This window comes from Salvelinus fontinalis, chromosome 32 (assembly GCF_029448725.1).
Source record: "Salvelinus fontinalis isolate EN_2023a chromosome 32, ASM2944872v1, whole genome shotgun sequence".
Taxonomy (NCBI): Eukaryota; Metazoa; Chordata; class Actinopteri; order Salmoniformes; family Salmonidae; genus Salvelinus; species Salvelinus fontinalis.
Genome location: NC_074696.1, coordinates 22125009 through 22185956, shown reverse-complemented (window position 1 = coordinate 22185956; position 60948 = coordinate 22125009). Strand labels below are relative to the sequence as shown.

Sequence of the window (60948 nt, the reverse complement as noted above, 5' to 3'; positions counted from 1 at the left end):
TTAGCCGTGGTATATTGGCCATATACCACACCCCCTCATGCCTTATTGCTTACTTCTCTGCGCACGGATCCCTTTTACGGGATCATTTTCCTAAACAACCGCTGAATTGCAGGGCGCAAAAATATTACCAAAATATTTATAATCATGCAATCACAAGTGAAATATACCAAAACACAGCGTAGCTTGTTGTTAATCCACCTATCGTGTCAGAATTTGAAAATACGCTTTACAGAGAAAGAAATCCAAGCTTTTGTGAGTGTATCAATCAATGCTAGAACAGCTAGCCCCAAATTAGCATGGTCACGAAAGTCAGAAAAGCAATAAAATGAATCGCTTACCTTTGATAATCTTCAGATGTTTGCACTCACGAGACTCCCAGTTACACAACAAATGTTATTTTTGTTCGATAAATATTACTTTTATAACAAAAAAACGCAATTTGGGTTGCGCGTTATGTTCAGAAAACTACAGCCTCGTTCCGGTGCTGAAAGGCAGAAGAAAATTACCAGACGTATCAGAATCAAAAATATTACAAAAAATATTTATAATCATGCAATCACAAGTGAAATATACCAAAACACAGCTTAGCTTGTTGTTAATCCACCCATCGTGTCAGATTGCTTTCGTTGCAAAGCATATTATCACAATCTAAGCTTTTGTGAGTGTATCAATCAATGCTAGAACAGTTAGCCTTATATTAGCTTAGTTAGCTTGGTCACGAAAGTCAGAAAAGCAATAAAATGAATCGCTTACCTTTGATAATCTTCGGATGTTTGCACTCACGAGACTCCCGGTTACACAACAAATGTTATTTTTGTTCGATAAATATTACTTTTATAAGAAAAAAACACAGTTTGGGTTGCGCGTTATGTTCAGAAAACTACAGCCTCGTTCCGTTCGACAAACGTTACAAAAAGTATCCGTAATGGTCGTAGAAACATGTCAAATGTTTTTTATAATCAATCCTCGGGTTGTTTTTAACAAACATAATCGATAATATTTCAACCGGACTGTAACCTATTCAATAAGAGAGAAAAAGAAAATGGAGAACTCCCCTCTCGCGCGCAGGAACTATTCAGAGGACACCTGACTACTTTTGAAAAATCTAGCTCATTTTTCAAAATAAAACCCTGAAACTATGTCTAAAGCCTGGTCACAGCCTGAGGAAGCCATTGGAAAAGGAATCTGGTTGATACCCCTTTAAATGGAAGAAAGACAGGCCAGGAAACACAGATTTTTAAAAAAGAATATCACTTCCGGGTTAGATTTTCTCAGGTTTTCGCCTGCAGAATCAGTTTTGTTATACTCACAGACAATATTTTGACAGTTTTGGAAACTTTGGAGTGTTTTCTATCCTAATCTGTAAATTAAATGCATATTCTACGATCTGGACCTGAGAAATAGTCTGTTTACCTTGGGAACGTTATTTAAAAAATAAAAAATCTGACCCCTAGCGTCAAGAGGTTAATTTATTTTTTTACCCTTTATTCTCACCAATTTGTAGTTCATCTTGTCCCATTGCTCTCTGGAGAGGTGAAGGTCGAGAGCCATGCGTCCTCCGAAACAAGACCCTGCCAAGCCGCACTGCTTCTTGACACACTGCTCGCTGAACCCGGAAGCCAGCTGCACCAATGTGTCGGAGGAAACACCGTCCAACTGGCTACCCTGTCAGTGTGCATGACCCCGTACGCCACAGGAGCTGCTAGAGCGCGATGGGACAAGGACATCTCGGCCAGCCAAATCGTCCCCTAACCCGGGCGACGCTGGGTCTCCTGGTCACGACACAGTCCGCAGAGGCAGGCTGCCTCTGACTGGGGAGAGAAAAAGGCTTGCTTGAGCCTTTTGCCTGAGGTTCAGAGAAACAGCCCTTCTCTAATTCTGTGGCCTATTAGAATCCAGTTGTTTCAATGTTTTATAATACTACCAAAGTTGTCTTTCAACTCACAAAATTGAGCCCAATATAACTGTTACCAATTATCACTCATTTTGAGAAATACTACCGTATCTGCGTATCTGCTCATTACGTAATAGAAACATAAAATTCCCAATAAAGTTACCTCTCTTTTCTATTTTTTGTGTTATTACATAGAACCGATCAGAATGCCAAAGTCATATCTGGAAATGTTTTTCCAGGATGTGATGTAATATGGATGACCTGGCAAGCCAGACTATTCCCTGTACAGTAAACTCCAACAGAAATAACTTAACATGTGTAAACAAAATCCTTTGCGCTCATGACTACTGGTTTCAATAACATTTTCAGTCAACTAACAAGCAAATACTTTATGAATTTATTGTTACAAATCAGCTTGCAAGGTTGCTAGCCAGCTAGCCTACTAACGTTAGCCCTACTAGCCTGCTAACGTTAGCCCTACTAGCCTTCTAAAGTTAAGTTAGCACTGCATGACTCAGACAGTTGCTATCAACACCTACCTCACAACTACATTTAAGTAAACTAAAGTTTTGGAAATACATAAACGCTATTTAACAAGTTATAAAATAATGTTACCAGTATATGCATTTATCTTAGCCAGCCAGTAAAGTTAGTTATTTTAGCCTGATAGCTAGCCAGCCATCTAGCTAGCCAACTCCCACAGACAACATAGCTAAATAGTTTATCTCCATCACTACTGAAACTTGTGATGTACTGGTAGGTTGGTAGGAAATAAAGTATAATTCGAATCCTGCCTTCCACTGGTTATATTAACTTCGGTGTCCCGACGGTTGAGCTAACATATGGTAATGCCATTAGCATGATTTGTTCATCTAACTGCACTGTCCAATTTACAGTAGCTATTACAGTGAACAAATACCATGCTATTGTTTGAGAGTGCACAATTTTGAACATGAAAAGTAATTAATTAACAAATTTGGCACATTTGGGCAGTCTTAAAACCTGTTGAGGTTAGAGGGTGCTATTTACACTTTGGGGGAAAATCGTGCCCAATTTAAACGGCCTCGTACTCTATTCTTGCTCGTACAATATGCATATTATTATTACTATTGGATAGAAAACACTCTCTAGTTTCTAAAACTGTTTGAATTTTGTCTGTGAGTAAAACAGAACTCATTTGGCAGCACACTTTCTGACCAGGAAGTGGAAAGTCTGAAAATTATGCTCTGTTCAAGGGCCTGACTATAAATGGGCATGATACGAATGAGTATACATGCACGTCATACACCTTCCCCTAGATGTCAAGAGGAAGTGAGAGAAGAAATGAAGTGTTTATCTTGGTCTGAGGTGGAATATATCCTCTTGGCACGACGAGTCATCCATTTCCTGTTTTCTGGAAAGCGCGCAGATGGACCTGGAATTGCCTTCTGAAAAGCCGTCGTTATAGGCGACTACTATCTCCGGCTTTGATTTTATCTGATACATGTCACAATATCATCGTAAAGTATGTTTTTTCAATATAGTTTTATTAGATTTTTGAAATTTATTCGGGACGTTAGGCGTGTTGCGTTGTGTGCCTGTGTTCAGAAAGGAGCGCTTCGCGCCACTTGGCCAGTGTGCTTGCTAATTCAAGAGGGAAAAACGATGTTCTAAATCCAAACAACGACTGTTCTGGACAAAGGACCCCTGTCCAACATTCTGATGGAAGATCACCAAAAGTAAGAAACATTTTATGATGCTATTTCATTTATCTGTCGAACTGTATACTAGTAGTTTTGCGCCCAGGTTTTGGCCACTCTCTTGATGGTAGCTGTGATGGTAGCTGCAATGTAAAACTGATTTATACCTCAAATATGCACATTTTTCGAACAAAACATAGATTTATTGTGTAACATGTTATAAGACTGTCATCTGAAGAAGTTGTTTCTTGGTTAGTTTGGTTGGTTCTTGGTTAGTTAGGTTGGCTTTGTGCATGCTACCTGTGCTGTGAAAAATGTCTGTCATTCTTTGTATTTGGTGGTGAGCTAACATAAATATACGTGCTGTTTTCGCTGTAAAACATTTAAAAAATCGGACATGTTGACTGGATTCACAAGATGTGTATCTTTCATTTGCTGTATTGGACTTGTTAATGTGTGAAAGTTAAATATTTCAAAAAAATATTTTTTGAATTTCGCGCTCTGCCTTTTCAGTGGAATGTGGGAGGAGTTCCGCTAGCGGAACGCCTGGGCCAGACAGGTTAATATATAATTTTGAACAGAAATGCAATGGTTCATTGGATCTAAATGACAAAATCGAAATTGCAGCTGGGCTGGAATAATAAATGATGGCCTTTCTCTTGCATTTCAATGATGATGGTACATAAAATTCAAAAGAACAGTTGTTTTTTTCTTTGTATTATATTTTACCAGATCTATTGTGTTAAATTCTCCTATATTGCTTTCACACTTCCACAAACTTCAAAGTGTTTCCTTTCAAATGGTACCAATAATATGCATATCCTTGCTTCAGGGCCTGAGCTACAGGCAGTTAGATTTGGCTACGTCATTTTAGGTGAATTCTTTTTAAAAAGGGGCGGATCCTTAAGAGGTTGTTTAAGCCATCGAAGTCCTTCGGGGTGAAATGATCCTCTGGGGTGAAATGAGCACTGCATACAGTCGTGGCCAAAAGTTTTGAGAATGACACACTTCATTTCAGCTTTGCCACAAAAGGACCAGCTGACATGTCAGTGATTCTCTCGTTAACACAGGTGTGAGTGTTGACGAGGACAAGGCTGGAGATCACTCTGTCATGCTGATTGAGTTCGAATAACAGACTGGAAACTTCAAAAGGAGGGTGGTGCTTGGAATCATTGTTCTTCCTGTGTCAACCATGGTTACCTGCAAGGAAACACGTGCCGTCATCATTGCTTTGTACAAAAAGGGTCTCACAGGCAAGGATATTGCTGCCAGTAAGATTGCACCTAAATCAACCATTTATTGGATCATCAAGAACTTCAAGGAGAGCAGTTCAATTGTTGTGAAGAAAGCTTCAGGGCGCCCAAGAAAGTCCAGCAAATGCCAGGACCGTCTCCTAAAGTTGATTCAGCTGCGGGATCGGGGCACCACCAGTACAGAGCTTGCTCTGGAACATGCACAGTGAGGCAAAGACTTTTTTATTTTGTTTATTTATTTTATTTTGCCGTTATTTTACCAGGTAAGTTGACTGAGAACACGTTCTCATTTGCAGCAACGACCTGGGGAGTAGTTACAGGGGAGAGGAGGGGGATGAAAGAGCCAATTGTAAACTGGGGATTATTAGGTGACCATGATGTTTTGAGGGCCAGATTGGGAATTTAGCCAGGACACCGGGGTTAACACCCCTACTCTTACGATAAGTGCCATGGGATCTTTAATGACCTCAGAGAGTCAGGACACCCGTTTAACGTCCCATCCGAAAGACGGCACCCTACACAGGGCAGTGACCCCAATCACTGCTCTGGGGCATTGGGATATTTTTTTTAGACCAGAGGAAGGAGTGCCTCCTACTGGCCCTCCAACACCACTTCCAGCAGCATCTGGTCTCCCATCCAGGGACTGACCAGGACCAACCCTGCTTAGCTTCAGAAGCAAGCCAGCAGTGGTATGCAGGGTGGTATGCTGCTGGCACTTTTGGAGGATGGCCTGGTGTCAAGAAGGGCAGCAAAGAAGCCACTTCTCTCCAGGAAAAACATCAGGGGCAGACTGATATTCTGCAAAAGGTACAGGGATTGGACTGCTGAGGACTGGGGTAAAGTAATTTTCTCTGATGAATCCCCTTTCCGATTGTTTGGGGCATCTGGAAAAAAGCTTGTCCGGAGAAGACAAGGTGAGCGTACCATCAGTCCTGTGTCATGCCAACAGTAAAGCATCCTGAGACCATTGATGTGTCGGGCTGCTTCTCAGCCAAGGGAGTGGGCTCACTCACAATTTTGCCTAAGAACACAGCCATGAATAAAGATTGATACCAACACATCCTCCGAGGGCAACTTCTCCCAACCATCCAGGAACAGTTTGGTGACGAACAATGCCTTTTCCAGCATAATGGAGCACCTTGCCATAAGGCAAAAGTGATAACTAAGTGGCTCGGGGAACAAAACATCAATATTTTGGGTCCATGGCCAGGAAACTCCACAGACCTTAATACCATTGAGAACTTGTGGTCAAACCTCAAGAGGCAGGTGGACAAACAAAAACACTCAAATTTTGACAAACTCCAAGCATTGATAATGCAAGAATGGGCTGCCAATAGTCAGGATGTGGCCCAGAAGTTAATTGACAGCATGCCAGGGCGGATTGCAGAGGTCTTGAAAAAGAAGGGTCAACATTGCAAATATTGAGTCTTTGCATCAACTTCATGTAATTGTCAATAAAATCCCTTGACACTTATGAAATGCTTGTAATTATACTTCAGTATTCCATAGTAACATCTGACAAAAATATCTAAAGACATTGAAGCAACAAACTTTTGTGGAATTTAATATTTGTGTCGTTCTCAAAACTTTTGGCCATGACTGTACAGTCGACATGTGCACAGTTCCCTTACTCCAATCCGATCGCTTAAACTGGACAAACCGGTCCCACTTCAAAGCTAGCTTCTCGTTTTAGGTCCACAAATGAGTTGTAACCCCGTCCTTGTGGATATTACTGCATTAGCTACAAACAACGGAGAACTACTACAACGCTCGCTTGACTACCACTACAAAACCAGTGGAGGCTCCTCATAGGAGGAAGGGGGGGACCATCCTCCATAGGTCATTTCATTTAAAAAACTATCCTCCAACCTATCAGAGCTCTTGCAGCATGAACCGAGATGTTATCCACCCAATCAAAGGATCAGAGAATAAATCTAGTACTGAAAGCATAAACTACAGATAGCTAACACTGGGGTGCATAAAATGTGATGAGTAGTTGACTCAAAGAGAGAGAGAGAGAGAGAATAGTTGAACAAATTAATTTATTCAGAGAGAGAGCAGGAGCGAGAGAAAAAGAGAGAGAGACTGTAAAACCATATTAGAGACACATATTTCCCTCAGATTACACAGACCCGCAAAGAATTTGAAAACAAACCCAATCTTGATAAACGCCCATATCTATTAGGTGAAATACCACTGTGTGCCACCACAGCAGCAAGATGTGTGACCTATTGCCACAGGAAAAGGTCAACCAGTGGAGCACAAACACCGTTGTAAATACAACCTATGTTTGTTTATTTATTTTCCCTTTCTTACTTCAAGTATTTGAACATTGTTACAACACTGTACATAGCCAATAATATAACATTTGAAATGTCTATATTTTAAAATGTTTGAGTGTAATCCTTACTGTTCATCTTAGTTTATTTCCTGTCTATTTCACTTGCTTTGGCAATGCAAACATAAGTTAACCATGCCAATAAAACAAATAGAAAGAGAGAGCGCTAGAGAAACGACAGAGCGAGCGAGAGAGAGGGATCAGATGAGCTGGGCAAACCGTATCATCTCAACTACCAGCTCTCAGTCTCAAGTCAGAATTAAAACCTTGTGGTTGTAAATCAATGAGATAACAATATATATTTACCCACGCAAAAAGACAGACAAAAGTCAATTGAATTTCCAATGTGTTATCACTATGCTTTTAATCATTTAAAAGCACAGCAAGTTCAAATGGAAATAAAATGTCTAATATTGTGTTTATTTATACAACAGATTTAATGTGTTATCACTTTGCTCCATCTAATAGCAGAACTTGAGATTACACAAAAAATACATGGTGCAAGTGATCATTGCTGTTTAAGATTCTGCACAGATTATTACAGCAATTGTGAAGATCTCCACAGACCTGCGACGACCTACGCATGCTGTCTTGAACATGCACGCTTTATATGATTACAGAAGAAGAAATGTATGGTTACAGTAACAACAAAATGTGGTCATGGGTGTGTTAGGGTTAGGGCTAACCTTAACCCTAACCCTTTTTCATTAGTTTGTAAGAGCCTTCATTTTAGGCTATTTACTGTATTACAAAATTAATATTGAATAGTTTGGTTAACAACGCAATCAAATAAAAACATTTAAGGAGATTTATGTTCTGCTTGGATAGTTCCATCTGTGCCACTGACTTAGTCTGGCTTTAATTACAGTTTGTCTCCAAATGTTTGATTCATATGTTGGATTCCTGTCTCCATCTCAACCAATAACCAAAATGTAAGAATCCAACTTTAAATGCACTTTAACTAAAGTTTGATTTCATTTAGTCCTATTCTTTAACTTTCCCTGATTGATGATACCGTATGAGTGATAGAGTATGGTCACATTTAATTTGCTATGTTAAACATACCTTTAGGAATTACTTTGATAGACACAGTGAATCTATGTATATTTCTCAACAATCCTTCTCACGATAGCACATTGGTAAAAGCCAGTGACAGATATCATAGCAAGCTAAGCAGGTCTGGGCTTGATTAATACCCTGGATGTGAGAGCAAAGGGCTGCTATAGATAGATTCATTTATCAGTAGGAGTTGCTGCCCAGTCTATGGTTTTCTGACAGTGTATATAACTTTGAAGATATGACAGTTTTAAAGGTACAAATTCAACATATTTTACAAGGGTTGTCTGTTGAAATTTGGTTACCGTGATGGCATAGTCCTGTTGAAATTTCACCCTAAAAACAGTTTGACTTATTTCAAATTCAGTGCATTTTCCACATAGATTCCACGTCACAATACTTTGACAAATTCCATTTAAACAACGTTGATTCGACCAGTTCGTGCCCAGTGGGACTCTGGGTCTGCCTTCAATGTGTCCCATTCAGATGATCGGAGCCATGATGGAGCGGGGGGGAGGGTGTGTGCGTGCGCTCACATGCACATAAGAGTCCAACCTCAGGCAAACAGGGTATTATAAATCAATCCGTACTTCAGGGAAATGGAATCTAGAGAGAGATAAGAGGATCACCTTGAGAGGTTCCCCAGAGTACAGTCTGCATTCACACAATGGAACAAACACACACACCCCTTACACCCTTGCACCCCCTATCCACACACACAGCGATCCAAGCTTCAGAGAGCTTTCAAAAAAGTGTCTAAAAATACATTTTTCCCACATGCACTGTGCCATATAAAATATTTATAGTGACTCCCAGTCCTTTAGCTCTGGTATTAATGTAGCAAGACTTGGAGAGGTGTGTGTGCGTGTGCATGGCTCTTCTTCTTCTAGTAAAGCTCGGAAATTCTCCCTCGTGGAGACATTTCCCACATTCCCAAGACGATAAAAAACATTTTAAGCTCAGGGGTGAGGTTAAGGGTTACAATTATGTCCATATTATGTGTATTGCATTGTGTACATGTAGAATGTGTATTAATGGAATATATATTTAGTATATAGAGGAAGAAGCATGATTTATTGAACAGGTCTGCACATGTAGAGCCCTGTGGTGTGATAGATTATGGATGTGGCCTTGGGCCACCTCGGCTATCCTGGACCAGTCTTAACAACACATCCTATCTCTCTTCAATGGCTTAGTAGTCCTATTTTACTCACATGAATATACTGTACATTCTATTTATTTTTAACGGCCTATGCCAATTTCTCACTCACAAAAGAACACAGGCACATTTTTTTTATGTGTAGTGGGTGCAGAAATTCTCCACTCCCTTTCAAAATGTTCACCTTTTGTTGCCTTACATCCTGAAATGACATAAAATCAGACTATTTCCAGATTTATTTACACACAATATCCAAGTGAAAATAAAATTCTAAAAAACTCAAATGTATTAAAATGAAACAGTAAAATACCCTATTTGGATAAATGAACCCCCCCCCCCCCCCCCCACCCCATAGGTTAATACTTGGTGGAACCACCTTTTACTTGAATTACAACCACGAGTCTCTTTGAATTCGTCTCTACTAACTTTGCACACCTAGACTGTGCAATATCGGCCCATTCTTCTTTGCAGAATTGCTCAAGCTCAGTCAAATTGCATGGTGACCACTCATGGACTGCAGTCTTCAAGTCATTCCACAGATTCTCGATGGGATTTAAATTGGGGCTCTCACTAGGCCACTCAAGGACATTCACCTTCTTGTCCTTCGGCCACTGTACGGTTGCTTTGGTGGTGTGCTTTGGGTCATTGTTATGTTGAAACGTGAACCATCTTCCCATTTTCAACTTCCTGGCAGAGGGCTGCAGGTTCTCCTCAATAATCTGTCGTAATTTTGCACTTTCCCTGCTGAAGAGAAACACCCCTACAACAGGATGCTGCCACCACCGTGCTTTACTGTAGGCATGGTGTTCTTTACTGTAGGCATGGTGTGCTTTACTGTAGGCATGGTGTTCTTTACTGTAGGCATGGTGTGCTTTACTGTAGGCATGGTGTTCTTTACTGTAGGCATGGTGTGCTTTACTGTAGACATGGTGTTCTTTACTGTAGGCATGGTGTGCTTTACTGTAGGCATGGTGTTCTTTACTGTAGGCATGGTGTGCTTTACTGTAGGCATGGTGTGCTTTACTGTAGGCATGGTGTGCTTTACTGTAGACATGGTGTTCTTTACTGTAGGCATGGTGTGCTTTACTGTAGACATGGTGTTCTTTACTGTAGGCATGGTGTGCTTTACTGTAGACATGGTGTTCTTTACTGTAGACATGGTGTTCTTTACTGTAGGCATGGTGTGCTTTACTGTAGGCATGGTGTGCTTTACTGTAGACATGGTGTGCTTTACTGTAGACATGGTGTTCTTTACTGTAGACATGGTGTTCTTTACTGTAGGCATGGTGTGCTTTACTGTAGGCATGGTGTGCTTTACTGTAGGCAGGGTGTTCGACACTGTAGGCATGGTGTTCTTTACTGTAGGCATGGTGTGCTTTACTGTAGGCATGGTGTGCTTTACTGTAGACATGGTGTTCTTTACTGTAGGCATGGTGTTCTTTACTGTAGACAGGTTGTGCTTTACTGTAGACATGGTGTTCTTTACTGTAGGCATGGTGTTCTTTACTGTAGGCATGGTGTTCTTTACTGTAGACATGGTTTGCTTTACTGTAGGCATGGTGTTCTTTACTGTAGACATGGTGTTCTTTACTGTAGACATGGTGTTATTTACTATAGACATGGTGTTCTTTACTGTAGACATGATGTTCTTTACTGTAGGCATAGTGTTCTTTACTGTAGACATGGTGTTCTTTACTGTAGGCATGGTGTTCTTTACTGTAGATATGGTGTTCTTTACTGTAGACATGGTGTTCTTCAGGTGGAAAGATGTGCTAGTAGAGCAATTCAAAGCAAAGAATCCACTATGGGCGGAAATGTTCTTTCAAAAGATCTACGGGATAAAGTTGCGGAAAGGCACAAGTCAGGGGAAGGAAATAAAAACATTTCAAATGCTTTGTCTATCCCTCGGAGCACAGTTAAGACCATTATTAAGAAGTGGAAGGCGTATGGCAACGCCCAGACCCTGCATTGATCAGGCCGTCCCTCCAAACTGGATGACCAGGCAAGGAGGAAACTGATCAGAGAGGCTACCAATAAGCCAACGACGAGTTTGAAGGCGCTTTAGGCCTTTATGGCAAAGACTGGTCAATGTGTGCATGTGACTACAATATCTCAAGTGCTCCACAAATCTGGCCTCTGTGGGAGGGTGGAAAGAAAAAAAACACTCCTCAAAAAAGCCACATCAAGTCTCATTTGAGCTTTGCGAAAAAGCACATTGTAGATTCCAAGGCCAAGTGGCAAAAGGTGCTATGGTCAGATAAGACCAAAATTGAACTTTTTGGCCTGAATGCAAAACGATATGTCTAGCAAATGTCTCCTGGTAGCGCCTCTATGCTCTGGACACTACGCTGACAGACACAGCAAACCTTTTTGCCACAGCTCGCATTGATGTGCCATCCTGGATGAGCTGCACTACCTGAGCCACTTGTGTGGGTTGTAGACTCCGTCTCATGCTACCACTAGAGTGAGAGCACCGCCAGCATTCAAAAGTGACCAAAACATCAGCCAGGAAGCATAGGAACTGAGAAGTGGTCTGTGGTCCCCACCTGCAGAACCATTCCTTTATTGGGGGTGTCTTGCTAATTGCCTATAATTTCCACCTTTTGTCTATTCCATTTGCACAACAGCATGTGAAATTTATTGTCAATCAGTGTTGCTTCCTAAGTGGACAGTTTGATTTCACAGAAGTGGGAGTGACTTGGAGTTACATTGTGTTGTTTAAGTGTTCCCTTTATTTTTTTGAGCAGTGTATATACAGTACCAGTCAAAAGTTTGGACACACGTTCTCTTTCAAGGTTTTTTCTTTATATTTGCTATTTTCTACATTGTAGAATAACAGTGAATACATCACAACTATGAAATAACACATATGGAATCATGTAGTAACCACAAAAGTGTTAAACAAATCAAAATATATTTGAGATTCTTCAAAGTAGCCACCCTTTTCCTTGATGAGAGCTTTGCACACGCTTGGCATTCTCTCAACCAGCTTCATGATGTAGTCACCAGGAATGCATTTCAATGAACAGGTGTGCCTTGTTAAAAGTTAATTTGTGGAATGTCTTTCCTTTTTAATGCGTTTGAGCCAATCAGTTGGGTTGTGACAAAGTAGGGTGGTATACAGAAGATAGCCCTATTTGGTTAAAGACCTAGTCCATATTATGGCAAGAACAGCTCAAATAAGCAAAGAGAAACGACAGTCTATCATTACTTTAAGACATACAGAAAATGTCAAGAACTTTGAAAGTTTCTTCAAATGCAGTCGCAAAAACCATCAAGCGCTATGATGAAACTGGCTCTCGTGAGAACCGCCACAGGAATGGAAGACCCAGTGTTACCTCTGCTGCAGAGGATACGTTCATTACAGTTACCAGCCTCAGAAATTGTAGCCTAAATAAACGCTTCATAGAGTTCAAGTAACAGACACATCTCAACATCAACTTTCAGAGGAGACTGTGTGAATCAGGCCTTCATGGTCGAATTGCTGCAAAGAAACCACTACTAAAGGACACCAAAAAGAAGTAGACTTGCTTGAAGAAACACAAGCAATGGACATTAGACCTGTGGAAATATGTCCTTCGGTCGGATGAGTCCAAATTGAGATGTTTGGCTCTCCTTTATTTTCAAGTTTTCTACTCTGCTAGCCAGCACCTCGCCTTAATAGGTGTGCGTTTCTTTTTCTTCTAGATGGTTCCAACCGCCATGTCGTTGTGAGACACAGAGTAAGTGAACGGATGATCTCTACATGTGTGGTTCCCACTGTGAACCATAGAGGAGGATGTATGATGGTGTGGGGGTGCTTTGCTGGTGACACTGTCTGGGATTTCTTTGGAATTCAAGGCACACTTAACCAGCATGACTACCACAGCATTCTGCAGTGATTTGCCATCCCTTCTGGTTTGCACTTAGTGGGACTATAATTTGTTTTTCAACAGGACAATGACCCAACACACCTCCAGGCTGTGTAAGGGCTATTTGATCAAGAAGGAGAGTGATGGAGTGCTGCATCAGATGACCTGGCCTCCCCAATCCCCCGACCTCAACCTAATTGATGGGTTTAGGATGAGTTGGACCGTAGAGTGTAGGAAAAGCAGCCAACAAGTGCTCAGCATACTGTAAGTGGGAACTCTTTCAAGACTGCTGGAAAATCATTCCAGGTGAAGCTGGTTGATAGAATGCCTAGAGTGTGCAAAGCTGGCATCAAGGCAAAGGGTGGCTACTTTGAAGAATCTGAAATATAAAATATATTTGAATTTGTTTAACACCTTTTTGGTTAGTACATGATTCCATATGTGTTATTACATAGTTTTGATGTCTTCACTATTATTCTACAATGTAGAAAATAGCAAAAATAAAGAACTTCAGTAGTTGTGTCCAAACTATTGACTGGTACTGTATATAATTAAGTGGTGATAGAAAGACAAAAACAAGTGTGCTCAGGGATCAATTAACACTATATCAGTTAGACCTTGATGTGCTGAACTCTGCGTAACCCACAAATAAGTCTCACACACACACACACACACACACATAAAGGCAGTCCAACACCAGCAGTCCTTAAGATATAGTCATCTATTCCAGATAGTCATCCATAAAAATGATGTATTATTGCAGTACGAAGCTATTACTCATCCACTCTGTCCAAACTATCTCCCTGTGCTGCACCTCGTCCTCCTCTCCCTCCTGTTCTCAACCTCCCTAACTCAACACCCTCTCAGTCCACTGGGTCAGCTATAGACCTGAGCTACTTCACTGTTTGTGTATGTATTCTGAAGTTTTGGTATGGCACCATTACCTTACAAGGCATGCCCAAGGCCCTTAGATAGAGAACCATTGAAAAACTGCAATATTTCCATGATAGCCTTTTGTATTTTTACTAAATGTTTTACCCCTAATTAGTGGTTCCTTCTTGTCTTTTCTGGGTCAAGGTAATTGACAGTACTTCTATGTGTTGTGTTGTAGAGGGTGGTGAATCGGTGCCCAGATTGGGATATAAACACCACTCTGTCACATCTATTTCCTCCTCAATAGTGAGATGATGAAGTGGTATTAATGGCTACAGTGTCTGAGTGACTGAAGAGACATGCATACACACACACACACACACACACACACACACACACACACACACACACACACACACACACACACACACACACACACACACACACACACACACATAGAGGATGAAAACACGGACAGACAGTAACGTGAACAGAATAATATTCCCACTCAAGTAGAGGACAAGTAGAGATCATAGAGAACGTTCTGTTCTCTTCTGATATCACTTGAACTAGACCTGATAACACTTCAGACTGGAGCTAGCTAATGGAATCTGAGACAATGGAGAAAGATACTGTGTTTTCATATGAAACTGGAGCACAACAGAAGCCAAGAGATAACACAGAAAATGTATGTAGCACTAAGTAACAGTTGACTTCTTAAGGAAGAACCTTCCACTCTGAAAAAGGTGAAAACGTTTCAAAATAGTAAGTCAATGTTTAATAAATACGTAGTATTGCTCGGTAAAGAGACCCTAACATTGGAAACTGTTTGCTGTGCCTCAGTTAACCACTATTCATTCAATGTACCGAAACTACTCCAGGGGAAGGGGGAAGGGGAAGAAAAAAACTAAGATCTTGGACATTGAGTCTCACAACTCTAGTTTGGTCATGATGACATGAAAAACAGCAAAGATCTTGGATAGAGAAGAGATAAATAGATAAATGTTTGTGTATCATGTGAGTGAATGCAAACAAAACCAGGTCCATTCGTCAGTTTCAATAAGCCGTAACTTTTATTGCACATTCCTGTTTGGTCTTGCAACGACCTTTCACCTTTTGAACTGTTGACCTCGGTCTGACACTTCCGTCGGGAGTAGGGTGAAGTTGCTCATAGAAACTGATCTAGGAACAGATTTGCACATTCCACTCTAATGGTTAAGGTTAGGGTTTAGGCAGGGTAAGCTGATCCTAGATCTGTGCCTAAGGGCAACTTCTACCCAAGCAGTAACGCAGTCCGGAACCAGAGAAAGAAGGATGGACATCAGTGATATCACAGAGGAGAGTAGGAAATACATGTGAGAGCCAAGAGTTGACTGATCCTTCAGTTCCATTGAGCTCCATAGAGTTCTGCTCCTTGTGACAGATTACTTCCTGGAGAATGTTGAGGCTTTATGACATCATTATCTAGTCCTTCTTAATCTGGTTCCTTGAAAGTCTCCCACAAAATATACACCTGAACACCCTTCTGACACAGATACACATCATCATTCTTAGTTCGGATTTATTTTTCTCTTTTTCTGTGACAATACCTGCGACATGCTTCAAAATCTTCATTTTGGCAAACCACAAATAAATTAAAACACAAACATTCAGAGACCACAACGTGACACTATTTTTTAGGGTAGTCGGAAAGAAAAATATACAAACAGAAATCAAGAGAACAAGAGAAGAGAAGCATTTTACTGTTCGCTTTTTACCCCGACTTTTTTCGTTGCTTTTCTTGAAAAAAAGATAGCTAGCTACCAATCACTTACCACATGCAGATATAATACAACAGAATCGATTCACTCAGTTAGTGTCTGCAAACTACCGATCTAAACTATATCACAAAATGATACTTTTTAAACCAGCAAACACCCAATTTGGAGATATTTCATCTTCTATTAATTGTTCACTTTACAGATTTCTCCTCTCATCGTAACGCCCAGTGAAACACCCACAGCCAACCCTGACTTCACTGCCCACAAAAGAAGAGAGAAGACCGTCATCAGCATTGACTTATGCCTCATCCCAAATGGCACCCTATTCCCTACATAGGGCTCTGGTCAAAAGTAGTGCACTAGATGGTTAATACAGTAGGGGACCATTTTGAAACCTACCCTTTCCCATGATTAGATACCAGATGGCGATTTCTGTAACTTTCCCAAGGGAGCATCACAGACACAGCAACCCCTCTCACACACATGATCATCTCCCCTGATGATGAACATACTGTATAACATGCTGTATGAACATTGCCTTACACACAATGTAAAGCAAAAGATTAGATGTGCGGAGCTCCGGGAAGTGAGAGTGACAGAATGTCAGAGCAGAGTTGGATGTGTGTGTGTGTGTGTGTGTGTGTGTGTGTGTGTGTGTGTGTGTGTGTGTGTGTGTGTGTAATTGTTATGAAACACACACACACACAAGCATCTCTTCAGCCATTTTGGATTCCAGCTGACATTTTGAGAAGCTGGCGGGAAACATCAAAGCTTGCCACGCACCCTTCTCTCTTCCTCTTCCTCCCATGTTCCCTCTCTTCCTCCCTCTAATCCAGACATCAATCAGGAGCTCACTGAGACACGCTCATCTCTCAGAGGACACTCGTTTATTATTCCACCACTCCATCCTCACCAGGGCTCTGCTTTGTCCATCCTCATTTAGGGGTATCGTGTGTGTGTGTGCATGCGTGCGTGCGTGCGTGCGTGCGTGCACATGTATGAATATCAGCGCTAAATGTTGAGGAGTGTGTGTGTGATGTGCCAATTCAAAATAGCCACTCTGAAGTGTGTGGTGTACAATCCTATGGGGAACTAGTAGAGATAATAATTTCCTCTGGTCAGGACATCATCATCATCACCATTGTAACAACATCTCCATACAGTAATAATGTACTAAAACCATTACTGGCATACTGACGGTAAAGATATCAGCATAGTACAGTTAGCATCACACAGGAACACAATGAAAAGCCATGTTGAGACACACACATGCATGAAAGCACGCACACCCTTCATGTGCCTGGTTATTAGCTCGACCATCTGGTATCTAAACCATGGGAATTATAGCTGCTGGTCTTCTCCTACACATGATAATATGACGAGAGAGAGAGAGGGGGGGGGGAGAGAGAGAGAGCTAGAAAGATTAGAGAGAGAGAGGAAAGAGAGTGGAGAGAGAGAGAGAGAGCTAGAAAGATTAGAGAGAGAGAGGAAAGAGAGAGTGAAGAGAGAGAGAGAGCTGTAGTTGACTGCCATTCTCTTCATCGTACAGAGTCTCTGGGTATAAAACAAGTAATGTTTTTTCTCCATTAGAAATCAATAACCATGTACGCAACACAGTGAGGTCTAAATTTAGCCACAAAGAGGGAGAGAATGAGAGTGAGGAGAACAAACAATAGAAAGAGAGAGAGATAGAGAACACAGCTCTGCATACATTACAATCTTCATGTTGCATTGAACTGTGAAAAACAGCACAGTCAAAAGGAAAAGAAAGGAACAGAGAGAAAAAGAAGAGATAAAGAGATAAAGAAGAGATAAAGAAGAGATAAAGAAGGGGTGAATGCATGAGTTGCCGTCCTGCACAGCCAGTCTATTAAACATCAACAGGCTGGTTTGTATGTAAATGATCAAGCAGGCAGAGGGGAAGGAAAGTTTGACTACAGTTCAGTGCAGTGTCAGCTTGGAGAGAAGGATGAGAGGAGGAGAGTAGTGGAGGGAAGGTGAGCAGGGAGGGTGGGGTAAAGGTTGGAGAGGAGAATACATCGCCCTCTTTGCAGTAGTTTTTCACAGTCTTTACCCGCAGATCCACACACAGTCTGTCTGAATGTCCCTCAGTGTGTGTGGGTGTGTGTGTGTGCGTGTCGGAAACCCAATCCATGGCCCGCTGTGACACACACTCCACTGACACACACTCCACTGACACACCCTCCACTGACAGACACACCTCACTCTGAACCCTCCACTCAGCCGAAGGGAGAGAAAGAGAAAGTGAAGGAGGGAGGGAACGGGAACGAAGGACAGAGGAGTGCAGCGCTGGAGGGATGTGGAGAAATGACAACTTGATGATGGCAATGATCGGCAAAGTGAAGAAGTAGACCTCGATGACAAGCGTTCGTTTGTTCATTTTTCTGAAGAGTTTCAGTGAGGTGATTGAAACAACAAAAACTAAAAACAAAACAACTGGAGCGTTGGAGCTGTAGAGTTGAGAAGGAGGAGGAGTTGAATTAGCGTGGTGTGTCGTGGTTAGCATGGCTAGCTAGCGTCATGGCCAACCTCTTTCCTTAGCCGTCAGACACAGGGGGGGAAACCCAGCCGTACTTCTCGTGGGTCTTCACCAGACTCTTAAAGGTGGCCTCCGCCTCTTTGCGGCTAAACGCCTTCTTGGACTTCCCTGCTTTCCTGCAGATACGCCCCTACAGAGAGAGAAAGGGAGAGAGAGAGAGAGAGAGAGAGAGAGAGAGAGAGAGAGACATGATTAGTACAGTATTTACATAATTCATTGCCTCAACCAATCACTGATACTATAGAGAAAGAGAGATAGATAATGAGTACATTACATCTGCATTCAACACCTCAAGTATTTTCACCCCAACCACCATCTTCCATCTTGGTAATAAAAAAGCAACAACTGTATTTTCCTCGCACACAAAGGCTAATAATATATGTGGGAGAAGAAAAAGAAAAGAGAGAGTGTAGGCGGTGTGACACTAAAGCTCATTGATCTCTTAGCAACAGTGGCTCAGTCTTCTCTAAAGAGCATTGTGTGGGTGGGAGAACAAAATAACACAACAAAAAGTCCCTGACTTTATCTTAAAAATGTGAATATTTAGCCTCAGTGGCACAATAAGGGGCGTACTAAAGCTAATATAAGATGCACGGCTAATTCTGCCTTTGGAGGCATCGTGTGTTGTCTTAAATTACATCATCTAATTTATGATTCACCTCTGGAGCATAACGTATCGGAGAGTCAACTCACACACCCACGTACACACATGGAGAGAGAGAGAGAGAGAGAGCGAGAGAGAGAGAGGTGCTGATGAAACACAGGCCAGAATGGCTCCTTGCCACCACAATGGTAAATCAGTTTCCATTGGTCACACTCAAACCACATTAAAAAGTAATGTATTAAACGAGCGGCTCCTGTGTCTAGACGTCATTTTGGGTCATAGGGATCAAGAAATCTCCTTAAGGCTCTGGTGAAAAGTAGTGCACGATGCTGACTCTGTCTGCATCTGAAATGGCACCCTATTCCTTATATTGTGCATTACCTTAGGATGTCATTTCTGGTCAGAAGTGTTGCACTACATGTAGAACTTGAGGTCCCGTGTGGCTCAGTTGGTAGAGCATGGCGCTTGCAACGCCAGGGTTGTGGATTCAATTCCCACGGGGGGACCAGGGTTCAATTCCCACGGGGGGACCAGGATGAATATGTATTAACTTTCCAATTTGTAAGTCGCTCTGGATAAGAGCGTCTGCTAAATGACGTAAATGTTGAGATTGTTTCAGATACAGCCATTTTTGTGTCAAATTAAGAGCTTGTGTGTCTGGTCGGCCATTTTGTGTCTTGAGGATGAGGTCATAATGCTGAGTGGTCAGGTGATTAGCAACACAGTTTCCATGTCTGACTGAGCTGGTTAATGAGACTAAGTGACTCAGACAGATTAGAACAGGAACATAATAAGAACAGGAGGATCATCAGCTCAAGACTAAGGCTGTGTCTCAAAAGTAGGGCCACTATAGGGAGTATCTCAATTGCATGCTCCTCGCGTCCTCTCTCCTCTCTCCTCACCTCTTTCTCAAAACCCATTGGAGGAGAAGGTCAGAGGGGAGGGACCTCTGGCTTTCTCATCCAATGTTTTTTTTGAGAGGAGAGAGGACGCAATGATTATGCAATTGAGATTCTCCCATAGACTATTGATATGCTCACTCAAGACACTGTGTCAGCAGTAATGGCCACCCTTTCTCTCAAAACGACTACAATGACTCGAAAAGTGAAAGAAATGTTTGGTATTTTACCAGGCAGAGGAATCCAGAAAAGACTTCTGTCTTTGAGACAGACACAACCTTCTTATGAATTAATCATTGAGTTCCTGAAACCTAGGACCCATTCCTGAGCGGTGAAAGGTCAACTGCTTGCCTACCTAATCGTTAGCTTGGTATAATCCTGTCCATTTCTGAATAATATTATATTATGTGCCAGTTGCCGCTGTTACAACCACAGATTTATATATACATAGATGACTGACAGGGAGACTGGTCAGTGGATTAACACACACCCATTATTAGACCAATTACAATACACACACACATACACACACGTATGCACAGCAGAAACTTTAAAATCGCATCAATTATGACCAATTAACCAATTCAATTTGAACCAATTTCCTGAATTGTCATGCACTGATTGAATTAGACTGGATATCACAGCCATTTAAGAGCTAGGCCTTATTTCCCCTAATCCACCTTGCCTGGAAGAGAGCAATGTAGAGACTGACTACCATGTGGTTTACATTACATCAATCAACAATATCACTCCATCGGTCAGCACACTCCATTAACGTGCGACGATTATTTTCATCCCTCTAGCCACCACAGCGGTTATTTCCTTCCACTTAGCTGTGTGACGATTATTTCCGTCCCCTGTCTGACCTGTGCACTGGGTATTTCTTTCCCCCTTGCCAGGGTGCCTATGTTTGCCAGGGGACAGGCTGCAGTGGTGGTGTGTGTGGACAGACTAGGGACTGAAATAACTCATTCCTGCCTTAGGGCATGTCCGGGCAGACTGAAGCTTAACGAGACCGAAATAACAGCGAGAGAGATAGAGAGAGAGAGAGGGGAGCAGGAAAGAGATGACGAGAGAGAGAGAGAACACAGAGAGAGAGAGAGAGAGTGAGAATGAGTGTGAGAGAATGACCGAGAGAGAGAGAGAGAGAGACAGAGAGGTCGAAAGAGAGCAAGCACTCATGAGCTCAGTGAGGTAAAAGTGCAGCCTTTCTACAAGCTCTTTGATTTGAGAATGAAAAAGAGGAAATTGAGCTTTAATTAAGTCTCTAGTGTTAGGAGGGAGGAGAGGGGAGGGAGAGAGTCAGAGAGAGGACAGGTGTGTGTGTGTGTGTGTGCATGCGGACGTGCGCAGGTCTTGGTGAGGTTGTATTTACTTCCAGAGTGTGTTGAGGCTGTACACTGCAGTAGTCTGCCATTGTTTATCTAGTTCATTTAAGCCTTCCCTCCCTCGCTTGCTCACGTCCAGTGGGACACACACTTGTCCGTTGTGTGAAGTGAAGTGGTTGATGGGTAATCTTGTGAATGGAGATCAGTCAATGGGCCAGGCGGCGCTCCGCTCAGTGCCCCAGTGCATCTTGGGAAGAGGATTTGAACTTGGGATGATTGCATAACACCTGGCTACATGTGCCAGGGAACAGGATCAAGATGAATAAACATGCTATGGGACTGGAGAGGTGGACATATTATCAACACAACAGCATATCACTGAAGACTTGTTGTTGACTGTGGAGATTAATGTGCAATATGCAAACAGATATACTGGAATTGCAATATGACGTGATGTGATGTCAACACATCATGTCTGATTGTGTGTAGCTTGTGCAACATGCAAATATACAGTACCAGTCAAAAGTTTGCACACCTACTCATTCAAGGGTTTTTCTTTATTTTTACTATTTTGTAAATTGTATAATAATAGTGAAAACGTCACAACTATGAAATAACACATAAGGAATCATGCAGTAACCAAGAAAGTATTAAATAAATCTAAAAGTATTTTTTATTTGCGATTCCTCAAAGTAGCCACCCTTTGCCTTGATGACAGCTTTGCACACTCTTGGCATTCTCTCAATCAGCTTCACGAGGTAGTCACCAGGAATGCATTTCAATTAACAATTGTTAAAAGTTAATTTGTAGAATTTCTTTCCTTCTTAATGCGTTTGAGCCAATCAGTTGTGTTTTGACAAAGTAGGGGTGGAATACAGAAGATAGGCCTATTTGGTAAAAGACCAAGTCCATATTATGGCAAGAACAGCTCAAATAAGCAAAGAGAAACGACAGTCCATCATTACTTTAAGACAAGAAGGTCAGTCAATGTGGAACATTGACACAGGAAAGGAGGACCCAGAGGAAAGGAGGACACAGGAAAGGAGGACCCAGAATTCATAAGAGTTACCTTCCTCAGAAATTGAGGCCCAAATAAATGCTTCACAGAGTTCAAGTAACAGACACATCTTAACATCAACTGTTCGAGAAGAATGTGTAAATCAGACCTTCATGGTCGAATTGCTGCAAAGAAACCACTACTAAAGGACACCAATAAGAAGAGACTTTCTTGAGCCAAGAAACACAAGCAATGGACATTAGACTGGTGGAAATCTGTCCTTTGATCTGATGAGTCCAAATTTGAGATTTTTTGTTCCAATCACCGTGTCTTTGTGAGATGCAGAGTAGGTGAACGGATGATCTCCGCATGTGTGGTTTCCACCGTGCAGCATGGAGGAGGAGGTGTGATGTTGTGGGGGTGCTTTGGTGGTGACTGTCAGTGATTTATTTAGAATTCAAGGCACATTTAACCAGCATGGCTACCACAGTATTCTGCATTGATACGCTATCCCATCTGGTTTGCGCTTAGTGAGACTATCATTTGTTTTTCAACAGGACAATGACCCAACACACCTCCAGGAGAGTGATGGAGTGCTGCATCAGATAACCTGGCCTCCACAATCACCCAACCTCAACCCAATTGAGATGGTTTAGGATGAGTTGGACCGCAGAGTGAAGGAAAAGCAACCAACAAGTGTTCAGCATATGTAGGAACCCCTTCAAGACTGTTGGAAAACCATTCCAGGTGAAGCTGGTTGAGAGAATGCCAAGAGTGTGCAAAGCTGTCATGAAGGCAAAGTGTTGCTATTTCGAAAAGAAATCAAAAATATTACATATATTTTGATGTGTTTAACACTTTTTTGGTTACTACATGATTCCATATGTGTTATTTCATAATGTTGATGTATTCACTTTATTCTACAATGTAGAAAATAGTAAAAATAAAGAAAAATCCTTGAATGAGTAGGTCTGTCCAAACTTTTGACTGGTACTGTATTTATAAAGGGATTTATAAAGGGTTTGTAATAGGTTTATAAGTAGTTTATACCTATTATAGTTAATTTTCTATAGTTGCGCAACATACAAATAAATGGATAGAGGGTATGTGTTTATAAACTGTTTATAGACTTTTACTAATCTCTTCCTGACAAAAGATGAAGTGTAGAAAGGTAAAACATTTCAGAGTAAATTTGGTCTTAATTCAATAATGGTCCTCTCTGGATGTGGTTATGTTCATGGTCATGACCACTGACCTAAATAGCTGTGATAACATGTATGATAACACAGATAATCAGACAAGGCCAAACCGCTCCTAAAGACCATGCAGTACTTGAATTGGAGTGGTGCACCTCACATTTTCTACTGCTTGAGTACCGCTTATAGAATAATCACTTGAAGATATTAACTCTGGTACTGTAAAATTAAAGAACCAGCACTTTTTTCATTCAACATCAATCTAGTCTAGTACACAGCAATGGGGAAACCATAGGAATCTATTGTCTTTCTATTCAGTAATTCTATCATCCTCCCATGCAGGAGATGGTTATTATTGGATGTGATTATTTCTATCTCAAGCAGAACCACTACAGGGAACCACAGAGTACCAGCACTAGTAGCATTCAAGTAGGAATTACTGTGTTAGTTTCACATTTGGTATGTGGCAAACCAATCACATGGGAAATCAGGATTCACATACAAACGCACAACCAAAGACGCATGTGCGCGCACACACTTGCATAATTTATCAATATTGTTTTCATTAGCAAACTGGAGGAGGAAGGCACTGGGATGTAATTAGTGTACACTGACTGCAGAGCTGCTCTCGCTCTCTTTCTCACTCTCTCTCACACGCTCTCTCACCCTTTTTATATCGCCCCCCCATCAGAGTGTAATCACAGATAAGATGGAAAAAACTAACTGCTAATCAAGATGCATGTGTGTGTGTGTGTGTGTGTGTGTGTGTGTGTGTGTGTGTGTGTGTGTGTGTGTGTGTGTGTGTGTGTGTGTGTGTGTGTGTGTGTGTGTGTGTGTGTAAGTGTGTAGGCTACTGTGTTTATGCATGTGATTGATTGATCAGCATTTAACTGCATTCTGAAGGCAAAGATTTCCCCCTTGAAGCTGAATAATGATCACCAATTCCCCAGGAGAGCATTTCCAGTAGCAGCCATGTTAGTTGAGTCTCCTTCACAGGCCTCAGGCCTCAGGCAGTGGGCCTGCTGCTCACAATGCATCATTAGGGTCAAATATATTAAGTAAAATTAAATATTTGAGATGATGTGACCAACACCAATCTATATTATTGATGTCTTTGCTATGGATCTCTTTGGGTGTTCTTCCTTACATTGCCCATACATTTACGATTGTGACCACATCATATGTGTCAATGTAACTGAATAATTTGAAATGATATGTACTACACTGAGTGTACAAAACAATAAGAACACTGGCTCTTTCCATGACATAGACTGACCAGGTGAATTTAGGTGAAAGCTATGATCCCTTCTTGATGTCACTTGTAAATCCACTTCAATCAGTGTAGATTAAGGGGAGGGGACCGGTTAAAGATTTTTTTCTTTGTTGATGAGACATGGATTGTGTATATGTGCCATTCAGAGGGTGGTAGTAGGTGTCAGGTGCACAGTTTTAAGTATGTCAAGAACTGCAATGCTGCTGGGTTTTTCCACGCTCAACCATTTCCCGTGTGTATAAAGAATGGTCCACCACCCAAAGGACATCCAGCCAACTTGACACAACTGTGGGAAGCATTGGAGTCAACATGGGCCAGCATCCCTGTGGAACTCTTTCGACACATGTAGAATACATGCCCTGACGAATTGAGGCTGTACTGAGGGCAAAGGGGGTGCAACTCAATATTAGGAAGGTGTTCTTAATGTTTTGTACAGACAGAGTAAGGGATAAACGCCAATGTTTTGTACATTACCTTGTAAATAATAGATAACACAGTTAATTTTTCCAAGGTAATGTACAGAACGGAGGCGTTTATCCCGCTTATACCACAGTTGCCAAAGAAAACAATACTAAAGCACACATACAGTATACCTGTAAAAAAATAACATGTTTTCGGGTATATTTTCATTTTGATAATGAATTCATACTTTCTCCTCTTTCCACTTTGTTCTATCATCAGTTGTTAATTATTTTTGTTATTTCTCTATGTACGTCGTTCGTTTTTTATGTTCCGTTGCCAGCCAACGGTTGCTTGCTAACTAGCCAACTCCGCTAACACAGTTACGTCAACGTGAGCCAGAATAACAGCTAAGTAGCAGCATTCGCGTTTGTTTAAGCTGTTTTGTAGCGACATCTATTTGGATACATCTGACCATAACAATGCCTGGTTTTGAACATTTGCTACCTCGTCAGGACACTGTTCATTACAGTAGTCGAGGAGATCGCATTGCAAATGAAACACTTAGCAGAAGCTAGCTAAAGTAGAAGCTAGCTAAAGTGAAATAGTTTGTTGCTAGCAAATCTGCCAATATAACAACCAAATTCAACAGTATCAGTGGCTGAAAACAGCTGGTTAAACTAGAAACATGTAGGACGATTTGACAGCATAGCACCACATACGACATGACTGCAACATTATTGAAGGACCAGAGAAATTCATGTTTATCACGTTACGTCGTCAGAAGAGGCTGCCAGTGTTGCCAACAATTTTTCAAGGAAAGTAGCTGTTGGTTGCTGCATTTGTCGCTAGTTGACGCCAATTTATGCTGTCCCGCAGTCTCTCATGTTTTCTATTTATGTCACGACTTCCACCGAAGTTGGCTCATCTCCTTGTTTGGGCAGCGTTCGGCGGTCGACGTCACCGGCCTTCTAGCCATCGCCACTCCATTTTTCATTTGTTTTGTCTTGTTCCCCGCACACCTGGTTTACATTCCCTAATCACATTGTGTATATATATTCCTCTTTTCCCCCCATGTCATTGTGTGGTATTGTTTTTCTAAGTCTTATCGTCTCCCTTTGCCCGGTCTCCCTACGGCCCTACAGACTGCGGAGGCCTTGTTTACACACATCTTCCGGCACTACGGGGTGCCTGAGGATATAGTGTCTGATCGGGGTCCCCAGTTCACGTCGAGGGTCTCGAATGCGTTCATGGAAAGTCTGGAGGTCTCGGTCAGCCTTACCTCAGCTTTTCACCCCGAGAGTAACGGGCAGGTGGAGAGAGTAAACCAGGATGTGGGTAGGTTTCTGAGGTCCTATTGCCAGGACCGGCCGGGGGAGTGGGCAGCGTTCGTGCCCTGGGCAGAGATGGCCCAGAACTCGCTCCGCCACTACTCCATTAAACTCACCCCCTTCCAGTGTGTATTGGGGTATCAGCCAGTTCTGGCTCCTTGGCATCAGAGTCAGACTGAGGCTCCTGCGGTGGACGACTGGTTCTGGCGCGCGGAGGAAACATGGGACGCCGCCCATGTCCACCTTCAGCGCGCCGTGCTGCGCCAGAAAGTGGGCACAGACCATCACCGCAGTGAGGCCCCGGTGTTCGCACCGGGGGACCGGGTCTGGCTCTCGACCCGAAACCTGCCCCTCCGCCTGCCCTGCCTGGAGCTGGGCCCGCGGTTTGTGGGGCCATTCAAAGTTCTGAGGAGAGTGAACGAGGTGTGTTACAGGTTACAGCTTCCTGATTACCGTATTAACCCCTCGTTCCATGTGTCTCTCCTCAGGCCGGTGGTGGTTGGTCCGCTCCAGGAGTCTGAGGTGCGGGAGGTTCCTCCGCCCCCTCTGGACATCGAGGGGGCCCCGGCATACTCCGTGCGTTCCATTCTGGATTCGAGGCGTCGGGCGAGGGGCCTTCAGTACCTCGTGGAGTGGGAGGGGTACGGTCCGGAGGAGAGGTGCTGGGTTCCGGCTGCGGACATGTTTCACCCTGAACTGCTGCGGGAGTTCCACCGTCTCCGGTAAATCGCCCTGCGCCTCGCCCTCTGGGTCATCCCCGAGGCTGGTGTCGGCGCGCTGCTGGAGCCGCACCAGTCAAGGGGGGGTACTGTCACGACTTCCACCGAAGTCGGCTCCTCTCCTTGTTCGGGTGGCGTTCGGCGGTCGACGTCACCGGCCCTCTAGCCATCGCCGCTCCATTTTTCATTTTTCATTTGTTTTGTCTTGTTCCCTGCACACCTGGTTTACATTCCCTAATCACATTGTGTATATATATTCCTCTGTTCCCCCCATGTCCTTGTGTTACGTGTTTTATGTGACACGCCAGGCTGGTTTTCCATGTTCCGTGTTTATTTTCACGAAGTATGTTTATTTGGTAAACTATAGCTTTTGTGACTGTTTTCACGCTTTGCACTTTTGCCATTTTTGCTGGAGGTTTTTGATGCAGCTGCGTCCGTTTGCAGTTTACTCCTGCAATAATAAAGTGTGCGCCTGTTCACAACTCTCTGCTCTCCTGCACCTGACTTCGCTACCAGTACGCACACCCGTGACAATTTATTTAATTTAACTAAGTAAGTCAGTTAAAAACAAATTATTATTTACAATGACGGCCTACCTCGGCCAAACACTAACCCGTACGACGCTGGGCCAATTGTGCGCCGACCTATGGGACTCCCAATCACGGCCGGTTGTGATACAGCCTGGAATTGCACCAGGGTCTGTAGTGACGCCTCTAGCACTGAGATGCAGTGCCTTAGACGGCTGTGCCACTCGGGAGCCCGAGCTCATGCAATGATAAATTATCCAAAGTCAAATATAATATTTGAAGGAGAACAACAAGGAACCGATTTAATACATTCACTTCACTCCCTGCTGAAGCCCGAAAGGCTGGAGAGGACCGAGAGGCGGGGGAAGGGGCACAAGCGACGGGTGCACACACACGCAGCAGCTGGCTAAGGCGGAGCCGCAAGCGGCACAGCTGAGCTCAGCCGAACAGGCACACACACCAACAAGAAAGTCACTAAATCAAACAAAAGTTGCTGGGGCAGCCTTAGAAAGTTGCTAACTTTGTCACTATACTATTTTACCAATACAAGTCGCTGGAGGGGTCTGGAAACTTGCTAAATCTAGCAACAATTCGCTAAATTGGCAGCAATAAAATGTTTTTCCCCTCATTTTCCTCCAATTTCAGTTTGTGTGGTTGTTGGTTTGACTTTTTGTTACTTTCTAGCAAGTGCTGTCAATGCAGTAATTTATATTGACATCATGATTAGGTGTCTCTTTATATCCCGATATTGGATGCATGACTTGACCTTCACCTCTCCCGAGCCCGTTGGGGAATTGCAGTGATAAGACAATATTATAATTACCAATTGGATATCATGAAATTGGGGAGAAAAAGGGGTAAAAATTACTACAAAAATAAAAAACAACAACACTTTTGTCACATGATCCATTCGAAGGTTTGGGATTCTGACCCGGTTGTCATGTCAACACAGCTGTCAGTGCTGAGCAGCACAACCCATGAACATGATTGACAGATCAAGACACTAGCACAACAGGAGATGTATAAAAATTATTGTACATGGTTTAGCAGTCAATAAATGCAATTTCTAAGTGAATCAATTTCAACTGAAATTGTCCACCATTAACTGTGATAGCTAGCTTATTTCATTGCTTGCCTGGTTAGCTCATTGCAAGCTAGCGAGCTGTGATGGTGTTTGCAATGTCATTTTGGCTAGTTAGCTAAATTATACAGGGTGCAGTTATTTTATATGCTTGCTGTTACAATAACCAAATGGTTGGATAAACAAATCATTTGTGAAACCACAATGTAATGCAGCAGATGACATGGTGTGAGTTTAGAATTCTCAAACAAGCAGCTTCAATTTGATTGGCTGTTGCATGCAATTTTAATCGGGTTTGAGTTGCTTCATGTAACAGCAAAGTTGCTTGATGATGTCACTTGCAACCTTCAACCGCAACTAAAATTGCTTGAAAGTTGCTTTGTGTAACCCCAGCCTTACATTGTCCATTAGACTAAGCATATTTTTCTTCCTCTCTCATAATTCATACAATTAGTAGGCCTATAATAACAGCTGCATGACCCAATGTCAACTGGAATTCAACTGAAATTCAGTTACATCATCAAAGAGAAAAGTACAAATAAACTAAACCCCTCTTATGTCGCTGGGGGGGGGGGAGGGGGGGTCCGTTGACATTTTGACATACGTTCCTCTTGTCATGCACAAACATGCACCTGTTAAGAAAGTACCCGTGAGAACTGTTAGAGCTCCCTGGATCGATGATGAAGTAAAAAATGGTATGGTTCAAAGACATGATGCAACAAAGGTGGCTAACAAGTCAGGCTGCTTAGCTGATTGGTTGACCTACTGTCAATTGAGAAATGTTATGACTAAAATGAACCACAAAAAAATATAATTTATATTACCAAACAAGATAGATTACGAAGTTAAATTCCCATGCTCACCTATTCCATATCTCGCCATTTATCAAATGATATGGAGTGACCTTGTCATTCTATGTTAGACATTTATTTTCCCCACTAACGATGCGGATTTCTGGAGGTGATAAAGGATGATGCATTCCGATGAGGAGGTAGGAGGATGAATATGAATCTCACACAGAGTAGAGAACATTCAGAGCACAGCTGCGAAATGGCGGCTGTAATGTCACATCTAAAGATTAATCACATCTAAAATGTGTAGATAGATGTCTGCTTCTCTCTCCTTCGCTCTCTCTCTCTCTCTCTGAGATGGGGGAGAGAAATAGGTCTCCTAATATGAGATCTGTATCACAATTAAACCCCATTCCGATTCAACAGAGTTTGGCAGATATGAACAGGGGTAAGCTACTACATTGACAGCTTTTACGCAGTACGGTTACACTAAACATTGCGCATGGCGCATGAGTGTCAAGTGTCAACATTCAACACCAAGGCTTTACCGTCCACTGCGTCTCGGGTTTCAAAACAACACGCACAAGGGACTGGGGTATAGAGACCCATGCATTAATAAAACAAATAGATCCTCACCTGTCCTTTTACGAGACTTGCGGCAAATTGCCTCATCACGGCTTCCACTGTGTAGGCGCTGGACCATCCGCGGGGGGTTAACAGCTCCATACATATCGCTCCGCCATCCAGCACGTACCCGTTTTCCAACCGGGGGGTGAGCACCCGCATGAAAGGCGGGGAGAAGGGGAAATTGTCGGGGAAAGAGACATTCAGCAGTATGAACTCGGTGTTCGTTTCTTTCATGTCCTGCCACAGCGCCGAGTCTTTGTCTACCTGGTGGAGCTTGACGTTCCAGTCAAATAGGTTGTCGTCGACCAGCTCGACAGTTATAAAGTTGTCTCCCAACCGCCGGATCTCCTGGAGTTCCTTCATGAGTCTTCTCGTCCGGACTTGGGTGCAGTGCTGCCGGTGAGGGGCTAGTGGTGGTATCGAGGCACTGGTCGCTGATTTCCCAACCCCGATCCCACCTCCTCCTCCTCCGCCTCCCATCTGCTGTTTCTCCTTGGTGTCCTTGCCCTGTTGCTTATCCTTTACGGACGGTTTGTCCTTGCTGCTGTGCTGGTCCAGCTTCTTCGCTTTGATCTCGGGGGTGCTGAGGAGGTTGTTGGTCTCGTTGGTAGTCTGACAGTGCTGCTTGGTGTTCTTGGTGTTCCCCTTGGTCCCCTTTAGCGAGCCCTGGTGATGCTTGGGGTCCTCTGTGTCCCGGTCGTGAAGACGAATCAGACCGATTTTACGCAGTAGAGTGGCCATTATGTCTCCGCCGAGCGCAGGGCGATCGAGATTCACGATTCTCCCTTTATAGCCAACCACTGATGTTAGACGGTGAAACCGTAAAAAAAAACTTTGCGCCGCAATCCCTCAGCTATACTGCAGCCTCTGGACAGACGCTTGCATGTAGCCTAGTCCTTCTTCAGTGCATCATTCTGACGAGGTCCGACTGAAAAAAAACACACGCCATTAATAAACCGATGAACTGCTGTCTATTCGATTTGCAGTTTAATGAATCTGCCACTGAAGACAAAATAATCCTATTAAATAGTAGCGTAGTGGACTGACTGTGTCGTGGCAATTGACTGCATTCCTAGTGGCGATCAATGGCTGCTGAATATCTACGCTATTATCCAATAAACTGCATAGGGTACAGAATAGATAGCTGCTTTGAAATATGCATTTACACTGTTATTACTCTTATAAACGGTTATAATTCACACATAGCACACCACCTCTATTTTAATATACACATCGATTTACCATTTATAATTCCGTTCGGGAAAAATGAAACCCCAATGTTCTCGTGTAACCTATGCGACGAAAAGGCGAGTCTTCAGCTGCACTGACAGCAGCTATTACAGTGGAGAGAGAGGGATATTAAACGGTTACCATCCAACAAAGCGAGCTAAAGCCTTTGATTTAACTGCAGCTGCCGTGACACTGTCTCTAATGTTACTGAGGACGAACCAACCCCGCTAATCCTTGGCGAGGAATCACACAATCCTCGTTAGCTCGCTGCGCTCACACACACACAAATAGCAGCGGAAAGGGATGACCGGCCAGACGTGGGTTGGCTTCCGCTGCTCTACCTGGTTTGAATGGTTAATGATGTGGAGAGAGGGGGCTAGATGTGGACGAAAGAGGAGAGAGTGAAAGTGGGCTGGGCTTTTCAGCCAATGTCATCCTATCATAGCCGATACGTAAGAGCTTTTCCACTCCCGTAATAGAGGCCTATATGCCTCAGGGCTGGGGCCAATACCCTTTAAATTCCAGTCAATTCAGAAAGCATCGTGATGTCAGCATTAGTGGGACATCAGGTGTAGTGGTACATTTTCGTTAGATTGTACTGAACTATGGTAATTTTGCAACCCATGCACAACAAAAGCTTTTTGATTTTTCCTGAGTGTGTTCTGTGTATGAACAAATAGTTGTGGGTTAGTGTGACGTCATTGTAGTGTGTGTGGTCAGGTTTCCTAGATGGGTTGACCCATTAAAACTCATGAAACACCGCCATACATACAGTGGCTTGCGAAAGTATTCACCCTGCTTGGCATTTTTCCTATTTTGTTGCCTTACAACCTGGAATTAAAATGGATTTTTGATTTACACAACATACCTACCACTTTGAAGATTCAAAATATTTTTTATTATGAAACAAACAAGAAATAAGACAAAAAAACTGAAAACTTGAGCGTGCATTACTATTCACTCCCCCAAAGTCAATACTTTGTAGAGACACCTTTTGCAGCAATTTCAGCTGAAAGTCTCTTGGGGCATGTCTCTATAAGCTTGACACATCTAGCCACTGGGATTTTTCCCCAATCTTCAAGGCAAAACTGCTCTAGCTCCTTCAAGTTGGATGGGTCCTGCTGGTGTACAGCAATCTTAAAGTCATACCACAGATTCTCAATTGGATTGAGGTCTGGGCTTTGACTAGGCCATTGCAAGACATTTAAATGTTTCCCCTTAAACCATTCAAGTGTTGCTTTAGCAGTATGCTTAGGGTCATTGTCCTGCTGGAAGGTGAACCTCCGTCCCAGTCTCAATTCTCTGGAAGACTTTCCCTCAAGAATTTCCCTGTATTTAGCACCATCCAACATTCCTTCAATTCTGACCAGTTTCCCAGTCTCTGCAGATGAAAAACATCCCCACAGCATGATACTGCCACCACCATGTTTCACTGTGGGGATGGTGTTCTCGGGGTGATGAGAGGTGTTGGGTTTGCTCTAGACATAGTGTTTTCTTTGATGGCCATTAAGCTAAATTTTTGTCTCATGTGACCAGAGTACCTTCTTCCATATGTTTGGGGAGTCTCCCACATGCCTTTTGGCGGACACCAAACGTGTTTGCTTATTTTTTTCTTTAAGCAATGGATTTTTTTCTGACCACTCGTCCATAAAGCCCAGCTCTGTGGTGTGTATGGCTTGAAGTGGTCCTATGGACAGATACTCCAATCTCCTCTTTGGAGCTTTGCACCTCCTTCAGAGTTATCTTTGGTCTCCTTGTTGCTTCTCTGATTAATGCCCTCCTTGCCTGGTCCATGAGTTTTGGTGGGCTGCCCTCACATGGCAGGTTTGTTGTGGTGTCATATTCTTTCCATTTTTTTATAATGGATTTAATGGTGCTCCGTGGGATGTTCGAAGTTCCTGATATTTTTTTTTTTACTCCAACCCTGATCTGTACTTCCCCACAACTTTGTCCCTGGCCTGTTTGGAGAGCTCCTTGGTCTTCATGGTGCTGCTTGCTTGGTGGTGCCCCTTGCTTAGTGGTGTTGCAGACTCTGGGGCCTTTCAGAACAGGTGTATATATACTGAGATCATGTGACAGATCATGTGATGCTTAGATTGCACACAGGTGGACTTTATTGAACTAATTATGTGACTTCTGAAGGTAATTGGTTGCACCAGATCTTATTTAGGGGCTTCATAGCAAAGGGGGTGAAAACATATGCATGCACCTCTTTTCTGTTTTTTTTATTTTTTTATAATTTTTTAAAACAGGTTATTTTTTTCATTTTACTCCACCAATTTGGACTATTTTGAGTATGTCCATTACATAAAATCAATTTAAATTACAGGCTGTAATGCAACAAAATTGGAAAAACGCCAAGAGGGATGAATACTTTTGCAAGGCACTTTATGAAACCTTGCGCTAGATTGACAAGGCTGTGATTTTTTCAATTATAATTCAACATCTAGCTTTTTGTGTTAAATTAGTAGTTATTTGTAGTGTGTAAAAATATATACTGAATAAAAATATAAACGCAAAATGTAAAGTGTTGGTCCCATGTTTCATGAGCTGAAATTAAAGATCCCAGTGGTCTTTTATGATCCATATACAGAAAAAATAAAAGGCCACTCTAAAATTTGCAGTTTTGTCACACAACACAATGCCACACATGTCTCAAGTTTTGAGGGAGCGTGCAATTGGCTTGCTGACTGCAGGAATGTCCACCAGAGTTGTTGCCAGAAAGTTGAATGTTCATTTATCTACCATAAGCCGCCACATCCGACTTCTTCACCTGTGGAATCGTCTGATACCAGCCACTCGGACAGCTGATGAAACTGAGAAGTATTTCTGTCTGTAATGAATCCCTTTTGTGGGGAAAAACGTATTCCGATTGGTTGAGCCTGGCTCCCCAGTGGGTAGGCCTTGGTTCCCAAGTGGGTGGACCTATGCCCAGGCATGTGAAATCCATAAATTAGGGCCTAATTTATTTATTTCAATTGACTGATTTCCTTATGAACTGTAGCTTAGTAAAATTGTTGAAATTGTTGCATGTTGTGTTTATATTTTTGTTCAGTATATAATAACCATTTATGTAAACAGTTATTATATTTTATGAAATTAGATGTATAGTGCTGTTCCACTTCCCCTGAATTGTGCTTGAATAGTGGGACAGGGACCTTTTCAGCTACAAAACAAACCTTTAATCAATTTAAATGTATTTCCCTTCATTAGATATTCTATAAATACACTGAAATATGTTGTTTTAGTTGTTCATAAAATCTCTGAATCGATTGTAGATGCTATATAGTAAATAAACATCATATGATGACGGCTGAAGGAATCAGGGGGATATAATAAGGGTAGGAAAAGAAAGAAAGGAAGCAAGCACCTGACATGTAAGAAATGGAGGACAGAAAAGAGTCTACATCTATGAACGTTGACAGAATTTGGGGGATAGTAGAGGTGTTTCAGGATCAAGTAAAAGCTGTACAGACTCCTTTAGTTAGATTTTCACCAAGAGCTTTGAATGTCTCCAAATACATTTTCTAATGGCATGGAGAGGTTTGTTTTAAACAGTTATTGTCACAAAATTGTAAAAACAGAGCGTGTTATCTACAAGCTTCTACAAAGTCTTATTGATGAGTTCATGACAAGTGTGAGGTCAAGTGGAAGACTAATGTATTTCCAATGAGAAAAATAGTGTCCCAGTTAATTTACTAAAGTGTCCCACTAACACTGAAAGCCATGCTTTAGCAAAAGTATGGGTCTGATGTTCTTTTAGTGGTTGAAGCATCCACTGAATAATACATGTTTAAGTTGTTTGATAAACATTTAGATAAGACCTTAATTGAAATTAGCATCACTAGAGTAGGCGTAAACTGATTTTGATTGTCTTCATAGCGATCTACCAAAAAGTGTCACACTCATGCCTACTTTTCCAAATTCCAATTCCAAAACTGAAATAACTGGTCCTCTAAATTATTTTGTAGCTTATTCATGTCTATGTTCTATCCTAACAGGACAAGAGAGGTAGGGATATATTTAGTGTAGCCTATAGCCTAATGTTAAGGCTATTATATTACAAAGTGGCTTCAAACAGGCTGTCTTAAGTAGCCTACAAAGTATCTTACTCTATTTTATATTTTGTATATTTTAATGTTTCACTGCACTGCTTTTATTAATTGAAAACATTTACATAACATTGTCCACCAAACTATACATAAATGCAGGCAAATTCACTGTATTACACATGCACGGTGAGGATGATACATTTTAAAATCAATGTTAGTTGCAACAATGTATCGATATTTCAGAACACTACGCTTTGCGATAATCTTGAGCTGCAGACGTCAGTCTGTCGCTACGGCAACTACACATTCGCCAATGATTGGTTCTCACCCTTCCGGAAAGCAGTACGTCATGGGAGTGTTTGTCACTAGTTACCACAGCCACAAAGTCAAAATTGGCGTTATCGTAAAAATGTATGAAAACAAAAATGAGCTTTTTGCTATTCATTTAAGGTTAGACATGAGGTTATCAGTGTGGGTAATGTTGGGGTTAAGGTTAGTTTTAAAATCAGATTTTAAGAAGATACATTTTAGAAATAGGCGGGGTTTAGCCATAATGATCACCTTGTGGCTGTGGTAACTAGTGACGACCCATGGGGGTCTGGGAAGTGATTAACATTGTGATGAATTGACAAAAGGCTTTGTCTGGGTTTTTATATTGCCACAAATATTTTATGTTTATGAGAAATGAACACATAACGTTTTGTTGGAGACATGGCTGAGAAATTTGATAACCTCGAGGAGCATCTCGAGAAGTTCGTTGAAAATATTCGACAGATGGGAATTATCGTTAGCGACTTTCAACCTAGCAGTCAAACAGGACTCAACCAAAAACTGTAAGTGATGCCAGTTAGCTAGCTAGGTGTTTCTAGTATTACTAGCCATCATAGCTAGCCACTTAAATATGTTACTACTAACTTCCCAAGTTATCAATACACTAGAGTTGTTTACAAAAGTAAAATGATGGTTAACCAACGTTAGCTAGCCTCCACATAGTTCAGTTAGCTAGCTAGTTAGTACAGTCAATGTCATAGACCAGGGATGGGCAACTCCAGTCCTCGGGGGACGGAGTGGTGTCACACTTTATTTAAAAAACGGAAGATCATAATTAGTTGATTAAATGGGGTCAGGCGTGTTAGTTGGGACTGGGGAAAAAGTGACACCAGGCCCCCGAGGACTAAAGTTGCACATCGCGGTCATAGACACACAAAAGGGTATAAAAGACTGCACATAGTTTTTTTTCTTTTACGTTTATTTAACTAGGCAAGTCGGTTAAGAACAAATTATTATTTACAATGACTGCCTACCAAAAGGCAAAAGGTCTCCTGCTGGGACAGGGACTGGGATTAAAAAACGCATCACGACAAGAGACACCACAACACTACATAAAGAGAGACCTAAGACAACATCGCGTGAAAGCAACACATGACAACAACATGGTAGCAGCAACACAACATGGCAGCAGCAGAAAACATGGTACAAACATTATTGGGCACAGACAACAGCACAAAGGGCAAGAAGGTAGAGACAACAATACATAACGCAAAGCAGCCACAACTGTCAGTAAGAGTGTCCAGGATTGAGTCTTTGAATGAAGAGAGAGAACTGTCCAGTTTGAGTGTTTGTTGCAGCTCGTTCCAGTCGCTAGCTGCAGTCAACTGAAAAGAGGAGCGACCAAGGGATGTGTGTGCTTTGGGGACCTTTAACAGAATGTGGCTGTCAGAAAAGGTGGAGGATGAGGGCTGCAGTAGATATCTCAGATAGGGAGGTGTGAGGTCTAAGAGGGTTTTATAAATAAGCATCCACCAGTGGGTCTTGCGACGGGTATACAGAGATGACCAGTTTACAGACCAGGTTAAATGCTGACAGTCATGTTGAGGTAGGAAGTTAGTTGTATGGTAGTTGTGGTTGACGATTTTGCCTGCTAGTTGTTGAAACGTCTCTACTCCTGTGCATTTCAGAAACTACATGATCACGGGACTGCAGGACATTGAGAAATGTCGCCAGCAGCTACATGAGATTAACGTTCCTCTCGAGGCTTTTGAGTGAGTAGATGTTCCAACTTAAACATACACTTTCCATGTCTAGATCTCTAGTTTACTTTTGAAAGCCTGGGGAAGTTCTCACTCAGGAAGATGATGGAAACTAGTGACACATTGCCACTAGGGTTGGACGATTTTACCAACGAGCACACAGCAGGGCGACATGCCAATTGGCCTATTCCCTTTTTCCCATAGCCTAAATGTTCAATACATATGAGGTAGTTAGAATATTAGCATAATGCAAGAGGACAATGTAGATTGTACAAAGAGAGGAGAGATCCAAAGCAGTGCAAATTGTCAGACGGGGCCTACTGTGGTTTTTCCCCCCTCCAATGTCTGATGATCATGGGTCTTTTACAGCGGACACTCCGTTGTCTGGCTTATTGTTTTAAAATCGTAATTTCCCTTTTTCTCCCCAATCCCCATTCGATTTGAATATGACTTTTTGGCTTAGGCATAACCTACTCTTTCATGATCAACCATCAAATTAATCTATAGGCCTAACAGAGTTCCAACTCAGACAGTTGTTTGAAAATAGCCTAAATAAAAACATAGTATAGTTATGAGAGAGAGAACAAATAATTGCAAGATAGACTAATCGAATAGGAAGTATAAACACACATGGTACGTTTCTGCGTTACTTGACCAAAGTGTTTGCAAAGTAAATTGTGCCTTTAAAAAATCCCTCCTTGCAAACCAAACAGCCAATAATATATGCCAACACACAGGCTACTGTCAATAAGTTGCAGTAAATGTTACTTTGACAAGTTAAAATGATAAACTAATATTTGTAATATTGTCAGTGTTTATTATAGTAATATGGTCAGTGTTTATTATAGTAATATTGTCAGTGTTTATTAATGTCCTTGAATTGCGCAACAGGCAATCGAACATAAGCTCCCGCAGCAGCACTTTCAAAAAGCGCGAACAAAATAAATGAATGATGAGTCAGTGTCTGAGTTGTCTCAAACATTATTTTCAATAACTTATGAATTGTACATTCATATAAAAGATAAACAAATTATTATTTAGCTCAAAATCAAATTTTATTGGTCACATACACGTTTAGCAAATCTTATTGCGGGTGTAGCGAAGTGCTAGCTCCAACAGTGCAATAATATCTAACAATTTCACAACAATACACACATCTAAGTAAAGGAATGGAATTAAGAATCTATAAATATATGGACGAGCAATGTCAGAGCGGCATAGACTAAGATACATTAGAATAGAATACAGTATGAGATGAGTAATGCAAAATATGGGAACATTATTAAAGTGACTAGTGTTCCATTTATTAAAGTGGCCAGTGATTTCAAGTCTATGTGTATGGGCAGCAGCGTCTAATGTGTAACTGATGGCTATTTAACAGTCTGATGGCCTTGAGATAGAAGCAGTTTTTCAGTCTTCCGGTCCCAGTTTTGATGCACCTGTACTGACCCCCGCCTTCTGGATGATAGTGGGGTGAACGGGCAGTGGCTCGGGTGGTTGTTGCCCTTGATGATTTTTTTGCCTTCCTGTGACATCTGGTGCTGTAAACATCCTGGAGGGCGGGTAGTTTGCCCCCAGGGATGCGTTGGGCAGACCTCACCACCCCCTGAGAGCCCTGCGGTTGCGAGCGGTGCAGTTGCTGTACCAGGCGGTGATACAGCCCGGCAGGATGCTCTCAATTATGCATCTGTAAAAGTTTGTAAGGGGTTTTAGGTGCCCAGACAAATTTCTTCAGCCTCCTGAGGTTGAAGAGGCGCTGTTGCACCTTCTCACCACACTGTCTGTGTGGGTGGACCATTTCAATTTGTCAGTGATGCCGAGGAACTTGAACTTGTACGCCGAGGAACTTGAAGCTTTCCACCTTCTCCACTGCGGCCCCGTCAATGTGGATTAGGGGGGTGCTCCCTCAGCTGTTTCCTGAAGTCTACGATCATCTCCTTTGTTTTGTTGATGTTGAGTGAGAGGTTTTTCCCTGGCACCACACTCCCAGAGCCCTCACCTCTTCCCTGTAGGCTGTTTCGTCATTGTTGGTAATCAAACCTACTACTGTTGTGTCGTCTGCAAGCTTGATGATCGAGTTGGAGGCGTGCGTGGCCACACAGTCATGTCAGCGATTACAGTTGAGTCTTTCTGGGTAAGTCTCTAAGAGGTCTGCACACCTGCATTCTGTGATATTTGCACATTATTCATTAAACATTTTTTCAAGCTCTGTCAAGTTGATCGTTGTTAGACAGCCATTTTCTCGTCTTGCCTTATAGTTTCATGCCAATTTTAAGTCAAAACTGTAACTAGGCCACTCAGGAACATTCAATGTTATCTTGGTAAGCAACTCCAGTGTAGATTTGGCCTTGTGTTTTAGGTTATTGTCCTGCTGAAAGATGAATTTCTCAGTGTGTTGGAAAATGGACTGAACCAGGTTTTCCTCCAGGGTTTTGCCTTTGCTTAGCTCTATTCAGTTTATTTTTTATCTTAAACTCCCTAGTTCTTGCCGATTTTTAAAGCATATCCGTAACATGATGCAGCCGACAATCATGCTTGAAAATATGGCGTGTGATACTCAGTGATGAGTTGGATTTGCCCCCAAACACAACGCTTTTATTCAGGACATAAAGTTAATTTCTTCGCCACATTTTTTGCAGTTTTACTTTAGTGCCTTATTGCAAACAGGATGCATGTTTTGAATAATTGTATTATGTACAGGCTTCCTTGTCATTCTTAGTATTGTGGAGTAACTACAGTTTCCTCAGTTTTCTCCTATCACACCCATAATACTTTAACTGTTTTAAAGTCACCATTGGCTTCATGGTGAAATCCTTAAGCGGTTTCCTTCCTCTCTGGCAACTGTCGTGTCTGGCTATGCCGGATTAAGTGATATGACATGCTATTCTATAAAATCATTTCTCTGTAATTAATATTACCTGATTAAGCTAATCAGGTAGATAATTAACTAGAAAGTCGGGGCACCCCGAAAGAATGTTTATAGAGCTGTTATCTTCCGAATAAACTCTTAAAGACCTGGTAATCTTTTACGTCTGTAGCAGTCAATATTTAATCCTCACCTTATTTAGTCTCATCTGAAAGTTGTAAATACTTGGTTATCTTCACAAACCCTGGCTAACAAGTTGAATCAGCAATACAACATTTGGTTTAATTATGAATAAGAGTTCAAAGTTCATACTAAGTTGCCATGCTATATGCTCATGCTATATTCTGGCTGGTATAATCGAAATTCATCCTTCCGGCATGTAGGTCGTCACCTTCACATTGAAATTCAATGCTAATTTTGTTAAGTTCTCTAAGGTTGGCTTAGTTCTGTAGGTTGTCTTTGTCCTTTCAACGTGGGGACCTCAAGTCCACACGTCCTTGGAACAGCTTATTATCTGAGCCCTTTTAACGTAGGACTAACGTCCTCGGAACAGAAAGTTACATTTTCGTCTAGGGCTTTATAAATAGGAGGGGAGAGAAGGGCGTGTTTCATAGTTTATAACCAATGTCTGTTCACATGGGCAGGGCCACTGAGTTGAGCATAGTTCACTCATGAAAACCCAATTCTCTCATTTGGATGCTAAAATTACATTTAATCTTTTCACAAATAGTTTCGTATTTAAATTGCACAACAATTCCATGTGAATCTGATAACTTGAATGTGTAGATTTTCCAAGATACAGTTTGTCGTCCTATCATCAGTAATAATGTCTCAGACGCCAACTGATCTGGCATCATATTCATTTAGTACCAACGCATATTTTCAGCTGGTTGGATTACTGAAATATGGTTCCGTTCCCATCTTTTGATGTCACCGGACTCTCTCTCAACGTTAACCAAGGGATTTTCAATTGTCACATCGGTAGAGTAGAGAGAGGAAAAAGGGGAAAGGTATTTATGGGGGTCATAAACCTCCCCCCTCAGGCCAACATCATGACACAACTAAGTTAGGAAGGACGCCTGTATCTTTCTAGTAACTGAGTGTATTTATAGACCATCGAAATGGTCATTTAGTAACTTCACCATGCTCAGATATATTCAATGTCTGCTTTTTAAGATGTTTACCCATCTACCAATAGGTGCCCTTTGCGAGTCATTGGAAAACCGCCCTGGTCTTTGTGGTTGGATCAGTGTTTGAAATTCAGTGCTCATCTGAGAGACCTTACACATAATTATAAGTGTGGGGTTCAGAGATGAGGAAGTAAAAAAAGCTGTTAAACACAATTGCACACAGAGTGAGTCCATGCAGTTTATTATGTGGCTTGTTAAGCAAATATTTACTCCTGAACTCATTAGGCTTGCCATAACAAAGGGGTTGAATACTTGACCCAATACATTTCAGCTTTTGATTTGTAATTAATTTGTAAACATTTCCAAAAACACAATTCCATTTTGACATTATGGGGTATTGTGTGTAGGCCAGTGACACAAAATCTCAATTGTAATCCATTTTGAAGTCAAGGGGTATGAATACTTTCTGAAAGCTGTTAAATAGCCTAAACAAAATAAGTATGAAAATAACCTACATTTGTACAAACAAAAGTCTTTCAAGGTTTGACAGAATTATTTTGCTTATCCTGCATTGCCTTCATTAAGTATTCAGACCCCTTGAATTTGCACACACATTTCGTTACATTACAGCCTCATTCTAAAATGTATTTTAAAAAAATTCCATCATACATCTACACACAATACCCCATAATGACGAAGCAAAAACTGTTTTTTAGATTTTTTTTGCTAATATATATATCAAATGCAATTACATTTACCCAGGTATTCAGACCCAGTACTTTGTTGAAGCAGCGACTACAGCATCAAGTCTTCTTGGGTATGATGCTACAAGCTTGGCACACCTGTATTTGGGGAGTTTCTCCCATTCTTCTCTGCTGATCATCTCAAGCTCTCTCAGGTTGGATGGGGAGTGTTGCTGCACAGCTATTTTCAGTTCTCTTCAGAGAAGTTTGATGGGGTTCAAGTCTGGGCTCTGGCTGGGCCACTCTAGGAAATTCAGAGACTTGTACCGAAGCCACTCCTGCGTTGTCTTGGCTGTGTGCTTTGGGTTGTTGTCCTGTTGGAAGGTGTACCTTCGCCCCAGTCTGAGGTCCTGAGCTCTCTGGAGCAGGATTTCATCAATGATCTGTACTTTGCTCCATTCATCTTTCCCTCGAACCTGACTAGTCTCTCAGGCCCTGCCGCTGAAAAACATCCCTACAGCATGATGCTGCCACCACCATGCTTCACCGTAGGGACGTTGCCTAGTTTCCTCCAGACATGACGCTTGGCCTAAAGTCTTTGGGCTGAAATCTTGTTTTCATCAGCCCAGATGATCTTGTTTCTCATGATCTGAGAGTCTTTAGGTGCCTTTTGGCAAACTCCAAGCAGGCTGTCATGTGCCTTTTACTGAGTGGCTACCTTCTTGCCGCACTACCATAAAGGCCTGATTGGTGCAGTGCTGTAGAGATGGTTGTCCTTCTAAATGTTTCTTCCATTTCCACAGTGGAACTCTAGAGCTCTGTCATACTGACCATGAGGTTCATGGTCACCTCCCTTACCAAAGCCCTTGTCACACGATTGTTCAGTTTGGCCGGGAGGCCAGCTCTAGGAGGAGTCTTAGAGGTTCCAAACTTCTTCGATTTAAGAATAATGGAGATCACTGTGTTCTTGGGGACCTTCAGAAATGTTTTGGGACCCTTCCCCAGATCTGTGCCTCGACACAGTCTTGTCTCGGAGCTCTACAGACAATTCCTTCTTCCTCATGGCTTGGTTTTTGCTCTGACATGCACTGTCAACTGTTTTTATTTTTTACTATTTTCTACATTGTAGAATAATAGTGAAGACATCAAAACTATGAAATAATACATATGGAATAATGTAGTAACCAAAAGTGTTAAACAAGTTCATTTGTGGAATTTCTTTACTTCTTAAGGTGTTTGAGCCAATCAGTTGTGTTGTGACAAGGTATTGGGGGGTATACAGAAGATAGCCCAATTTGGTAAAAGACGAAGTCCATATTTGGCAAGAAAAGCTCAAATAAGCAAAGAGAAAAGACAGTCCATTACTTTAAAACATACAGAAAATGTCAAGAACTTTGAAAGTTTCTTCAAGTGCAGTCGCAAAAACCATCAAGTGCTATGATGAAACTGGCTCTTGTGAGGACCGTCACAGGAAAGGAAGACCCAGAGTTACCTCTGCTGCAGAGGATAAGTTCATTTAGAGTTACCAGCCTCAGAAATTGCAGCCCAAATAAATTCTTCACAGAGTTCAAGTAACAGACACATCTCAACATCAACTGTTCAGAGGAGACTGCGTAAATCAGGCCTTCATGGTCCAATTATCCAATTGAAACCACTACTAAAGGACACCAATAAGAAGAAGATACTTGCTTTGGCCAAGAAACATGAGCAATGGACATTAGACCTGTGGAAATTTAGCCTTTGGTCTGGAGTCAACTTTAGATTTTCGGTTCCAACCACTGTGTCTTTGTGAGATGTGGTGTTGTTGAACAGATGATCTCCTCATGTGTGGTTCCCACCGTGAAGCATGGAGGAGGAGGTGTGATGATGTGGGGTGCTTTGCTGGTGACACTGTCTGGGATTTATTTAGAATTCAAGGCACACTTAACCAGCATGACTACCACAGCATTCTGCAGTGATACGCCATCCCAGCTGGTTTGGGCTTAGTGGGACTATCATTTGTTTTCAACAGAACAATGACCCAACACGCTTCCAGGCTGTGTAAGGGCTATTTGATCAAGAAGGGGAGTGATGGAGTGCTGCATCAGATGACCTGGCCTCCACAATCCCCCAACCACCAAATTGAGGTGGTTTGGGATAAGTCGGACTGCAGAGTGAAGGAAAAGCAGCCAACAAGTGCTCAGTATATGTGGGAACTCCTTCAAGACTGTTGGAAAAGCATTCCAGGTGAAGCTGGTTAAGAGAATGCCAAGAGTGTGCAAAGCTGTCATCAAGGCAAAGGGTGGATATTTGAAGAATCTCAAATATATTTTGTTTTGTTTAACACTTTTTTGGTTACTACATTATTCCATATGTGTTATTTCATAGTTTTTGTGCCTTCACTATTATTCTACAATATAGAAAATAGTAAAAAGGGAAAAAAATTATGTGAGTAGGTGTTCTTAAACTTTTGACCGGTAGTGTAGACAGTTGTGGGCTTTTCCAAATCACGTCCAATCAATGTAATTTTCCACAGGTGGACTCCAATCCAGTTGTAGAAACATCTCAAGGATTTTCAATTGAAACAGGATGAACTTGAGCTTAATTTCAAGTCTCATAGCAAAGGGGCTGAATACTTCAGTAAATTAGGTATTTCTGTGTTTTCTTTTATGTGCAAAAATTCAAAAAATCTGTTTTTGCTTTGTCATTATGGGCTATTGTGTGTAACGTAAACTCACCCCATTCCGTACATATGTGCGCAACCGCGACATTCAAACGAGGTTGCAAAGAAAACTAATGGGACTGTAGCGACTGTGTTGACTTCAAAATCTGGGGTGTGAACTAGGTTTCTATTCAAGCGTTGATCGACATGGTGATGTCTCTATAGTATTGGAGAAAAGTTGAAAAAACGGACCCTCCGTGACATCGTGACGTGTCATGTCGTAACGTACAGCACGCATAAAGCAATTATTTCTGTCTTACAATCTCTCTCCACCTGGTGTAGCACTTCTCTCATCGTTTAAAAACAAGAAATGGACAGTGACGGGGGAAGGGGGGATACCTAGTCATATTTTGCGTCATCACTGCATGTGATCATGACTCTCAAAGCTGCTGTTTACTTCTGAAGATCACTTTAGCACCGCCCTAAAAACCCGATTCAAATTCGACACGAACCTTCAAATAGTTATGTAATGACACATTATATACACTCTTTATGGTGTTTTATTTACATTTTAGAGGCGATAAGGTGATAAGTTGGACAGATCGAGTGGGGAAAAAAGCAGTTTTCCCACATGACATCTGTCCTTCTCACTATCACGCATTAGTTTCGCTTCCCCACCTGCCGTTTTTAAAAAGACCCGACGGAGCTCATTGCCTTGTTGAATTATGCAGAAACGGGCAACGTTGAGCTCATGCCATTGATTTTGTTGGAAAGGGGAGAAATTATGCTTTACAATGGTATTGACATTACAGTTGATCTGGAAGTATTACGTTTTTGGGCCGCTAAAATAAGGTCAATTGTACGGACCAAGGCGATGTACAAAAGTGAGTGAGTTTACATTAGATTGCTGAGGATTTTTTATTTTATTTGATCCTGTTTAGAGACATTGGTAAATGTGTAGAATTGCTGGAAATTAGCATTAAAACTGTAACGTTGGGAGGTAGGGGTTTGTTACTATGCCGATAAATGAAAATATCCATCCGGAGCTTTGCCACGTAGGGAATGTACCCTTTATCCTGATGATCTGTTGGCTATTCTGTAAGTGACTTTCCCACCAAGTCAGCCATAGTTTTTTCTGATTTATTTTATTGCAGGCTATGCTATAGTGAAATCCCGTCACTTCCTTATTTTTTTTCTGTTTGAAAGTAGCCTAATTGGAGAAAGTATGTCACTTAGTTTTATTTAATTTAATCCTTACTAAGCAAATGCGCTTACCCAGATGATTTAAGATTAAATAACAATAGCCTACACTTTATATGGCTACAGTGCATTCGGAAAGTATTCAGACCCCTTGACTTTTTCCACATTTTGTTACATTACAGCCTTATTCTAAATTGGATAAAAGTATTTTTTTCACCTCATCAATCTACACACAATTCCCCACAATGACAAAGCGAAAACAGGTTTTTATAAATGTTTTCCAATTTATAAAAAATGTAAATAAATACCTTATTTACATACACTACCGTTCAAAAGTTTGGGGTCACTGAGAAATGTCCTTGTTTATGAAAGAAAACACATTTTTGTCCATTAAATAACATCGAATTGATCAGAAATACAATGTAGACATTGTTAATGTTGTAAATGACTATTGTAGCTGGAAACGGCTGAATTTATGGCTTATCTACATAGGCGTACAGAGACCCATTATCAGCAACCATCACTCCTGTGTACCGATGGCACATTGTAATTTAATCTAAGTTTATAATTTTAAAAGGCAAATTTATCATTAGAAAACCCTTTTGCAATTATGTTAGCACAGCTAAAAACTGTTGTGCTGATTTAAAGAAGCAATAAAACTGGCATCCTTTAGACTAGTTGAGTATCTGGTGCATCAGCATTTGTGGGTTTGATTACAGGCTCAAAATGGCCAGAAACAAATAACTTTCTTCTGAAACTCGTCAGTCTATTCTTGTACTGAGAAATGAAGGCTATTCCATGCGAGAAATTGAACGAGATCTTCAGTTTCTTGGCAATGCTGTGTACTAATCCCTTCACAGAACAGCACAAACGGGCTCTAACCAGAATAGAAAGGAGTGGGAGGCCCCGGTGCACAACTGAGCAAGAAGACAAGTATATTAGACTCTAGTTTGAGAAACAGATGCCTCATAAGTCCTCAACTGGCAGCTTCATTAAATAGTACCCGCAAATCACCAGTCTCGACATCAACAGTGAAGAGGCGACTCCGGGATGCTGGCCTTCTAGGCAGAGTTCCCCTGCCCGGCGTCTGTGTTCTTTTGCCCATCTTTTCTTTTATTGGCCAGTCTGAGATATGGCCTTTTCTTTGCAACTCTGCCTAGAAGGCCAGCATCCCGGAGTCACCTCTTCACTGTTGACATTGAGATTGGTGTTTTGCGGGTGCTTTTTAATGAGTATGGTGTATACATATTTTTTGTTAAATTTAAATAAATTTTAGAACAAGGCTATAAAGTTACAATGTGGGAAGAGGGGTCTGAATACTTTCCTAAGGCACTGTATAATATTTGTTTTTAAAAGTTAAGCTATAACTGACATCTGAGTTTTTATGGACAAGAGAAACAGCCCTACCAATTTTTGTAAAACATTCTACAGTCATGACTAGAAAAGCATTGTTCAGGCCTAGCAATGTGTCCCTTTCATATTGCGTTCTTCCCACCAATTGACCCCTCTGTGCGCAATGGGATGATGTGTCATACCAGACATCGCCCAACCTTAGTTGCCATTTATCAAACCAATCACAGTTTGCATCGGTGGCGAGCCAAATAGAGATTGTGTTGCTAAACTAGTGATGGGCATCATTCCTAGTCTTTTCGATGAGCAGGATCTTTTGGCTCTGTTCACCTAAAAGAGATGCTCATTTGGCTTCCAAAGGGTTCTTTGTTCGGTAGTGGATAGAAATAGATGAAAAACAGCAACTTTAGTGTCAGGTGAAATGTGAGTTAAATTGCATATTCTACCTGAAGAAATTAAATCGCTTGCTATTTATTTTTATTTTTACACACTTCTAAAATTAGCATGGACCAGAAAGAGGCTCTCACCACACTACCTTTTTGTTCCTACAGTGAGGTTTGAACATCTTCAGATAGTTTTTTTTATAACTTATAAATCAGGAAGCCATATGAACGCCACTCCCAGATGCGATTTGGTTCCTTGCATTTACCAAAATACTAGTTCAAAAAGAGGTGCTCATTTGCGAATTGCATGCACTTTTGCGAATTGTATGCACTTTGTCCGACACGGTGGGAGAAACGACAGGAGTTGTCATGTCTTCTCGGAGTCAATTAAGTGTGAGCTTGAAATCCAGCGCTTTGTATAAGATTACTTCTTATAAATATTTGTGAGAAAAAAAATAGGCTTATTTTAACAATGAAAAGGCTTGGTCTAAAATGTAATAAAATGTGACATTGCCTACAAGGATAGACCATTATATTCAAACATTTTATAAAAGTTATGAGCGCTCCCCATAATAATAACAATAAAAAAAATGATATACACTGGGAGCCTTCACACGTGTAGCTTGTTATTGTCGGTCAATTAAGCCGGTGCTCCATGTGTAGCAAGTGAATTGGGAGATTTCTAATCAATGCAAAATGGAATTAAACTGTATAGAATTAAGTTGGCTAAATAAGAACTAGTCTATAATCCTCAACCAACAGGTAGGCCGTGGTTTCATATGAACGGTCTTATTTACAAGTAGGGGGTGCGCTGCAAAATAGCCTCAATTAGCCTTGCTACTTTAGCTGGTTAGCTACTGTAGTTTGCTAGCTTCTTTACAAGCAATACGTTTCTATAATTAGCGGGAGTTGGATTTGGCAACCTTTTTTTCCTCTCCCTCCCTTGGTGCCGCACACACCGGTTCCTCTCCTCTCTCGCCCCTCCCCCACCAGCAGAAACAAGCAGAGCGTCGCACACACCGGTTCCTCTCCTCTCTCGCCCCTCCCCCACCAGCAGAAACAAGCAGAGCGTCGCACACACCGGTTCCTCTCCTCTCTCGCCCCTCCCCCACCAGCAGAAACAAGCAGAGCGTCGCACACACCGGTTCCTCTCCTCTCTCGCCCCTCCCCCACCAGCAGAAACAAGCAGAGCGTAGCACACACCGGTTCCTCTCCTCTCTCGCCCCTCCCCCACCAGCAGAAACAAGCAGAGCGTCGCACACACCGGTTCCTCTCCTCTCTCGCCCCTCCCCCACCAGCAGAAACAAGCAGAGCGTCGCACACACCGGTTCCTCTCCTCTCTCGCCCCTCCCCCACCAGCAGAAACAAGCAGAGCGTCGCAAGCAAATCACCATCTGAAGTTTTAAACATTTATTTTGATTTCACCTTTATTTAACCAGGTAGGCCAGTTGAGAACAAGTTCTCATTTACAACTGCCACCTGGCCAAGATAGAGCAAAGAAGTGCAACAAAAACAACAACATTGAGTTACACATAAACAAATTTACAGTCAATAGCACAGTAGAAAGTGTGTGCAAATGTAGGGAGGTAGGGCAATAAATAGGCCATAGAGGTGAAAATAATTACAATTTAGCATTAACACTGGAGTGATAGATGTGCAGATGATGATGTGCAAGTAGAGATACTGGGGTGCAAAAGCGCAAGAGGGTAAGTAATAATATAGGGATGAGGTAGTCGGGTGTGCTATTTACAGATGGGCTGTGTACAGTTACAGTGATCGGTAAGCTACTCTGACAGCTGATTCTTAAAGTTAGAGAAGGAGATATCGGACTCCAGCGTCAGAGATTTTTGCAATTCGTTCCAGTCATTGGCAGCAGAGACTTGGAAGGAAAGGTAGCCAAAGTAAGTGTTGGCTTTGGGGATGACCAGTGCAATATACCTGCTGGAGCGCGTGCTACGGGGGGGGGGGGGGGGGGGGGGGGGGGTTGCTATGGTGACCAGTGAGCTGAGATAAGGCGGGGCTTTACCTAGCAAGGACTTATTGATGACCTGGAGCCAGTGGGTTTGGCGACGGATATGTAGTGAGGGCCAGCCAACGAGAACATACAGGTCGCAGTGGTGGGTAGTATATGGAGCTTTGGTGATAAAGCGGATGGCACTGTGATAGACTTCATCCAGTTTGCTGAGTAGAGTGTTATTTTGTAATTTTGTAAAATGACATCGCCGAAGTCCAGGGTTGGTAGGATAGTCTGTTTTACGAGGGTATGTTTGGCGGCATGAGTGAAGGAGGCTTTGCTGCGAAATAGGAAGCCGATTCTAGATTTAATTTTGGATTGGAGATGCATAATGTGAGTCTGGAAGGAGAGTTTACAGTCTAACCAGTCACCTAGGTATTTGTAGTTGTCCACATATTCTAGGTCAGAACCGTCCAGAGTAGTGATGCGGGAGGGTGCGGGCAGCAATCGGTTGAAGAGCATGCACTTAGTTTTACTAGCGTTTAAAAGTAGTTGGAGGCCACGGAAGGAGTGTTGTATGGCGTTGAAGCTCGTTTGGAGGTTTGTTAGCACAGTGTCCAAAAAAGGGCCAGATGTATACAGAATGGTGTCGTCTGCGTAGAGGTGGATCAGAGAATCACCAGCAGCAAGAGCGACATCATTGATATATACAGAGAAAAGAGTCGGCCCGAGAACTGAACCCTGTGGCACCCCCATAGAGATTGCCAGAGGTCCGGACAACAGGCCCTCCGATTTGACACACTGAACTCTCTCTGAGAAGTAGTTGATGAACCAGGCGAGGCAGTCATTTGAGAAGCCAAGGCTATTGAGTCTGCTGATAAGAATGCGGTGATTGACAGAGTCGATGAAGACTGCTGCACAGTACTGTCTTTTATCGATGGCCGTTATGATATTGTTTAGGACCTTGAGCATGGCTGAGGTGCACCCATGACCAGCTTGGAAACCAGATTGCATAGTGGAGAAGGTACGGTGGGATTCAAAATGGTTGGTGATCTGTTAATTAACTTGGCTTTCGAAGATTTTAGAAAGGCAGGGCAGGATGGATTTAGGTCTATAACAGTTTGGGTCTAGAGTGTCTCCCCCTTTGAAGAGGGGGATGACCGCGGCAGCTTTCCAATCTTTGTGGATCTCAGACGATACGAAAGAGAGGTTGAATAGGCTAGTAATAGGGGTTGCAACAGTTTCGGCAGATAATTTTAGAGCGGGTCCAGATTGTCTAGCCCAGCTGATTTGTAGGGATCCAGATTTTGCAGTTCTTTCAGAACATCAACTGTCTGGATTTGGGTGGAGAAGCAGGTATCCTGGAAGGGGGTGTGAAGATGTTGGTAGGGGTAGCCAGGTGAAAAGCATGACCAGCCGTGGTAAAATGCATGAAACCAATGCTTTTACGGTTACAGAAGTCAACAAATGAGAGCGCCTGGGGAATGGGAGTGATGCTGGGGGCTGCAGGGCCTGAGTTAAGTTCTACATCACCAGAGGAAGATAGAGATCCTGGTTAAGTAGGATAAGAGTACGGCTAAAGCCTAAAAGAACTGGTTGTCTAGTGGGTTCGGAACAGAGAGTAAAAGGAGCAGCTTTCTGGGCGCGGTAGAATAGATTCAAGACATAATGTACAGACAAGGGTATGGTAGGATGTGAGTAGGTAATCCTAGGCATTGAGTGATGATGATAGAGGTTTCTAGAGGTCTCTAGAGGCACCATTTTAAGCCAGGTGCGGTAGAGTTGGGGTAGAAGTTGACCGATTTATGATTTTTTACGCCGATACAGATTATTGGAGGACCAAAAATAACCGATACCGATTAATCGGACGATTTTTATATATGTATTTGTAATAATCACAATTACAACAATACTGAATGAACACTTATTTTAACTTAATACATAAGTAAAACAGTGTTGGAGAAGAAAGTAAAAGTGCAATATGTGCCATGTAAAAAAGGTTAAATTCCATTTAAAAATGTTTAAATTCCTTGCTCAGAACATGAGAACATATGAAAGCTGGTGGTTCCTTTTAACATGAGTCTTCAATATTCCCAGGTAAGAAGTTTTAGGTTGTAGTTATTATAGGAATTTATAGGACTATTTCTCTCTATACCATTTGTATTTCATATACCTTTGACTATTGGATTTTCTTATAGGCACTTATATTGCCAGCCTAATCTTGGGAGTTGATAGGCTTGAAGTCATTAACAGAGCTGTGCTTCAAGCACTGCGAAGAGCTGCTCTCAAATGCAGGAAAGTGCTGTTTGAATGAATGCTTATGTATCAGTGTGATGTTGTTCTCCTAGATTATGTACCAAGTTGCACACAAGGACCAATTCAAATAGTCCAGGTCAAGAGGGGATGTTAATAATTTGATAATAATAATAATTCAGTGTGTTTTTTAAAATTTTATTACACGTGCATAGCTAATGTTATTTTTTGGTGAACAAACACTTTTTCATATCAATTTTGTACATACACGTGATTGTAAAAGTTTTGTATATTTTGGTTTGGCCCATCGCGGGTTATCTGTATTTACGTACCCCCTTATTGTTCTCTTTTGCCTGACCTTTGGCTAGCAAGGTGCCTGAGAGCTGCTTTGTGTGCAGGGCAAATACAAATAATTCAACCAGCAGACCTCCAGTTGTGGCAGTGTCCTAATTAAAAGTACACAACGCAGAACGAACCACGCTACACTTATGAGCTTGCTGCTGCCTACCACCGCTCAGACAGACTTCTCTATCAAATCATAGACTTAATTATAATATAATAAACCCACAAATACAAGCCTTAGGTCATTAATATGGTCAAATCCGGAAACTATCATTTCGAAAAACAAAACGTTTATTCTTTCAGTCAAATACGGAACCGTTCCGTATTTTTATCGAACGGGTTGCAACCCTAAGTCTAAATATTGCTCTGACATTGCACAACCTTCAATGTTATGTCATAATTATGTAAAATTCTGGCAAATTAATTACGGTCTTTGTTAGAAAGAAATGGTTCACACAGTTCGCATTGAGCCAGTCGGCCCAAAATGCTGCATATACCGTGACTCTGCTTACACTGAACGCAAGCAAAGTGACACAAATTCCCTAGTTAATATTGCCTGCAAACATGAAAAAAAAATTACGAATTATGCAGGTTTAAAAAAAATATATACTTGTGTATTGATTTTAAGAAAGGCATTGATGTTTATGGTTATAACTTGTGACATTGATGCTACGATTGTGCTTTTTTTTCCGCAAATGCACTTTTGTTACATCATCACCCGTTTGGCTAAGTATTCTGTGATTCGATGATAAATTAACAGGCACCGCATTGATTATATGCAACACAGGACAAGCTAGTTAAACTAGTAATATCATCAACCATGTGTAGTTAACTAGTGATTATGTTAAGATTGATCGTTTTTTATAAGATAATTTTAATGCTAGCTAGCAACTTACCTTGGCTCCTTGCTGCACTCGCGTAACAGGTGGTCAGCCTGCAACGCAGTCTCCTCGTGGATTGCAATATAATTGGCCATAATCGGAGTCCAAAAATACCGATTATGAAAACTTGAAATCGGACCTAATTAATTGGCCTTGCCGATTCAATCGGTTGACCTCTAGTGTGGGGGGTGGAACATAAGGGCTAGCTAAGGCATATTGAGCAGGGCTGGAGGCTCTACAGTGAAATAAGACAAAAATGACTAACCAAAACGGCAATAGACAAGGCTTATTGACATTAGGGAAAGGCATGCATTTTGACTATCCGGATAGCCCAAAAAATATATTATTTGAATAGTGAAGTGCATTTCAAATGCCCATCCCTTACTCTCATTCAAATGCAAAATCCAATAGTTAAGTTCTCCAGACTTCTAATAGTCAAGTCAACGAGATTAGTTTTCGGAGGATGGCCACGCTAGATTACGGTGAGCATAACGGAAGGACAGTCAACTATGTACCAGCACTTTCTCTCCCTCAGATCTCCACTTGGCCACAGACCCTCAGCCTAACTCAACTGATGTAATGTTTTGTCTTGTGTTGTCAGATACATAGACCAGGGGCGTAACCCCCAGCTGTACACTAAGGAGTGTCTGGAAAGGGCCCTGGCCAAGAACGAGCAGGTCAAAGGAAAGATTGACACCATGACGGTAAGTGGCAGTAGATTCAAGCCTAATAACGGCCTAGAAATTGAAGATCAGTACATTGAGGAAATTACTTGATTACAAATAGTCTTGGTTACACTTTAGTCAAAGCCTTCTGGTACAATGCATTAGGGTGTGATTATAAGGTAGCCTAGTGGGTTAGAGTGTTTGGCCAGTAACCAAAAGGTTGCTGGAATTAATTGCTGACAAGGTAAAAATCTGTCGTTCTGCCCCTGAGCAAGGCAGTTAACCCACTGTTCCCCGGTAGGCCGTCATTGTAAATAACAATTAGTTCTTAACTGGCTTGTCTAGTTAAATATATATATATTTTAAATAATGCATTCTAAGATGTGTCCTAAGCATATACAGTATAACACCATCAGAACCATAACGATCCAGACTAAATAACAGTAAATAATCTACAGCTTCAACCTCTGACCCCTCTGTTCTGTCTTTGGTTGCAGAAATTCAAGAGCCTGCTGATCTCTGAGCTGGGGAAGGTGTTTCCAGAAGAGATGACCAAGTACAAGGCTATCCACGGAGATGACCCCCCCTCATAATGACCCTTGACCTTTAATCCCCCTGACCCTTAACCCCCTGCTTAAAGCCACAGTGGGGTCTCACTCAGCAGGATCAATGAGTCAACCTGATGACATATATTAATATTCAGGGAATATTCATGAAAAAAGTGGGTTGACATTGAGAAATAGATTGAGAGCGTGGTAGAGGTAGTTGGAGGAGCAATTCTTTGTTCCGGTGGGAAGTGTAATGTGGCAAGGATGCTTTATGGATGGGTTCCAAAAAATCATAAAAGGAGCTAGAGCTGAGGATTTGATAGGAAGAACTGTCAGCCAGGAATGTATTGCCTTTTTCGAGTTTCTTTTAGTTGTATTGGAAATATGACATTTTCTCAATCTGATATCTGGCAAACTGTTTCCTCAAGCTGTGTTGAGATCCGACCTACAAGATGTACATAATGTTTATACTCATACAGAACCTTTTTTATAAAGACTTAAACATCATTGTACAACACTGCAGACCTGGACTGACTCCGTTTTGTATCAAGCTCAGGTATCAAAAGGGGTCTTGTTCATGGGCAAGAAACTAGCCCAGAGGTTTGCAACCCTCAATTTGTTTTGATTTTATCTTGTTAGTTTTTGTTGTTTTGCAAATCAATGGGCTTGTGATTGAAAGATTAGTCTGGTATTTACTGCCATGCTAGCGCCTTGTAGACCACAATTCATGAACAGAGACTTACAATTAAAGTTCAACGTTAAAGAATTAAAGGCGTCAATGTCACATTATATTCTTTCACCCAAGGGTCAAATCACCAAGGACATTACATTGTAAGAGGTTGTGTTCAGTGGGCATTAAAGAAGGAAAAGGGATATTTTTTATTTTTAACCAATAGAATTTGTCAAATGGAAATGCTTTTCAATTTCTCTTTTCTATTTGGAAACATTCTCTCCCTACAGTATGTGGCCAAATCAGACCATCACCATGGTGAAGGGGGTACGCGAGTGCATACTTTCTGTGGTGTGGAGTTGTTCTGAGACAGATGCTCCAGAAGCGTGGAGCCTTCAGGACCAGGGAACCGTCATCCGGGTAGGTCATGGCCCAGCATGCCGCCTCCTGCTGGGGAAGAGAGACAGGGACACTCCCCCTGAGCCTGAAGACCATCTCCCTGGGGTGGGGGGGAGCAGGATGTTCCCTATTATTATGTCCAGTGAAGCAGGGGGTTTTATTCATCTTGAAGACTGGGAGCCTGGTCACCGGATCAGAAAGACGAAGACAACGGGATAGAATGGAGACTTTATTGTCAACTACAAGACCTTAAGACAAATCACTGCAAACAATAGGAAAGATTGAACATGCATGCTGTAGCTTCAAGATGTTTGCATCCAATTAAACAAAGCAAAGCATACATTATTTTGAAATACTTTGCACCAAAAAAGGACGTAATATGTTTGACCTTAAACACCTTACCCCAGTTGTACACTGAGCAAAAATATAAATGCAACATGCAACAATGTCCGATTTTACTGAGTTACAGTAAATATAAGGAAATCAGTCAATTGAAATACTTTCATTAGGCCCTAATCTATAGATTTCACATGACTGAGAATACAGATATGCATCTGTACAGATATGCAAGATGTGCGGGGGCATCTTTGTTTAATTATCTTCCTCTTTCTCCTCATCTTCCTCCCCTAACTCGCTTTGTCCTATACTTGTTATATGCCGTCAGCATTTCGCGCTCCTCCTCTCTTCAGGTGTTTTTTTAATCACCTGCAATGACGCATCATAGGTCAAGCGTAAACCTTTCAGTCAACAAGTGTCGACCTTATAGTGAAATGCTTACTTACAAGCCCTAACCAACAGTGCAGTTTGAGATTTTTTTTAATAATACCTACAAAAAATAAGAATAAGAAATCAAAGTATAATAATTAAATAGCAGCAGTAAAATAACAATATTGGGACTATATACAAGGGGTACCCGTACAGAGTCAGTGTGCGGGTGCACCGGTTAGTCGAGGTAATATGTACATGTAGGTAGAGTTGTTAAAGTGACTATGCATAGAAGTTCAGGAGTTTTTTGGCTTGAGGGTAGACGCTGTTTAGAAGCCTCTTGGACCTAGACTTGGCCTTCCGGTACTGCTTGCCATGCGGTAACAGAGAGAACAGTCTATGACTAGGGTGGCTGGAGTCTTTGACAATTTTTAGGGCCTTCCACTGACACCGCCTGGTATAGAGGCCCTGGATGGCAGGAAGCTTGGCCCTAGTGATGTACTGGGTGAGTGGTGCTGGCTTTGTGCATGTGTGAATTACTTGTTTGAGGTAACAGTTTTTCTTCCTCTGTTTCACTCCTCGTGTGCACGCAGGCTAGTCGCCCCCGAATCAAACATTCTTGACCGTTACCTAGGTTACCTACCTCCTCTCTTTTATGATGGCCACATTCCTTTTTCTGTCTGTCTTCAGCATTCCCCTAGGAGTGAGACAGAAAGAGAGCGGGAATGTGAGGTTTCTTGATTGAAATAGTCTTTCTGCTAGAGGTGGATCCTCTTGCTCTTTGTTATATGCAGTTCTTGGCCTTGAGTAGCTTTTATAACACTGAATGCTATCTAGTTCAATGAGAGTACTGAAAATAATAATGGTTGTTCCTAACAGTTCCATTTATTAGATCAAGTATAAACCATATTCCTATTGTAAACTATAGATGGCAAATGTAGAAAGTAGTGTTAAGTAATTAAAGCAACATAATTCAAAATCTTCTCTTTCTGTTTTTGTTACAGCCTGAATTCAAAATGGGTTGAATAGTGTTTTGTTCTCACCCATGTACACATAATACCACATAATGAAAGTAAAAATATGTTTTTAGAAAATCTTGCTAATGAAATACAAACATTTACATTAGTATTACGTAAGTACACCCCTGAGTCAATATTTTGTAGAAGCACCTTGGCAGAGATTACAGCTGTGCAGAGTATGTGAGTGGAGTTGTAGGAAATCCAGCTCATTACTCATGGAGCTGTGCTTCTGGTGCCCCATGTCCTTTCCAACCGCTCTGCACTCACAGGGAAAAACTGCTGCTCCAAATTCGCTCCATTCACAATTGAACCAAAACCCATCTATTTTTTGTGACTAACTGGACCTACCATTTGGTTTTGAAGTATTGAAACCAAACCATATGATTTGAAGTATTTGAGAAAACATGAAAAGGTGAATGTAAGAACCGCTCACAATTTCAAATAGCCTACATGTCATATTAAACAGCATCTAAATACTCTAAATAGGTCAGGAGCCAGACAGGGAGCCTAAGAAGGAACGGAGAGGCAATAAAATGCTAATTAATTACTTAAAAATCATACAATATGATTTTCTGGATTTTTGTTTTAGATTCTGTCTCTCGCAGTTGAAGTGTACCTATGATAAAAAGTACAGACCTCTACATGCTTTGTAAGTAGATAAACCTGCAAAATCGTCAGTGTATCAAATACTTGTTCTCCCCACGGTATGTGTACAGTACCAGTCAAAAGTTTGGACACATTCAAGGGTTTTTCTTTATTTTTATTATTTTCTACATTGTAGAATAATAGTGAAGACATCAACACTATTAAATAACACATATGGAATCATGTAGTAACCCAAAAAGTGTTAAACAAATCCAAATATATTTTAGGTTCTTCAAAGTAGCCACCCTTTGCCTTGATGACAGCTTTGCACACTCTTGGCATTCTCTCAACCAGCTTCACCTGGAATACTTTTGCAACAGTCTTGAAGGAGTTCCCACATATGCTAAGCACTTGTTGGCTGTTTTTCTTTCACTCTGCGGTCCAACTCATCCTAAACCATCTCAATTGGGACGAGGCCGGGTGATTGTGGAAGCCAGGTCATCTGATGCAGCACTCCATCATTCTACTTCCTGGTCAAATAGCCCTTACACAGCCTGGGGGTGTGTTGGGTCATTGTCCTGTTGAAAAACAAATGATAGTCCAACTAAGCGCAAACCAGATGGGATGGCATATCGCTGCAGAATGCTGTGGTAGCCATGCTGGTTAAGTATGCCTTGAATTCTAAGTAAATCACAGACAGTGTCACCAGCAAAGCACCATGACACCTCCTCCATGCTTCACGGTGGGAACCACACATGCGGAGATCATCCGTTCACCTACTCTGCGTCTCACAAAGACATGGTGGTTGAAACCAAAAATCTCAAATTTGGACTCATCAGACCAAAGGACAGATTTCCACCGGTCTAATGTCCATTGCTCGTGTTTCTTGGCCAAACGTAAGACCAAACAACTTAAGACCAAACATAAGGCAAGTCTCTTCTTCTTATTGGTGTCCTTTTAGTAGTTGTTTCTTTGCAGCAATTGGACCATGAAGGCCTGATTTACAGGCCTTCATTGCCTGTCTCCTCTGAACAGTTGATGTTGAGATGTGTATGTTACTTGAACTCGGTGAAGCATTTATTTGGGCTGTAATTTCTGGTTACTCTAATGAACTTATCCTCTGCTGCAGAGGTAACTCTGGGTCTTCCCTTCCTGTGGCGGTCCTCATGAGAGACAGTTTCATCATAGCGCTTGACGGTTTTGTGACTGCACTTGAAGAAACCTTCAAAGTTCTTGCCATTTTCCGGATTGACTGACCTTCATGTCTTAAAGTACTGATGGACTGTAATTTCTCTTTTCTTATTTGAGCTGTTCTTGCCATAATATGGACTTTGTCTTTTACCAAATAGGGCTATCTTCTGTATATCACTCCAACCTGGACACAACTGATTGGCTCAAACGAATTCAGAAGGAAAGAAATTCCACAAATTAACATTTAAGAAGGCACACCTGTTAAGTGAAATGCATTCCAGGTGACTACCTCATGAAGCTGGTTGAGAGAATGCCAAGAGTGTGCAAAGCTGCTATCAAGGCAAAGGATGGCTACATTGAAGATTCTCAAATCAAATATAATTTGATTTGTTTAACACTTTTTTTGGTAACTACATGATTCCAAATGGGTTATTTCATAGTTTTGATGTCTTCACTATTATTCTACAATGTAGGAAATGGTAAAAATAAAGAAAAACCTTTGAATGAGAAGGTGTCCATACTTTTGACTGGTACTGTAGGCCTAAAGGTTTTTACGCAAAATAACCCAATCAAAACGGAAAGCTCCTTGTTAAATTGGAATATGCCAGGCATATTGGCCCAAAATCAATTATGACCTATTGTATGGACAATAGAACAGAAATTAAATAAACTTTTAAGAGATCAGATGTTTTTGTTTATAAATACTTTGCTACAAGGACACACTTAATTAGCTACTGACCTTGATCCTTTCTTTTAGCATATGCATGTAGTAAGTACACCATCATGCTTTCGGGTTATGTGTCTTTTCAGGTTCCACAATGATTCTTTGTGAACACTACATCACCACCACACTCCCTCTCTTGCGCTTGGTCGTCATCTTTGTAAGTCACCTTGATTTTGCACCTGTGTGTTTTATCAGTTTCTTTATGAAAATATGTAGTAAACTCCATGACAGTAACTAAAGCATGGGGCTATCGCAGCACACAAGTAGACTACAGATGCATGCTGGGACGGGCATGCCCTGAGCTCATGAAGTGGGTGCTACTGGAGCACTATTGACACAACATTGGAGCGGGCAAGAAGGCTGACGCTCCAGCCTTTTGAAATACCACTCTGTGCTCCAGTCAAATTGGTTACACTGCTCCAGCTCCGCTCCACTCGCATACTCTGCAGCTGTGAGTCTTTCTGGGTAAGTCTCCAAGAGCTTTCCACACCTGGATTGAGCAGATTTATCCATTTTTAATATTTTTTTTATTCTTCAAGCTTTGTCAAATTGGTTGTTGATCATTGCTAGACAACCATTTTCAGGTCTTGCCATAGATTTTCAAGTAAATTGAAGACAAAACTAAATCAGTCACTCAGGAACTTTCTCTGCCTTCTTGATAAGCAACTCCAGCGTAGATTTGGCCTTGTATTTTAGGTTATTTTCCTGCTGAATGGGGAATTAATCTTCCAGTGTTTGGTGGAAAGCAGACTGAACCAGGTTTTCCTATAGAATTTTGCCTGTGCTTAGCTCCATTCCGTTTCTTTTGTTATCCTGAAAAACTCCCCAGTCGTTAACGATTACAAGCATACCCATAACATGATGCAGCCACCACTATGCTTGAAAATATGGAGATTGGTACTCAGTAATGTGTTGTATTGGATTTGACCCAAACATAAGACTTTGTATGCTGGACAAACAGTAGATCAGTGACACAACATCTCCATAATAATAACCCATTTTAAATTCAAGCTGTAACACGTCAGATGTAGAAAAAGTAAAGGGGTGTGAATATTTTCTGAAGGCACTATATATTTTTCCATCAATGTAATTGTCTGCATCACTTCCAATCGCCCATATATTTTTGGGCAGATACAGTATATATATATACACACACACACATACATGCATATTTATAATTTTTTTAAATGTATATTTTCCTTTATTACCCTCCAACCCTACCACCCCTCCCCCAATTGGAGCAAACTAGTGA

At 41.7% G+C, this 60948-nt stretch overlaps 2 protein-coding genes across 2 annotated transcripts; one reads left to right on the top strand and one right to left on the bottom strand.

Moving 5' to 3' along the window:
* Nucleotides 1-15157: 15157 nt before the first annotated feature.
* On the bottom strand, nt 15158-31802 carry LOC129830923 (ubiquitin-conjugating enzyme E2Q-like protein 1). Its single transcript, XM_055893760.1, has 3 exons — nt 31438-31802; nt 30205-31123; nt 15158-18553 (listed from the first exon to the last, which is right to left on the bottom strand). Exons 2-3 carry the CDS (start codon nt 30934-30936, stop codon nt 18422-18424), a joined length of 864 nt encoding a protein of 287 aa, XP_055749735.1. The 5' UTR covers nt 30937-31123; nt 31438-31802; the 3' UTR covers nt 15158-18421.
* Nucleotides 31803-36053: 4251 nt separating this feature from the next.
* Nucleotides 36054-55174, top strand: LOC129830922 (mediator of RNA polymerase II transcription subunit 10). Its single transcript, XM_055893759.1, has 4 exons — nt 36054-36310; nt 37436-37519; nt 53792-53894; nt 54353-55174. Exons 1-4 carry the CDS (start codon nt 36189-36191, stop codon nt 54446-54448), a joined length of 405 nt encoding a protein of 134 aa, XP_055749734.1. The 5' UTR covers nt 36054-36188; the 3' UTR covers nt 54449-55174.
* Nucleotides 55175-60948: the final 5774 nt, after the last annotated feature.

Bases quoted from the DNA above. Each gene is read 5' to 3' on its own strand.
- LOC129830922 (XM_055893759.1), top strand. From the start codon at position 36,189: ATGGCTGAGAAATTTGATAACCTCGAGGAGCATCTCGAGAAGTTCGTT. The intron at 37,520-53,791 runs GTGAGTAGATGT...TTGTGTTGTCAG, and splicing joins GTTCCTCTCGAGGCTTTTGA to ATACATAGACCAGGGGCGTA. The intron at 53,895-54,352 runs GTAAGTGGCAGT...CTTTGGTTGCAG, and splicing joins GAAAGATTGACACCATGACG to AAATTCAAGAGCCTGCTGAT.
- LOC129830923 (XM_055893760.1), bottom strand. From the start codon at position 30,936: ATGGCCACTCTACTGCGTAAAATCGGTCTGATTCGTCTTCACGACCGG. The intron at 18,554-30,204 runs GTGAGGATCTAT...CTCTCTCTGTAG, and splicing joins CAAGTCTCGTAAAAGGACAG to GGGCGTATCTGCAGGAAAGC.